The 72,089-nt window shown below is 44.8% G+C and overlaps 1 pseudogene; it reads right to left on the reverse strand.

Annotated features, from left to right (window-relative positions):
• Positions 1-14,719: 14,719 nt before the first annotated feature.
• On the reverse strand, positions 14,720-53,236 carry LOC144365713 (tyrosine-protein kinase SYK-like; annotated as a pseudogene).
• Between the last annotated feature and the right edge of the window lie 18,853 nt (positions 53,237-72,089).

Consider the following 72,089-nt stretch of genomic DNA (forward strand, 5'->3'; position numbering starts at 1 on the left):
GCATGGGCACTGATGTGGAGCATTATCCAAATTCAGTGGAGTCAGACTGGAGTCTCTGAGGGCAAGTGTGGGAAACGGCCCAGCACAACCCTGGTGGTTGCTTGAAACGTTGAAAGACACACTGGGCCTCACCGCTGTGCCTAAGAAAACCCCTGTCCTCTGATTGGCACTGTGCTTAGGCCTGACTGTCAGTTACCTGGGAGGAGGCAAGGGAATACGGGTGTGGAAATAGATGCCTTTCACCTAAAAGTGCCACTCTTCTTGCCATTTCTCAAGGGTTTTCTTGAATGTGTCCAGAATGTGGCTCCTCTTTGGCTTTGACTCACATCTAGAAATCAAGGAGAGGCATGAGCTGACCTGCCATGGCCTGGGGTAGCTCTGGGAGTTCCTGGTGGAGGTGAAGGGGAGCTCTGGGAAAGTGGTTACAGGATCCATGCTCTCAACCCACACTCATCTAGAGATTCCTTGGACTCTCGTTCTGTGTGGCTGAATCCTCCAACTCATCTCCATTAAGTAATGCATGAGGTCACGACTTTGTTTTCACACTTTCCCTTAATCAAAGCCTGGAGTGTTCATGCTCCTGTTAAGAGAGCTGAGCATTCCCATGGTCTGAAGGCCAATCAGCCTGGATAACTTCCTCCTGCCTCCCATCTCTGGTGACCAGACCTCCAAATGACCACATCTTAATGTTAAACTAGCAGACATGCAAATGAGCTGAGTGCGTCTTTAAAAGAGTGAGGGCACCCATTTAAATCCCTTCACTGGCCAGTATTTTCTTATCAAAGATTAGAAACTGTTTCCCTGAATACAGCAATCATGTGCCAACCTCTTACTTTGCATGTGACTCAATACTTCATTTCTCCACTTATTGCAATGTGATTTCTCAATAGTGCATGCATGCAGTTGCTGTCTTTTACTGTTTTGTAAAAAAAAAAAAAAAAAAGGCCACCAAAGAGATCTCAGCTTCATTTTCTGCTCCTGAGCGGTGGGACCTGCTCTCGCCCGAGTGTCGGCTGCCACCTAGTGGGCACATGAAGAGTAGCACCGACGAAGCCCATCTCCTTCCCGCCTTAAGAAGGGTCTCCTGCTGCCCCCCCCCCCAACTTGGGTCATGGAGGCTTTTTATTTTCCACATGGAACCACTGGGGACTTTGCCCACGGTCACCTTGAAGGTTACACCGGAGGTGCACATGGCTCTGGACACATGATGAGAAGTGTAATATTTGGTTTTTTGTTTGTTTGTTTGTTTGTTTTAAAATTCAATAAAATTTGCTTTGAATTTTAAAATTCTAGCTAAGGAATGAGAGGGAGAGGGAAGTCTAGAAATTACCCCAGCCAGGCGCTTCTGCAGGTCAGCGTTTCCCAGCCTCACTCCACTGAGCCTTGGGAGCAGAGGGAGGGGACAGCAGGAGCTGTGGTGCTGGGCCAGCCACTCTGGAGGCGGGGGCCATGCAGGTGGGAACAGCAGGGCAGGAGCCACACTGTTCATCCCTAAGTGGCCTCACAGAGCTGCCGTTCCCAGGACCAGGGTGCGGGGACAGCCTTCCCTTGCCACCCATGCCCCCACCTCCATTTATATACCACAGAACTTTGAACTAGGAGCTGCACTGTGCATAGGGGCTCAACTGTGAGCAGAACCTGATTGATATATGCTGTCTGCTACCCTGCCCTCTCCCTGCCTGCTGCTGGCTTGGGCTCAGTGGGGGATGAGACTTGGGTTTTTGAATTAAGGAGTAGGAGGGGAGGGGCCAGGAGCCTTCATAGACTAATGTTAGCATCCCAGGGACACTGGGCTGTAGCTATCAGTGTCAATTAGGGTTCATGCCCCCGACCCCAGAGCAGTCGATTCCTACTGAGACACACACGTGGCATGCACCAAAACACACAGAGTACAGCACACAGTAGGTGCTGCTGCATTAGGTTCACCTCCAAAGGGCTGGAGAGACCCTTGTGGTAGGCTGGTCCTCTGAGCAGCAGACTCTGGGAAGAGTGTCTGGCAGGGATTCATTAGGGAGGGCCCCTGCATCCACTCTGTCAGGACTGGATGGAAAAAGTTGAATGGTAGCCTCAGATAACCCTATGAGGGTTCTAGAATCAACACAGTCCAGAAGGACTGTCCTGGGTGAGTGATATGTACCCACTTGGACACATCTGGACAACCCCAACTCCATCAGGACTCCCAGCCTCCCCCAGGAAGCCTGACCTATGACGTGATGCTGCAAAGTGGGTGAACTTCTTGCTGACTGAACTGAGGACCCTGGGACCCCGAATGCCCCTTTAGGACTGGGAGAATCTCAGGGACAGCTGGGGCTCATCCCCAGCAGCTCTGTTGTGCCCTGACCGATTGACAACTGCAGGTAGGTCACAGTACAGCTACAGATGTTCAGATGAAGGCTCTCAGCTGCCCCTTCCAGGATCACATATCCACATAGTCACATGACCACACAGCTCAACCACAATCTGCAGAGACTACGGTGCTTCTGCCGCAGCCCATGGAGCATGTCCCCAGCAGGCGATTCCTCTCATTTTTGGCACTTCTATCTCTTCTGGACACCACCTTTGTCCAATTACAGTTCCCTCCCCTTCTTCCTTTTCTCTATCACTCCTTCCCCCTCTTCCTCTCTCCATTCCTCCCTTTCTCTTTTTCTTCTCCTTCTTCTTCTATACCCTTCCCATGTAAAACCCACTCTCTCTGACACCCAGTTTTTCTCCATCATACTGCTCATTGGCACATTGGATTCCATGGAGAGCTACTACCATATAATCCTCAGGGTCTGGTGTTTCCATAGGCTCCTAGCATGAAGAGGACCTCATCTGACAGTCACATTTTTTGAATAAAGTTTCCAAAAGTAATAAATTCCACCTGCCATCTTTTCTCTCTCCAACTTCCTCATGTCTAGTATTGGAATTAGCCACAGGCACTTTTTAATTTTAACTGGCTGGGGCTGGAACTCAGGTCCTCATGCATGCTAGGCCAGTTCTCTACCACTGAGCTACATCCCCAGCTCAGCCAGGAGGACTTTTAAGAGAAAATGAAAGGTGACTTGGAGAACATGCAGACTTGTGGCATGTATGTGTGTAGAAACAGTTGCTTCCATGTGGAGCTAAGTCCCTGCCAACCATCAGGGCAACAAAGCCCACCACCCACTTGATTGACTGCCTGGCTTTGAGACATAAAGGTCACATGTGATGGGCACATGCCATATTGGGCCTAGCCCTGGAAACATATGGGCATTTTTTTTTTGAGTGAGTTGCTTCAGGCTTAAACTACCTGAGTCTTGCTTTTGGTTGAACATTCAGGAAGCTGCCCAAGGATGCCTCTGCTGCAGCCCATGGAGCATGTCCCCAGCAGGAGATTCCGCCCATTTTGGGGACTTCTGTCTCTTCTCCCCACCACCTACGTCCAATCACAGCTCTCCTCTTCTGTCACTGTTACGACATTTGAGCTGGAATCTCCTAGAATTTTTCCCATGAAAGGTCTGAACTACTGTCCACCTGAGATTATTCTGGAACATCATCGCAGGCTGACCATGGCCTCCTGATGCCCTGCTCAGGTCCAACCTGACACCCCAGACCCCTGTGTGCTCAACTCTGCCAACAGAGGAGTGATAAATAAGGCCAAGGTCCCAGCTCTGTTCCCCAACGTGCTGAGCCAATATGGCGGGTAATGGGCCTGACCTTTCCCTACTATCGATTGCCTGTTCTCATGTGGAATGTTGGAACTACAGAAAGGTGATCAGATTTAACGGCAGAATCAACAGTGTTGGGCTTTTCTATCAGTGGAGACAAGTGTAGGTTCCTCATCACTTAGCCAGTTTGGAATTCTGGGGCACCTTCAAGGGCAACTCTGGTGAGCATTCAATGACCTAGCACTTGATTCACCAGGTTAATAGCACTTGGCCTCAGTCTAAGGCAGAAACCCCCATATCAGAACTCAGATCTGCCTCTGACCCTCAACTCCATGAACCAGGGTCCCATGTGGCTCCCTCCAGGTCCTCGAAGTTAGGGCCCTGACAAATGATGGCCATGTGAGCCTATCAATGCCTGGGCTACTGGACCCTGACCTAAAAAAAATTATGCTGGCTTCTCAGGGACAAGGCCTGACACCAACATTCAAGGCTCTGACTTATTCTAATGGATCACCAGGCCTGAGGACCAGAAATCTGGGTTGGCCTCTTTTCCGCCCTACTTGCTATTATTTTTTTAAGCTGTGATTTTTCTTTTGCAACACAAATAGTTAATAACAACAGTTATCCCAGAAAGATGGTTGTTTCTAGATTTAAAATATAAGATACACCTAAATGGGCTTCATGAGCTGTATTGTGCAAATGTGAATGCTATTACGGCATTCTTAAAAACATCACGGAATGCTGAGCTGCTCTGAATTGGCCACCTGCATGCCACCGTGCAGAGGGCTGCCTAGCACCCCTGGGAGCACGCCAAGCAGGTTGTGAAGCCAGAGGAGCCCCCCGCTTCTTAGATGTCCTTCTAGAACCTCTGGCTTTGTTCTGAAATTAAAAATTAGTTCCCTATGCTGTTGTCTTACCGACTCCCATGGAATTCACTTTCTTTCTGGCACAACCAACTCTGATTTAGCAAAGTGATTTGATAAGTGACGGTTTGGCCATTTCCTTACCTTTTGCCCACCTCCTGAGGCAGAGGCTTTTCCTCTGTTCTATGTCAGGGGCAGAAGAATTTCAACAGCTGTTCAAGGCCATGAGGTCTTTGTCATGCTGTGTTCCAACCAGCTTCATCAACCTTGTGGTTTATGGAAATTTATGTCACCTGATACGAGTTGGACAGAAGAAACAGCACCAGACATCGGCTCTTTATTTATTTATTTTTTCTGAATGAGGAATAGTTTTTGATGAACAGCCTACATTTTCCACTCCTTGTTCCCCAGCTTGATGACAGGTGTGGAAAACTGAGTCATTGAAAGTTCTCCAAGATGGAGAAGCTGCAAAGGCTTGTGACTCATGGCTTCGGTGCAATCATGCTTAGCTAAAAAAAAAAAAAAAAAAAAAATAGCTGCTGGAAATGTCCCCAGTTAAATATTGTGTGGGCTTCTTCACTTGCTTGTCTAATCACCCATACAGGACAGTGACCGGTGGGGACAGGCCTGTGGTCAGTGCAGGAAGGGTTGGATGGTTAGCTCGGAATGTGCTGGGCATCCTGGTAGATCCTTCTTGGATTTGGTAGTGGCAGCTTTGGAAAACTGTTCTCTCTTCCCATAGCTTATTTTTTCAAAATCACAAAATAGTAAGTGGCCTTTAAAGATCAGGTCCCCTGGGGTCCCTTTCTATGTCCAAATGGTACTGTTTCTTTATCCTTGAATGAATCATTGATTATGAGTCCTACGGGTAGGGAGGGAGGAGAGAGATAGAAAGAGAGAGAGATATTGAGTAAGAGAGAGAGAGAGAGAGAGAGAGAGAGAGGGAGAGAGAAAGAGAGAGAGAGAGAAGGGGAGAGAGGGAGGATATATGATGTGCTATAATTGGGATCAGAAGTGTCCCCCAAGGACCATGGGTTGGAGGCTTGGTCCCCGGCCTGGGAGGTGGTGGCACCTTCAGGAGATGGGACCTAGTGGGAGGAAGTTAGGTGATTGGGGGCGTGTCCTTGTAGGGGACACTGGGACCTCAGCCTCTGCCTCTCTCTGTCTTTGCATCCAGGTGTTTGAGGTGAGGAATTTCCTCTGTCACATGCTTCCAGCATGATGTTCTCCCTTACCCCAGCCCCAAAGGCACAAGACCAAGCAACCATGGACTCAGAATTCTGAAGCTGTGAGCCAAATAAGCCTTTTGCTCCTTCTAAGTGGTTTTTCTGAGGTATTTAGTCAAGCAACAGAAAGCTGACACCTTGTGTCACCACCACCTGAGAACCGACAGGAAAGGACTGGATTTTCACTCACTGTGTCCTTATGGTTCTACCTCCTAGTGCACCAGAAGCCCTCTGTCCATCATGCTGATGGGCATGCAGCACACGAGTGGCTCAGAGGACAAAGGCTGGAAAATGGTGAGCTAGAAAACAGTTCATGAAATGGCCTTGGTCACAGTCCTCACTCCTCAGAGCTTTCTGTAGGCCCATGGGAGCTGCAGTGCTTCACTGGGAATATTCTCTATGGCATGTTCAAAGTCATTATATCAAGGAAACACTTGCATGACCTACCTCTGCCCCCCAGATCCACAGTCCCTGGCAGACACTTTGTGATATGCTGCAGAGTCAGGGCATAGAGAAAGAATGAGCAGGGAGGCCCTGGAGACAGAACCCCAGACTCACACAAACAAGGATTCAATAAGATGGGCTTTCCCTGGAGCAAGGACGAATTTCCAGCCTGAGGCCAAAGCCAATGCCCAGGCAAAGGAAGAACAAGGCTATGTTCACCCAGAAGGAAAAAAAGAGAATTCGAAACTCCCAAACTTGCTTTGGTTCTCTCAAAACGCTTTCTTCCTTCCCCAAATGAGAACACACTTACCAACCTGTTCTGAAGCCCCCTCCCCATCTCCAGAAGGGGAGCATGAGTCCAGAGCCTCTGTGCTTGAGCTTAAGTGAGCTCTGAAGCCATCCTTCACTGTCAGGAGAAATGACCACCTCGTGACAAGGCCCCCCCTGCTCCCCTGGGGTGGAGGCTCAAAGCCAGTGTCCACACAATTCCTGCCAGCAGGTAGCCAATGGCGTGGGCACACACTATGGCAGCCACTGGCATCTGAGGTCACTGGGCCTGGCATCTACGAGTGCCAGAGTAGGCACACCTTGCCTTAACTGTGGCGCTCAGAGGCTTAGTTTACCTGACCTGCCCAGGCCAGCAATGGAGGTGCTCTGTCCACACATTCTGCATTCAAGAGCAGCCCCAGGGCCATTGCCTCTCTGTGTCATTTCCATCTCCCGTTTCCAAGAGGGTCTGGGCCACCAACACCATAATTCCCTCCTAACCTCTCCCTGGACTGGACAGGAGCAGAGGACCTCAGTGGGCCATAGAAGGAAGCTTATGGCATGGGGTCCCACCAATACTTGACCCAGAAAAGCAGGGGAGTGTCTCAACACAGATGCAGGTCTGTGTCCCTGGGCAGGATGGGTGCCCCACTGATTTTTAAGTGGTTATTTGAAGCAAGGTTCAGTGTGTGTGATGAGGATGTGTGTATGTTCCTGTGACATGCCTGGATTCCATGGCTCACATATGGCTGCGCTGTGTATATGTGCACACGGATGCATCAAGCATTTGGAGTGTGATGCCTATGTTTATATGATACTTGTGCCATATATGCTATGCATCTGCCTCCACATGTGCATATATGTGAGAGTCTGAGTATGTGCATGTGAATGTATGTTCACACATTTGCTTGTGCATGCTGCATACATTCATATGTGTTCATGCAACACACGTGCATACTGTGTACATGTGTGCACATACATGGGCACACACATGTACATGTGCATGTGTATTCAGGCTTTGTAAATGTAAGTGAATGCATGTATGTAAAAGCAGTCTATTTGTATATGTATGCATGTATGTATTTTGCATGTGTGTGTGTGTGTGTGTGTGTGTGTGTTTGTGTGTCTGAGAGAGAGATGTCCTTTATAATAGGAGATCAGGACTCTTCTACCCAATACTCTGAGGCTGTCTTCATAGAGAAAGATGAAGCTCATGCTCTACACTTCTGCTTTGGCCTCGTTGGTGATTTCTTGTTTTCCTTGGTTTGGTGTGGGCTGTCAAGTCCCCACTGAGCAGATTCACAGTTCATGAAGAAAGGACAGACATACTCTGGTGGGACAGGGTCCTCCTTGGCAGGCCTCCTCCTGTGTGGCAGGAGTTCCCAGAGGCCCCCATCCCTGGCTTACATAGCAGGGGACCCAACATTTTACAAAACATGCTGCACATCTGACAATGCTAATTGATGCTCTCTGGCAGGGTAGCCAATCACATCCCAATAACTTCCATGAAAGTCATCACAAAGCAAATTTTAAATTTTTATTTAAAATAAATCACAGTTACAAATATCCAGTGACAAAATGTAGCTCTTCTGAAAAAAAAAAAAGAAGAAAGCAAAATGCTGGTGAAGTGAACTCTTTGGGAGTTTGGGGGAATCGAATATCCAGCAGTCACCTCTGCAAATGAAAATCCAAGTGGATTTGCAGTCACTGGGGCTGATGACCATGTGAAGTCACTGTCCAGCAACGGGGTGATGAGAGTGCGCAGAGAACATGCTCAGGTGAAACCACAGGCAATAACCTAAGCACTGGATGGAGGTTTGTTTCTGCATTAGACACATTCGGTTGTGCTGGGGGGTGAGGTATACATGGCATCCACAGTTAATGGGATGCAGCCAGGGTGGCCTGGGGAGTCAGTACCTACTAAGAAGGACCAGAAGGTGTCCGGCACATGGAGTGAGCCCGGCTCCCTGGGAAATAGAGGGTTAGAACATTCAGAGGGGTAGCCTGTGAATGGAAATGCAGCTCAGGATAGAAGTTCTAGAAGGACTTGGAGATCTTTCCCCCACTTTCCAAATTTAACCCTTTTCACAGTCTAAATTCTTCAATGAGGTTGCCTTTCTCTATTTGTGACCCCAGGGGAAAGGAAAATTATTCCTGATGGTAGGACACAGATTTAACTTCACTGGCTGGCCACAGTGGACCTTGTGCACACAGGAACATGTTCTCCCAGGGAAGAGGCACTGGATAGTTTCAGGACAGAGGAACACATGACCTTTTACAGAGAGCAAGTCTCCTGCATCCCAGTTCCCCAGGCATATTCTATACTCCTGGGAGTGGTATAGCCAAAGATGCCAGAAATTCACACTAGAAAAAAAGACAAGAAGTACAGCACCTGTTTGCTACACATGGGCATCCATGTTCCTAGGAGCAGGTGGCCTTTATTAAAGACACACTTAGGGTGAAGTGACTCAAGAGTTCAATGGCAGAGCGTCCATCTCTGAAGTACTCATCACTTTACCAAATCCAGCACATCCAACCCTCCCTGTCATGATCCAAATTTATCAATGGCTTGACCAACAGAGACCTTCCTCACTGATCTTTGTAATTTCAGAGACTGTAAATGTGCTCTGAGGATCTGCTCAGTGAGTTCAGCACATGGGGATCCTCTCTTCAATGAAATGAATGAATGGTCAGGTAGCACAATTCCAAAAAGTGCGGCTGGTTCCTAAAAATTTCCTAACCCAACAGCTCATGTCTTTTTTTTTTTGGGGGGGGGGCTAAGCAAAGGTATTGATGGCTACTTTCCTTCATACCTCAAGTTAGGAACAGGGCTTCCTCTGCCCTCCATGGCTATGTGTATGCTTTAAAATGCCTTAGATGTGAAGATGTGTCCAAGATTATGCATATCTACAGAGATTGAAATACCGGATAAATAGCTTTTTAACTTTAAAGGGCCACAAGACTGGTATTAGTGGGTGATGATTTATATAAGATCAAACATTATGTCCAGGATTCAAAGACTAACAGAATTCTCAGGTCTTACATCTTTAACCTAAGGTCACACTTAGTCACAAATAAGGCCTATAAGGTGAGGATCAAAGTCTTTGGTTTTATATGACTGATACTCTCTTTTAGAAACTCCTCTTTTGATGGCTTTGGCCACCATGTTGTCATCTGCTCTGGTGTGACTATGTCCCCTGAAGTTCATGTACCGGAAATTTAATCCCCAAATTCACATGTTAATGGTATTTGGAGGTGGGACATTGAGAGGTGATTGGGATTAGAATGGGCCAAGAGGATGGGGATTATATGGGATTAGTGGCTTCATAAGAGTAACTCCAACTGGCATGGCTCTCTCTTCACATGATGCCTTTGCTGTGTTATGATGCAGCAAGAAGCCTCCTGCCATGTGCTAGCACCTTGACAATTGGGCTTCCCAGCCTCTAGAAGTGTGAGAGATAAATTTTTCTTTATAAATTTCTCAGTCTCAGTTGTTCAGTTATAGCAACAGAAAACAGGATTTTTTAAAAAAATAAAAGATGGAATTATGGCTGCAGCCCCTCTGTAGAGGGTAAACTTCATCTTGAAGCTTGGCCCATGCTCAGTAGATAGCAGCCTTATCACTCTGCTGCCCCTGATAGGACACAGGATGAGGGCAGCCTGACACCACTATGCAATTTCCACGCGGATCTTCATTCACTAGTCTCCATAAAAGCACAGAAGAACAATTTTTAAGACCACCTGCAGGGGAGAGGACTTCAGAAGATGTAACCTCAGCTGATGTACCCCCACAGTCCTCATTTCTCATCTAGATGATGCTTCTGTCCCATAACAGAGAGCAAAAGCCATACCTAGGCTTATTATTGTTAGTGATTGGTGTATTATTTCATTAATTGGCTACATGCTTAGAGATTGTTCTGGCTGAACTTTTTTTTTTTTTTTTTTTTTTTTTTTTTTTTTTTTTTTTAGGCTTCACAGCAAGCACTTTCTCATCTGGACAGCTTTTCTCTGGCCAAGGATCCATCTTGGGCTGTCAGAGTCCTGTTTTAGGGGAAGTCGGCTTCCTCTGCCCTTCCCTCCCCTTCCTTCATTTGCAAAGTCAGTGCTGACTGGGTTGGAGCCATGAGGCCCTGCCCTCAGGTCTCCAGGGCTTTCTGCAACCCCCAAAGACCCCAAGAACGGGAATGACACAAAAGGAATTTAGAAACATCCTAGAATCCGTTGGCACAAAAATCCACCCAGACAAAGGACATGAACCAGTCTGGAAGCCCCTCCAGTCCACATGTCCTCTGTCTTCTTGTGAGACCCCGTTGGGCTTGGTGGTTGGTGAGTCCTAGGACAGGTTTTGCTTAGAAAGTCACCAGCATGTCCCCCTGGGGGCGGCTCTCTCCCCCAGCAGCTGGAGATGGAAGGGCTGGAAATGGCCTTTTCACGTCATAGTAGTAATTGCGCAGCCGCAGCTCCACTGCTACAAACCCGGGTCTTTTGTCTACCCTGGAAGGGGAAGAGACCAGGTGGGGGTCAAGGTGCCTGTGAAAAGCATTTTCCAATCTGGGGCCTTCCAGGCCTAGATTTCAAGCAGCTGCGCCCCCTGGTGGTCCCCTACGGTCTTTGCGCCCATCACTGGGTGATCCCCAGCCCATGAGAAATAGATTCCATCTGATCCCACTCCAAACCTGCAGAACTCAAATCTACGTTTTTACAAGATCCCCGGGGGATTCATGTCCACTTTGAAGTTAGAGAAAAATTTTTACTAGAACTCAGAATCTTTTATACCCTAAGTTCTTGGAATTTCCTGGTGATGCCAGCAACATGTCTGAAGATACCTCACAGGTGAAGGTGGGGCAGGTAGGTAGTGTCTGACTTGATTTTCTTAAGTCCAAAACCATGGACATAGCTGCAACTCTCCTCCCCACATTCCTGCTGAACATGTATCAGTTTTCTGATTGGGGATGTTATATGGGTTCTTACTGAAACTTCCCCCATTTATTTGGTGCCCAGGATTGAACCCAGGGGTGCTTAACCACTGAATCACATCCCCAGCCTCCCTCCTACCCTTTCAAAGGCAGATATCGCTAAGTTGTGTAGTTAGATCCTTGTTAAGTTGCTGGGGCTGGCTTTGAATTTGCTCTCTCCTGCCTCAGCCTCCTAGCTGCTGGGATAACAGGAGAGCATCACCAGGACCAGAAAAATTTACCTCTTTTCATAGCTGAGACAAAGACCCAAGCATTCTCTATTGCAAATCTTAACAGGGCACGGCCTTTCTTTTAGCCAGTGAGGTGCTGAAGTAAGCAAACTACGGGTTAAGGTTTTTTGCAATCTTGATCTCTACAAAGACATTTATGGAGCTCGCTGGCATCCCTGGGTGGGCACGAACCACCAGCCTTCCGGTTAACAGCGGAACGCACTAACCGGTTGCACCACAGAGTAAAAAATGGGAGTTCATAACCCACTTGAATCAAATGTATGGAAGATGATATGTCATGAGCTTTGTAATGTTTTGAACAACCAATAAAAAAAAGGAATAGTGGATTTGAGAATATATTTTTCACTATTCAGTAATTATTTTACTTAGAACATATAAAAATGGATTTCTAAAGAAAGGTTATTAAAAGTTTTATTGGATCAAATGGAAGTTTCAATTTTATTAGCAAAGAATAAAAAGAATAATAAGAATTGGTTTTAAAAAAAACATTTACAGCTATCTCTGCTTTCTGTAACAGGAGTAGAGGTCATGGAACACTTAGGAGTACAGTCCGACCACATGGAATTGGTTCCAGGACCCCCAAGAACACCAAAGTCCAAGGATACTTGAATCCCTTCTACAAAATAGTATAGTATTTGCATATAACCTAGGCATGTCCTCCTGTATGTTTTAAATTGCCTCTAAATTACTTCCAATATTTAATATGATGTAAATTGTATTTACTATGGGAATAGTCGGACTTTATTGTTTAAGGAATAACAATAAGATAAAGAAGTCTGTACATGTTCAGTGCAGACGTGATATTTTCCATCTATAGAAATCTGATCTGCAGTTGGCTGTACCTGTGAATGGGGAACCCCTGACATTGAGGGATTACTGTGTTTCTTACAACCTTGAGACTATCCTTGCTTAGAAGTTATTTTTCTCATTCTGCAATACTTTTCACTATAATGCAAGTGGTTAAAGTTGCCCAGTAGGTAAACTAGAACTTGAGGTTAAGTGGTATACAACTGTTCTCATTTAATCATTTTGACCCGAGACAGCTGCAGTTCCACCTAGTTCAGTCTAGACACACGGGAACAACCACAGAACATGCCGAAGAACCAAGAGTCTCTATTATAAGAGCGGTTTCTGCAAAACCAAGATGGGTAGTTTTGTCAAATGGCATCAAAATAAATGGTACTGCCAATATCTTTGGAATAGCAAACATTTCAACAGCAGTTCCTGAGAAGCTAATAGCCCTTCAAACCATGGCCTCTAGGCCCACAGATTGCTCTTAGAGAACATGCCCTGTGGCTCCCGGGTGCCATTAAAGCTTTTTGAATGCACCTGAATTCTGCTCAGGGGCTGTGTGGGAGGTAATCAGGGAAGGAAAATGCATTGCACCCAGAATTAGGGATTGACTTTTGACTCTGCCTGTGCTAGGTAGCCTGCGAATGTTATGTGATGACCCTGAGCCATGCTCTGCTGGATCCCTGACACTGAACCCACCTGTGATCAGGATAATCTCCTAATACATTGTAGAACCAGGGGTGCTCTCAGTTGGGGCAGCCAACATTGCAGAAGCGAGGATCCCTTACGCCACCTAGTGGTCCATAAGATCATACCTCCTAGTGACACTGTAGACATCTGTATGTGTAAACACATTCTATGTCATTAGCACAAAGACAAAAGTCACCCAGCAATACATTCCTAGAACATGTTCATTTCGCTAAGGGACATCTGACTGTATCTTAAAGAGGACAGTTCCCGGCCCTCCCCTATTGTTGTTTAGGAAAGGGCATATCTTGATGCATGACAAGGTAGCTTTTGTGCTTCCTGTTCATGCCAAGTGATGCCATCATCCTCCATAGCTCTTGGGTAAGGTGCTAACAGTATTGGGTACTCACTCGTAGGTCCAGCAAAGGTTCATCAGGTCGTACATCTCTCTGGGACACCCTTGAGGGCACCCCATCCGCTCTCCTTTCTCCAGCATGGCAGTAACTTCACTTCCTTTTATCCCCTAAGACATGCAAAATACACAGGAGCTTTTGAAACACAGTGTTAACCAACAAACCCAAATAACCACCTCACTGCCCAAGACACCAAAGAGTATGGGCTGTGTGGTGTCAGTTATATAAGTTACAAGCCAGGGGCATATCATTTATGAGGTTAGAAGTTAGATCCGGTACACAGATTGGGGGAAGAGCTATATGTGGGGAACAGGGAATGGGGTGTTATGGATTAGATACAATGTATCCACCAAAAGCTCATGTGTGAGACAATGCAAGAACTGTCAGAGGTGCAATGATTAGGTTATGAGAGTCCTAATTAATTCACCAATAGGGATTGCTTAGGTATAACTGTAGGCAGGAAGGGTATACTTAGGAGATAGGTCACTGGGGGTGTGCCTTTGAGGTTTATATTTTGTCCCTGGTAGCAGAACTCTCTCTCTTTCTCTTTGATCCCTGATTCCCATGTTCTGAGCTGCTTTCTTTCATCATGCTCTTCTGCCATGATGTTCTGTATCACCTTGGGCTCAGAGCTATGGAGCTCAGAAATGGTTATCCCCAAATAAAATTTCCCTCCTCTATGTTGTTCTTGTCAGGTATTTTAATCACAGTGACAAAAACAAAACAACAACCACAAAAAGCTGATTAGAACATGAGAATATTCTGGATTTCTGCTCTATTTCCTCATCTGGGGGCTGATTTCATGTGTGCTTCATTTGTGAAAACTCATTGAGCTGAATTTTAGGATCTGTGTACTTTTTGATATTACACTTTGATTAAAAAAATCTGAGAAGTGTAAACGAACTGTAAATTTGTTACTGTCAATAGTCATTGTTTATATTTTAGCTGTAGTAAAACATGGTCTGGATATTTTATGCATATCTATATGTGTGACACACCATGAAGAAAATACACCATTCCTTTCAGGTTCGTGTAAACTGAGGTCATGTTAATAACCACTGTCAAAAGGTAAGAAGAGACTCAGGGTGCCCAGAGTTCATGATTGTCAGGTTTTTGGGCAGATAATCTGGTGCTTATCCTTTCTATAAGCCACATAGTTTAGGAAGGAAGTGTGTAGACATGGATGACTCACTCAATAGGGCTGCCCATAGGAGAAGGCTTCCCACATCAGCACGCCGAAGCTCCACACGTTGCTTTTGCTGGAGAACTTGTAGTAGTTGATGCATTCGGGGGCATACCACTTCACAGGCCACTTCCCGTGGGTCTGGGCCTGAACACAAAGAAGATGGAGAGAAAAGCCATGTGAACCAGAGTTTTATCCCTATTATCGGAAACCTGGACACAAGCCAAGTGACCATCAGAAGACAGATGGATGAACCAAATGTCATCTGCACAGATATTCATCTATTAAAAGGAAGGAGATTCTGATGCCTCCTACAGCACGGGAGAAACTGACGAGCTTCACATTAAACAAAACAGGACAGTTGCCACATAGGAAATACGGTATGATCCTGCTTACTCAGAAGGACCTAGAGAAGTCATATTCAGTAGATGTACAGGGGAGAGTGGGAAGTAGTTTCATGGATACAGTTTCAGTTTTAAGATGTAGAGAGTTCTGAAGGTAAGTTGTACAACATGAGCACATGAGCAAACAATGCACTTAAAAATGGTTAAGTGGTATATTTTATGTTACATGCATTTTAACACAATTTTTAAAATGAAGAAGAGTATGACTCACACAATGCTCTGTGCATGTGTGTGTATGTGTGTATATATTTGGAATGAAAAGACAATTTTTTTTGGTGATATTGGGGATTGATGGTAGGCCTTCATGAATGCCAGGTAAGCACTCTACCATGTCCTTAGCTCTGAAATGAATTTTTAAAATCCTATGAAATCTTAAAACTTTAAGTACTAATTTTAGATTTAAATATATATTTTTAAGAATTGGTTGGGTCAAACTGTTAAACTGCTCACTCCTTTTTCTCTTTTCTTGTCTTTTTCTTTCACCTCTTGGCTGCACACGGCTTCACCGAACATGAAGTTGGCAATGGACCAGCTAAGCCTGAGGGTCAGGTCAAGGTTGCATGCCAACACCGGGCTGCTTACAAGCATATTCAACTACAACTACGTGTTGGTATGTAGTTTTAAGTCAATGCTAATTATTTTAGCATAGGATATTTGCTGTGCCATTTTAAAAAAAGGAAATTAAATGCTTTGAACTTCCTAATTAAAAAAAATCCAGTAGTATTAAGAAGACCAAAACTGTGTATAGGGAATCCCTGGAGGGTTTGGGATTAGTATGGTACACTTTTGAGTCTTGTTATCACTCCCTGATGTTCCCTTTCATATGAACAAAATCTCCCTGGGGTGGTGAGAGGGACATGATCTCAGTGAAAATTGATTTCATTTCACTGATGTAGGTCAGCAGTAGCAATCTGGGGATGTCACTATGGAGATGGTAGGATACCCTTAGACTTCTCAAAATTACACAACCAACTATACTGCTGTCTTAATCGTGTGATGCATTATTTTTACATTTTCTGATTTTCAATGTTGTGAACCATGTAGTCAGGTGTGCTAATTCAAGTTCATTTTGAATTTTGAACCAATAACCAGGTAAACCTTTAACACATCCTAAACATGCTGAAAAGTCAGTCTCTCTCCATTACTAGCTCCAGCTTCTCTACAGATACAAGCAACTTTGATAGGATCTGATGTATCTTTCAAGAACAAGCTAGATACAAGCATAAGCGGGTAATATTTATTTTTTGGTAATAAAACTAGGGCATGTGTATTCTGTACCTTACTTTTAATTTCCCTACTTAACCATGCATCTTGGACACAGCTCTAGATTGACACGTGCAAAATAATGTTACTTCTGAAAGTTGCAGTGTGTGCTTCCTAAGAAGCTGTCAGGACTCACGGAGCCCAATTCCTACTAAGAGGACACAAGATGGTTTCCAGGGATTTGCTGTTACAGATTCGATCCTGCTAGAGTGCACAACACTGAGTGTTTATGTTTGCCCTTGTGGGGAGCTGTGGATCTAGGGCACTGTGAATACAGCTGTGACACCACCCGGAGCAGGCTGCCATGTGTGGCTCCCCAGGCACTGGGGAGCTCATGTGCTTCTATTCCTATCATTTCTCTGTGATATGACTTAACTCTTGATTCTTTTATGTTTTATTTTGCCAGCTTTATGGCCTCCTGAACTCGATTATTAGAATAAATATAAATTTTCTTAAAAAGCCTCCCTATCTCTATCTTTTCAGTGGTGTTGGGTCCTTTCTCACTGCTTCTAACAGGGTCCTTACTTCTGAGTGTCCTCCTTTTTCTCCTTCTCTGATTCTCAGAGATCTGCTGGTTTGCTCCTCAACTGTACATTAATATCTAATATCTGTGGCAGTTTCAAAATCGACCACCAGTTGTATGTTGCTCTTCCTCTCAAGGGACCCATCCAAGCACAAGCAGGTTACTAGATCTTTGCAGAAAGCTTCAAAGATTAAAAGAGAACAAATCAAAACAGAAAAGAAAAGCAACTTACAAGAAACAGACTCTGCAGGGAAAACAAAATAGAAAACCTGTCAAAATTCCCAATCATGGGAATCTGTCCATCCTGTCCCTTGAATCTGGGTGAGCTATGGCTGCAGTGACCAACAGAAGCAGGGAAAAGTGACCCTGCTTCCTGTAGGCACTATGCTGCAAGGAAGCCCAAGGGCCACAAGGAGGCACTACACAGAAGTTTGCTGGCCCACAGCCCAGTGGAGGTCCCAGGCCACAGGCTGTGGTCAGTCAGTCTCTAGCTGTACGAATGAGCACAATAGAGTTGGATCCCCAGCTCCTTTAGTAAACTGAGTCACTGGGCGGGGCAGAAACACCCTGTCCCCACTGAGCCCAACCAGTTTAGTATCAGTAAATGGGCGCTGGTTGGTCTTTCCCTGCACTGAGTTTATAGTGGTCTTTCATGCAGCAGCAGTAGATACTGAGGACAGCATTCATATTCTGATGTGTATTTCTCCATGTCTTCCTTTAGTACTTGTTCCCAACTGGCTGTCCTCTCTTCTATTAGCCATGGCATTCCAACTTGATTCCTGCTTTACAAGGATCTTCCTTCTGCCATGTGTCCTGGTGCCCTTCCTTCCAGACTGCACTTTACTTTGCTGTTTCCCCTGGGCCTTCAGATGGGCTCCTGCTGACACCTGTCTCAGGTTGCTCAGGTCCTACCTGCATCCCAGTGGGCAGCTGCTTTATGAGCAATGGCACAAGGAGGGAGCTGTGTGGGAGCAGGTGCTAGTCACAAATACTCTCCCTGGGGAAGGCAAGTTCAACCAGTGCCTGCTTCTATTCCCAAGATAACTGACATCCGCCATCCCCTTGCCACCTCCTGGAGTCACGTACTGCCTCTCAGAAAAAGGGTGAATGTGTGGGCATTGTCCTCTAGGGGGACTTTTCTGATTACTGTAGGTGGTGCAGCTCAGGGAAGATTCCACAGCACCCCCCTAACCTGTGTCTGGAGCCACCCTGTCCTCTGTGTTCTGCCACTCACTCATTGACCGTTCAGGGCACCTTCTCTATTTATGAGAACCCTGGACATTTCTAGGAACCTAAAGAGTCAATCCTTCTGTGACACTTGTCCCAATAACTTGGTGACATATCCTGTTACACTTTCCAGTTGGCCAAGATCTTGGCATAATGTTGAGTGACCAGCAATACATTTGTTTCTTGCAGCCAGATCTCTGAAAACAAAATTGCACTCCTCCAAATATTTCATTCCCATGGAAACCTGATGAACCAGCTCTATGATGTTCTTATCCTTGACGTGCCTGAAAACCACAAGGCTGCTGTTAGGAACCATGGATAGTTACCTTCACTCCTCCTGCACACGGAAGATGAGACTCTTCATTCCCTAATCTTACACAGAGAGAGCAGAAGCAACCTTGTTAACATAACAACACTTCCAGATGGAACTCCATTTTCCTGATATTCAATAGGTTTGATTTTCACAGCATGCTTTGAATTGCAAGGAAGGTAGCTTAAAGGTGTGGTCATGTTCTGCCCAGCGAGGGCAGACTTCTTGTCCAAATCATCTGAGGGGCTGATTCTATTGCTGAACTGGAAGTGTGGGTAGAGAATAAGTAAAGGAGAATAAAAATGGGTGGATTACAGATTATCTCTAAGTAACTGGACCCAGAGACTGTGCCTCCTCTCTCGAGGTTTCTGAGCATCGACTACCGTGGGAAGGTGCAAAGGGCGAGGTTTCCCATAGAACTCAGGCTGTTCTGGGGTCAGCAGGGGCCCTGTCCCTCCAGGCACAGCATCTTTGACTCTGGGCCCATTGCCATACCTGTTCTGCTGCAGATACTTGTTGATCGAACCAAGCTCTGCCATCTCCATGACCAGCAACCAGGACTCGGCTTCACAGATGCTGATCATGCGCACGATGTAGGGGTTGTCGAGCTGCTGCATGACATTTGCTTCTGATAACAGTTCCTTCTTCAGGGCGGGGTCATTTGCCTCATTTTTCAGGATTTTCACAGCCACTGTTTTCACCACTCTGAAAAACAGGGCTTAACTCGTAGGAAACTTTCCAGAATGACTCCTGTCTACAAAACTACCTTCCATGAAGCATGATTCCTATGCAGAAGTGATGTTATGCAAATACCTAAAACAGCCAGACATGGTGGCTCATGCCTGTCATCCCAGTGGCTTGGGAGGTTGAGGCAGGAAGACTGCAAGTTCAAAGCCAGCCTCATTAACTTAGTGAGACACTAAGCAACTTAGCAAGACCTTGTCTCAGAATAAAATGTTAAAAAAGGTCTGGGGATGTAGCCCAGTGGTTGAGAGCCCCTGAGTTCAAACTCTGGTAGAAAAAAAAAATCTGTAACAGAGTGCATCTTATAATGCCATGTGATGAATGCCTAGTCTTCTAACCATGCTCTTTTATTTTATAGATGAAGAGAGTAACACCACATTACTTATAAATAATGGTAGGGGACCATGTTAAAGAATGCCCCAAACCAAGCAAAACCCCTAAATGGTAAAATATTTAAAGAGCATCTACATAAAACCAACCATGACATACATGGATTTCTGTAACATCTTGTGATTTACCAATCAAGATTATGTGATCATAAGATTCCTTTAATAGCAATGGAAAATGAATTTCTCAGTGCAGAATTATGAAACATACATTGTTAAAGCTCATAGGTGGAAAAAAATATTTCTTTTTCCATCTGAAATTTGTTAATTTTAAGCAAGCTTCAACTTAGTTTGCAAAAATAAAGATTTTTTTTAATATTCTAACAAAAAGAACCACCTAGATCATGTTGAACTCTTGAAAATATTCTAATATAGTGAGGCCTCAATAAAATAATAGAACTTAATTGTACGTGATTTGAAAAACTGCACCTCTCTGTGATACAATTCCCAGGAGTATGGGAAGTATCTTGTTGAGCCCCCAAACTGAAGAATAAAGAGAACTATCCAATATAAAATAGATCAAAAAAAGAACAGGAGACTCATTCTGAGGCACTAGAGAGAAAAGCACTTGTGACTTCGGTGAATGTCAGTAGTTGACCATGGTGGTTGCTTTCACACAGACGGGTTCAGAAAATTACAGCACCCCAGAAAACTCCCTGGACCCTCCTGAGGACATGGAGTTACCCCTTTATGCCTTCTCTACACAGCTGATTATTTTGCTTTTCACATTTGGGTCTACCACCCATTGGGAACTGGTTTTGTGTATGGTGTGAGGCAGGGGTCAAAATTAAGAAGTGAAAATCTTTCAACTCTTGCAAATGTATAAGAAAGAAACAACAAACTCTTCCAGAAAAATATTAGATGAAGAAAACTCCCCAACTCATTTTGAGGCCAGCATTACTCTGATGCCAAAAATCAGATAATTATGAGAAAAGAAAACAAATTGACTGAGATCCTTCATGAACACAGATGTAAAAATTCTAAGAGAAATATTAATACTCTAAGTTCAGTAACTTATGAAAATATATAACGAACAAATAACAAACAAGGAGAGTTTATTCCAGGAATGCAAGGTGCTTTTAACTTTCGAAAGCCAATCAGTGTCAGCCACCATATAAACACAATAAAGGAGACAGGCCATATGGTGATCTCAGTGGAGGGACAGTGTTCAGTAAAATTCGGCATACATTCATTCTTAGAGAAAACTCTGAGAAGTGCAGGAATAAGAGAACACTTCTTTATTCTGATAGAGAGCAGTTGAAACCTATAGCTAATATCATTCCTAATGGTAAAATATAGGAAGTTTTCTCTGTTGGATCAGTGGCCAGGCCCCTTTTATCAAGCATTGCTTTATGGCTCCTGAGTAATACATAAGACACACACAAACACAAGGATTGGACAGGAGGAAACAAAACTGTGATTGTTCATTATTCATGGAAGGGTGGCTGTGCTTACTGACTAGAAGACTCAGTATGGTGAAGATGTTATTTGCCCCAAATTAACCTAGAGAGCCTCTTCACTCCCCACACTCTCTAGTGGAAATTATGTACCTATGTCCATGTTAATACTTAATTAAGCAAGGAATTTAAATATGGCCAACTATAACAAGTTGAAAAAATGTGTGCCTAAATACATGAGAATTAATATTCAGTTTAAAAAAAGATCATGAATATATACATATATAAAAATAAGCATAGTGGACAATGTGTGTGTATATATATATACACATACATATATATACCACATACACATATGCTATGCATATGTACACACATATGGTAAATGCACATGAATATACATACACATATGGAGGGGCAGCCTCAGAAGCAAGGGTTTCTGTGTGTGCTTTTGCCTATATGTTTTTGTTTTTTCATTTACATTGCTGGGGATAAACCCAGGGCCTCTCATATGCTAACCAAGCTTCAGCCCTAGTCCTCATCTATATTTTTGATCTTTGAATCATGCAAATTACCTACTCAAGAAAACATCACTTTTACCAAAATTTCTTCCACCGCAAATAGAATGAAACAATGAACCCTATCAAACCTGTATTAGTGTTTTTACCTATCTGAAGAGAGGGTTTGTCTCAAAGGACTTTAGAAATCAGTATTTTTACAGGACATTCTATGTGGGATTCCTTCTAAAGATCAAGTAAGATGCAAAGTCATTTTAGTAATGTAGAAATTTTAACTGATTTATGGTACATTGTGATTTTCAATTATACCAGAAAGAAAAAAAATACAAATTGTCCTAATGGTATTTGGAATTAAGAATTTTCTAAGTAAGAAAATTGAGACACATTATAAAATCCCCCCAAATAAGCGAGAACACCTTACTGTTGTTTTATTTAAATAAGATAATTTATGTGTGTATACAGGTGCATATTAAACTTCAAAAAAATACACATAACTAAGTGTACTTTAAGAGTGGTCGTGTTTGGGTATGAATATGCTGTTCTCGTGCATTTGCTTATTTCCATTCCCCGATTTTCTATAAGGCGTATGTACTAAAACTGAAATAGTTCCTACACCCATAGTTAGTACACATAATGGATGCTCTCATTATAAGAATACCGGAAATAAACAAACTTTATGATGTATAAAGAACTCAGTTATGTCAGGCTGGATCTTAAGTTCAGGACTAAACGAATATCATAGATGTATTCTTAGAAGTTTCTAGAACATTTGCTCATGGGGGGAGGATGATAGCATAATGGAGCACCGCTACTTACTTTTTCATTTGATAGTAGCCCTTTTTCACCATCCTGAAGTTACCAGAGCCCAGTTCCTTGTCCTCTAGAGTGAACAGGTTTCAGTCCAGGTAGACCTCCTTGGGCCTGATCTCCTCGGGGTCCGCATAGGGGCTCTCGTACACCTCTGTGTCCATGGGCATGGCTTCTATCTGGGGACCTGCAACACAGTCCGGAAACACAACCCTGAGGTGGGATTCCCTGTGAGGGTCACCCCTTTGGTCGCCGTGGGAACGTAGGGTGTGACAGAGAACTGAAGGCAGGGCCAGGAGGCATCAGGAAAGGGTCCTCAACCCCAGATGGAACAGTGGGCTGTGGTGGTTTTAAATTATGTCTGATAGTGATGGGACATCCTTCCTGCTGAGAGGTGCAGCCTAGGTCACCGCTTCTTGGTGGCCTTTACAGCTGCGTCAACCAGTAGAGCGCAGGAGAAGTGATGTGTGTGACTTCCAAGGACGTACGACTTCTGCCTCGTCTGTGGGAAACCTCATTCCTGAAGTCGTGAGGTGACATGCAAGGTGTTCTGAGGCCACTGTGTTGTGAGACAGTCCACAGTAGCCCACTCACAGGGACCAAACCAAGAGGACCTCTAGTTAGTACATGGGGGAGACAGAGACGGGCTGCCCTGGCCTTGTCCTGGACCACCTGCAGGGTCCAGCCTGAGTCTACCCCATGGGGCAGGTCCAAATCCCGACCTACAAAAGTTAATTAAATGAGATATAACTGGTTCTCATTATTCTAAAGCACTGCCTTAAGGTGTTTTTATAGCATTAAACAGACTCCAAGTTCATTAACAAAAAGAGAAACTTGGAGATAGATACCTAGAGGACCCAAGGAAACCCTCCAAAGGCCCCACTTCTGAGGCCATGCCATGATGGGGGTATCTCCAGGAACTGTGTCTCCTCACGGCCTCATAGAGTTAGTTTCCCTCGACACACCTGGAATACGAGTGACCCACACGTCTCTTCCATGCCCATACCTCTGACTAGACCTTCTTCAAAACTAACAGTGGACACACAGGGCTTTCCAAGAACATGACCCTTTCAGAACTGCAAATAGAGTAGATGCCAAATTCCAAGGGGAGACATTCGGAAGAAGACTCATGATGTTGTCCACACAGCCAGTTTATGGAGAGGGTCTTGATGGTAGCACACTATCTCATTCAACAGGACCGTCCTGCTCACGGACACATGACATCGCTGCTACCACGAGACAATCGTCTCACAACTACAGACCATGCACTGAACTTTGGAGCCAACTCTAACCACTTACAAGTGCCCATACACTTTGCTCTGTTAATGTCCAGAGAATAAAAGTGTGTTTTTCACCTCTCTCCACAGCCCAGTGTCCTCGTTCTGGCTCATTAGGGTTGAAGGCCGCAGCGCTCTCTGGCCGAGTCCTGGGGGATGGGGAGGCCTGAAGCACACAGATGACCCCGTGTCACTTTTTTCACTGACACACACTCAGGTAGGTATGAGGATTTTTTATTTTCCAATAATCACAGTTGAACTTATGCAGGGAAGACAAAGGAAAGAATTCAGAAGAACGAAAAGGAAAATAAAAAAGGGTTATCTCATTCTTCCAGCGACTGTTTGGATCGTGGAAGTAGTACATGCAGCTCAGGTCCGGCTGGGGACTCAGAGGATGTGGGGAGACCATCCCCTCCGTTCAGCTAGAATTCCCTCTCCACTTCTGTGGCTTTTCACATCAGTTTCCCACCTACCAAAAGATGCTGAGGATTTTCATTTTCCCCTTGGATTCATTTTCCTGCTCTAACTCTGTCTCTCTGATCTTATTTTACATGGAAGTTATTTTAAAAGGAAAATTCAACACCCACCAGCTGCTGCCATCTACTTCCTAAGTCCAAAGCGTGCAGGTACATTTTATTGCCACCTGCTTCTGTGGCCGCAAGGGACATCTAGCACCATCTGAGTCGATGCTGGCAGATAGCCCTAGCCAGGAAGCTACAGGTCCCAAAGTCTGGCTGCCACCAACCTGGGCCATCGCAAAGCTATGGATCCTGTGAGATGAGGAATGTTTTTTGATTACCTGAAGGAAGGTAACAGAAGCCCATCTGAAGCAAAGCTTTGCGGGTCATTACAAACTTGAATAATATGCATTTGAAACATCAATTTGCATCATGAAATAAATGGGGGAAAAAATCTACTCCTTATATTCCTAAGGACTCTCCTTGAACACATTTATCCTGAATTTGCTGACCCATCTTCACCTTTAAGATAAATCAAGGTGATTGGGCTGGGGATGTGGCTCAAGTGATAGCACGCTTGCCTGGCATGCATGGGGCACTGGGTTCGATCCTCAGCAACACATACAAATAAAAAAGATGTTGTGTCCACCAGAAACTAAAAAATTAATATTAAAAATTCTCTCTCTCTCTCTTTAAAAAAAATCAAGGTGATTGCTACTAAATTTAGTTCACAGAAAATCCACAATCCAAATCCCTCCCTACTCCCCATTGGTATGAACTGAGTAGCAACTTTATTTATCCCAAACACTGGCCAGGAAGAAATGAGATAACACCAGATTTGAAAGAAATTTAAAGAAACAGAGAGACACTTAAGCTTAACATTCCACCGTCACTTATCTTACAGGACATACTAAATCCTCATCTGCCTTATTAGTTATAGGCTCAGAAACAAACGTGTAACAGTGCGGTCATAATGTACCACAGTGCCACCTGGCTGTGCATCTCAGTGCATCCTGATGTCCTCCTCTCCTGCTGAGGGCATGGCCTCCCGCAGTGGTGAGGCTAAAGGACATGAGGTCTTATCTGTCAGAGGAATATCATCAGATCTATGTTCTCATGCATCATCTCAGCATTCTTATTGAAATGTTTAAAAGAACTATGACATATCAAAAATGACAAAAGTTCCCCGAGGTATACTATTCATTGCCTCCATGAGTGTCTGCCATATGCATGATAGGTGCTCAATAAAAATGTGTTAAACAAGCACGTGAATGGATGGATGGGTGGGCGGGTGGATGAAAGAAAATTACTCCTTATAAATGGGAGGTGCCAAGTGTAACCTAATATTGATGCTAAAACGAGTTTTCTCTCCAGACTTTAATAGAGGGGAGTAGGTACAGATTATTCCAAATGACAATCTGCCTCTTTTAAACATTGTATATGATTTCACTTCCAATTTATAATACAATTACCCTGTTCTCCATCCTTCCTTCTGAGTTCCCTCCCTCAAACAAACTCTAAGCTGGAATACTTTTTTAAAAGTTGTTTTTCAGGTTAACATTTACTATAATTTCGAATACTTTGATTTTCCCTATAGGAAAATTCTAGATCCCAAGGCAAAACTCGAACAGACACAGAGTTAAAAGATGCCACAGGATAGGCCACCAGGGAGGAAGGGACCATGAATCTTTGCCTTAAGAACTACCGTCTTCTGCTCACTCAGGACACTATCCTGAGGCTTCAGCCTCCCCCCAGTAGAATGTTCTCCAGAGCAAGGGGACCTCAAAAAGACTTGTTACAACTAAATCACAGTGCAAATACCTAACATAGAAATCCTGAGGAAACAGTCTTAAAACAGAGGTGAAGTTGTTTAAAAAAATATTGGAAAGAATACAGTGTATAAGGACTAAGTAGGAATTAGTACTGATTGACACAGGGAATCTAAAGTCCTGCACGTGAGTACCTCAGACTCAGATCGGCAGTGTGTTACATACTCCTGGTCTTTCAGGGCTTATTATGGACAAAGAAATAGACTGGGGCTCTCCTCTGGAAATTTGGCCTCCATATTTTCAGCAAAGTTGGCTCAGGGCTTGATTCTATGCTGCCCCACACAGACCACCCTGTGAGGAGGAGGTCTCAGAGTTCAGCCACAGAGAGCCCCAAGTCCCTCCATTAACCACGTCAGCTCTCTCCTATCTGGATGTCTTCATCCTCAGCACCCTGCTTTCTGGAGCCTGATCCGTTTGGAACAAAAGATGGCACTGCACTTGGCAGAACATTCTGTGGCAGAAATGGGGGGTTCCCACTGAGTCAGGCAAGAAAGCAATGTCCATTTTATGATGAAGATGATACAAATCCAAGTTCCACCTTTCCCTAAGGGGTCAATAGGCCATCTGGTAGAAACACAACAACAGCTTAAACCTCGGAAGTGAACACTCAGCTGACGAGAACAATCTGAGGCCTCTGTACGTAGTAAACACAAAGTCATAATGATGAATTATGAAGATATCTATTATTGCGTAACATTTAATGAAATGTTAATTTTAGTGAAAAAACATATGGCTGGTAAGCATTACTATTCCTCTCCACCTTCTTTCTGCTTTTTGTTTGGGGAATCTACTCTGCCCTGATCAACACTATCATCTTTTCTCCATAAAGAACAACAAGGCCTAAAGGAAATGCAGACAGTTCCTTTTACCCAGTTTTGCCAACACTCAAAACAGAGAACACAGCTGTTGGGCACCACTAGGTGGCACCAGCTACCTGAGCTTCTGACTTTCCAAAGAGAAACTGGAAATTTTTAAATCTCATCAATTCAGGTGATGATAGCCTAGTCCATAGAAATAATTTAAAAGTCACGTTTGATTATAAGTTATGGTCTCTGATATTATATAGTTTAGGTTTAACTGCAAATAGAAAATATTTTTGACAATTTTTTTTATTAAAGTGCTTGGAATTTGGAAGTGAACAAGAGTAGGGAAAAAAAAGAATGCTCTTATGGCACAGAGAGATAAGCTAATTCGAGTTTCCTGGTTTCCCAGTACCTTAAGTGTCCTCCGGTTTATTATCTCGATCCTGATTTTTACTGTCAGGTTCTTGAAAGGTGTTTTCAAGTGAGGCAGCTGTAGTCATATAGGTGAGCACATAATCGTGATGGCAGCCAGTCAACTTCAGAGCTACTGGCTGCAGTAAACCATGTGTGGCTACCAGTAGTCTCCAGTGGAATGACCACAGTCATTCCAGGTTGTGGGTCAGTATTAGGGTTGTTTCAGATGCACAAAAGCACACGTGATCTGCACAAGGAATCTTCTCTTATGTGACAGTAAAGGTGTAAAATCTGTCCCTCTAAAACCACATGGACACCCTTTCTCGGTGATGTAGCCTGCTGGCTTGGCACTGCCAAGTCAAAAGATGTGCCTGTAGAATTTCTGACTTCCTGTTCTCTCTGTGGGGCCCTAGGAAATAAGTATTTAGAGAAATGTTTTTAAATATCTCAATTACCTATGTATGTGTTGAGTAAAACAGGAAAAAAAGTGGGTTTTAATGAGAAATTTGGGGACACATTTCAGTCTAATCATCTTAGGAAATGTGTCTTTGAAATGCAAAACTGAAAAGCCACCTTTGGGTCTTTAAGGCTGATGGTCAAATTCTGCTCATTTTTCTTAATAGGATATATTTTTATCAATGTTTTTATTAGTGCATTATAATTATGAATATATTGAGGTTAGAGGATGGATACAGTTTGTGCTTATGTTAAAAAAGACAAACAGAATTCCAGGACTAATGACAAGAGGGATATGATTCTACGTAAGGACTCCCAGGACTTATATTCTTTAGTTAAATTCAGTTATATAAATATAAACACATGGGCTGGGGTTGTGGTTCAGAGGTAGAGCACTCACCTAGCATGCGTGAGATACTGGGTTTGATCCTCAGCACCACATAAAGTAAAATAAAGACATTGTGTCCACCTATAACTAAAAAATAAATTAAAAATAAGTAAATACAAACGTGATACTAATTTTAAAGACAAGTTTAAAATGCATCTGACTCTTGTTTTTATTTCAAATTTCAAATTCTCTAATCATTTGAAAATCAAAGCATACTTTTCATTAGCTGTATAGATGCTAGAGTTACTTTAAGTTCCAACACATATTTTTTTATCTGAATTGTTAAAAACAATTGTTAATGTTAAGCAAATTAACAAGTTAAAAGTTGTTTATTCCTGAGTATAACAGATGGGCTACTTGACATAATTGTCACCATTCCTTAATCATGAACAGTTAAACAATGGAAAGTTCCTCATCCATTTTTGAGAACCTAAGTATAAATTCTTCTAGATTATTCCTGATGAATCATTAAAATATTTAATTCCTATTTTAAATAATATAATCCTGCTCCCTTACCAATTATCTACTGATATTTTTGGCATCTATGAAAACTTGAAGCATTACCAGCATTTTCTGTATTCTTCTAGAATATTTCACACTATGTCAATACTATCTATCTGTCTATCTATTTATCTATGACTTTGCTTTTTAACAGTTAACATTGTATTTTGGAAATAATTCTACATTTCAGCTTCTCTCACAGTAGCAATTTTACTTAACTGATAACATTTATTTCCCATTGAAAGACATTTAAATTATTACAGGAATTTGATAATTTTCAGCATTAGAATGAGCACTTTCATATATATACATCTGTGATATGATTGTTTTATGTACTTCTAATTTCCATAGATGTCACAAAATTGCCTTTCTTGTAGATTGTATCCTTTCATTTTTTCTCTAATAAAGTGTAGTGTAATTCACTATACCCTTGAGACACAACATACTAAGCTTTTAGATTTGGACCAGTCTCAGTTTCATACAGGCAACAGTTTTGGACAGGATCATGAGGTTCCATCCTACTCGTGATCCTCCCTTACTGACAACCTGCCTCCTGGACATTGGACTTGCTTAGCCTGCTCCCATAACTGTATAACCATAGTTTTAAATGTATGCCATAGTTTAACTTGCATTTCTCTTATTATAAACTTGAGCAACAGTTAATATATTAAAAACTATATATGTTTACTTTACTCTCAATTACTGACTGAAATTCCCTGCCCATTATCCTCTTAGATAGTTGAATACTTCCCTTATTGATTTATAGAATCTCTTTATATATTAAGGAAATAAATATTCTATACATGTCATTGTTACTATTTATAATACTTATTCCCAGTTTTTACATTTCTCTTTTGGCAAAGTTATGGCTCTTATCATGTGTATATTGCTCTATTTTTATGTAGTCATATTTACAGATTCTTAAACTTTCTTTAGACATTCTCTGTAGTCTAAAAAGGTATACTAAATCTTATTTTCTAGGTATTTCCTTAGCTATTGTGAGGGACCTTAGCTGGCTTAAGCCTACTTAGAAAATGACAGAGGTTTGTCATCTCACAGGACTGTTTTATTGGTTTTTCATGGTGATGGGTTTTTGAAATGACAACTTGGTTACCCTGAGCTATAGTCATTGAATCAAACAATAGTCTCAGCACTGTAGTGAAAGAGTTCTGCAGACTTAATTACCACACCTAAAAAGTTAATTTATGTTAAGAAGATTATCCTGGGTGAGCCTGACATAATCAGTTGAGGGTCCCTAGGAAGAGAATATAGGTTTCCCAAGAAAGAGAAAGGGTAGCATAGAGAGACTGACTGATTTTGCCAGGGGAAAACAGCTTTGGACATGCCTCTGAGGTTCCAACCTGCTTCAGACCTTCCTTTCCTAATAACCTGCCCCATGGATATTGGACTTGCTAAGCCTGCCCCCATGATTTTGTAAGGTAAGTTCATGTAATACATCTGTGTGTACACTGATAAATTATGAGTGTGTATGGATATGCATATTACTATACATTACTATACATGTGGAGCCCATGTTATATATAACACATATATATGTGCATACATGTATAAATCTATGTAGTTAGTGTGTGTACATACCACATATGCATACAGATAGGTATATGTGTGCACATGTATGCATGTGTGAATATATGTGTACATGTATGTCACAAGTGTGCTCTCTGTGTGTGTACATATATCTCCTATTGGTCATGCTTCCCTGGTCGAACCCTGAGCCATCTGCCTGTAAGCCATAGAATTAAGGTAAACACAGGATGCTCTGGTCAAGGTACATGGTGAAAGTGTTCCTTTCTGGGATGACGCATCAGCTGGGGACTGTGAGGTAGCACGTAGGCCTTAGGCCAGGATAAGTGGAATGATGAATGAAAAGGGGTGGGGCTTGGAGACGTGGACCATGCCCCTTCCCTTGGCCATCTGGCAAATCTTGTGTCGGGGAGGTGGCCAAGGACGTGAGGGGACCTGGGCCTGGAGCTGGGGGAAGGCAGCCTGTCCCGGGCAGGGCCTGCCCTGGACTCTATGAAGCCCTGGACACGTGATGTCCCACTGACAACGACTGCACTTTGTGAGTGTAGCTGCCACAGGATGGCGGTCACTGACTTCAACTGGATACAACATCATGACTTTGAAAAGGAGACTGATGCCTGAAGAGCTCCGCTGAGTCCCTCCCTACCCTGCGGGTGAGGTTGACTCTTGGCCACTTGAAATGCTTCCTATAGAGGTTACTACTTGGGCAGAAGGAACTAGAAAAATATTAGGGAAATCTTTTCCACCCCTGAGCAGCCTCCTTGGTTGCAACAAAGACTCAGATCCCAAGTGGCAATCGCCCCTGGCAGAACATACATTTCGATGTGGCTTTCTTTGGATCTGGCTTTTGGGGGTGAGAGGTGGGGTATCAGGCACAAAGTGAGGTACAGAAGGCCCACTTGCCTGGTGGCATTAGAGGGCACGAAAAGTCCACACTGATGTACCCCAAAGGAATGAGAAAATCAATTCCTGCCTTGAATATAAGTCAGCTCCTAGTAGTCTAGAAGGAGAAGAAAGGCAGGGTTTCTTTTCAGAGGCTTCAGGCACACACTGAGAAAACTCTGATGGAGAGGAACAGTAGCCTCGTTCTCACCCCCTGTGGACATGAGCCAGGACAAGAGCTCTGGGCCAGACTCACAGTCTCCCTCCTTCTCCAGGAACTTCTTTTGAAATCTCACCAATCATCCACCTCCCAGTTCTCCTTCCTCTAAGCTTTAGTTGAACCAGTTTACTCAGAAAGATCTAATTCCCTGATATCAATTTATCACTTGGGAGACATCTTATCTACCTGCCAAGTCACCCTGCTCAACGTGTGGCCCTGTGGATTACACATATGGCCCTGCATATGTGTTAATCCAGAGTTCAAGGCTGAACTTGAATGAAATGTTTCCATTTCTCAAATCTGACAGAGGGCCTATTTCTGATTTAACATGGGGGTTTCTTCCTTATTTTAGATACTTTTAGAAAATAGGAAAAATTTAGCTGTGTATGTGCTATATGCCTACAATCCCAGCAGCTTGGGAGGCTGAAGCAGGAGAATCACAATTTTAAAGCCAGCCTCAGGAATTCAGTGAGGCCCTAAGCAACTTAGCAAGACCCTGTTTCAAAATACAAAATAGTGGGGCTGGGGATGTGGCTCAAGCGGTAGCGCACTCCCCTGGCATGCATAGGGTACTGGGTTGGATCCTCAGCACCACATAAAAATAAAATAAAGATGTTGTGTTCACCGAAAACTAAAAGATAAATATTAAAAAATTCTCTCTCTCTCTTTAAAAAAAATACAAAATAGTTTTGAAAAGGGTTAGGATTCTGGTTCAATGGTTAAATGTCCTGGTTCCATCTCTGGTACCAAAAATAAATAAATAAATAGATAATAAATAGGGAGAATTTAACCCAACCAAGAACTTAGGAAAACTTGTCTAGCCCAGCACTGATAATAGGTTGGTTGTACCAACACTCAACAGAAATCCCAGTTCATCAAGGGGTATGTTGTGAAGTACAATCAAAACAATGAACACTACTCTTATTAGCTAAACTCTGCTTTGCATTTGTGCTAATAAACATTTGCTTTGCTGCCAGAGGCATGTCTAGTGGCACTTACCACAGGATGAGCAGTCGGTCCTTGTTGATGAGCTACAAAAGTAACATCTCCTGGTTAGAAAGAGTGTGGAAGGCTTCCTCTGTACACATACCCCCCGCCGTTGTCCCCTCCTCCACCCCACACCATCAATGTGTCTGCACCACACTGATTCTTGAGAAGACTACAGACCTCTGCACCCATTTCTTTTTATCCTCTTTCACTAGCTTTCACACTGATGCAATTAAAATGAATGAATTTTTTTTAAGTTAAAGGGATTCACTGTCTTTTAAATCCATGGTTTCTAAAATGGGAGCACTCTGACGGCACGTCTAATCACTCAGTAAGAACCAGGCCTCATCCAATAGGAGCCTGGAATAAACCAAATATGAAACATGGTTGATTATGACCCATATCTGAAAGTCAGATATCCCTGGGTCCGGAGAACTCACCCATCTGTGTGCCAATTTTTTGACATGGAACTGTAAGAACTCTTAACAAACCATCTGGCTTGTAAGAATAATGTTTCACCAGCTGAAAGAGAACAAAAGGAGAAAGTGTGGTAAACACCAGGGCAAGAAATGGGAAAATAGGGACAGAGAAACACTGACCCCATGTCAGACTTAAAAGAACTCAGAAGACACTTAAATCTCTACAGGTGTCTAGGGAGGTGGGCACCCAACCAGGGAAGTCCTCAAACCTTCTGTGTAAATGGCCAGATAGCGATACTTCAGGCTTTGGGGGACCCCTTAACATCAGTATCACCAAGTTCTTTATTTCTAAAACAATCCTTTAAAAACATTTTAAAAAATTCTGTCTTCAGGGCCTGCACAGAAACAGGCCATGGAACAGATTCAGTCTAGAGGTTTGCAGACCCCTGAGCTAAAGTAAATAATGTGAAAATAGAGCAGGGTCGTAATTACTGACTCTCAGACAAATAATCCTGGGGTCTTGGGGTTGGAGTAGGGCACACAGGTACTTTCCAATGCTGTCAAGGAAAACCAAAGTCATCATGGTCACAAAAAATGGAAGATATAACTGGCTAGAAAATACACACCAAGAAGTACTCAGTGCGGGCAGAACGTTATGATATACCCAATGAAAACAAGAAAGTGTCTTAGAAAGGAACGTTCCAACAGTTACCAACGTTGAGCTGCATCTCACAGCTCCTAGAACTCTAGAGTGAGGCACAACCTTTGAAACTGTGAGTGAAAAACCACACCAGTAAAACTCTCATTGAGAAGTTGAATGAGTGGCTGTATATAAGTGACAGGCCTGGGATCTAAGTATTAGACTAGCAGAAAAGACTCCTGATGCCTTTATTTATTTATATTTAGTTGTGTTTTTCTTTTTGCAATGCTGGGGATGGTACTGGGCCTCATGCACTCTAGGAACTGCTTTAGCCCTGACCTACAGCCCCGGCCCCTCCAGGTGCCTTTAAATGATTCTTGCAGGAGGCAAAAGACCATGATGGGAAAAGAATACCAGAAGGCAACATTCTGTATTAACCTCCCTAATGTGCTTAGAGCTCTGGGTACAGGTAAGATTAATACTCTTTCAAATCAATACTGTTAAAATAAAGCAAAGCCTGTGATCACCAGGGAGACACATGCTGATGAGCCCCATTACCAAAAGCCAATGCCCATGTTATGAGTGACATGTGTGACTAATTATAATAACTACTACTCAAAAAAGTAGTACCTTTTTTTCTGATTATAGCATTAAGAATGAAATCACATCCAGGGAAGTAACTCTAAATGAAATGAGGATCTGTGGTCTCAGTTTTTAAAAACGGCAGAGTTTGGGGTTGAGTGCTTTCCTGGACACTGATTGACTACATGTGGGTTCCTGGCTGGGCCTGGGTGGGGGCTTGTGAACTCGCCACAAGTATGTCCCTCACCCACGAAAGTTCAAGGTGGTTTTTCTGTGGGCAGAGACGGCTGGCTGTCTCTGTCTCTGGACTCACTACGAATTGCAGATGCCCTGGGAACATGGTGCACAAAGGACCATCACTGTCAGGTCCTCCCTGTCAGGGAAAGTAGGTGTGATCTAAAGTGAAGAGCAACGTGTGGCTCCCTGCAGAGGTGTGAAAAGCAGGGCGAACACTTTCAGATGTTCCTGAATGCACAGATAACGCCCCCCATCGTGAGTAGAACAGGGCCAAGAGGAAACCATTTCTAGACCAGGGCTGTGACATTCCTAGACAAGCAGCACCCTGGAGCCCAGGAAGGCAGACTTAACTTCACCAGGGGTCTTAGCTGCTCAAGAGAGAGACAGAGGCTCTACCTGCAGTGCAGATGGCACCTGAATTCGATATCTACTCCTGCATCTCACAGCTCCTAGAACAATCTGAGTCCTGGCCCCTGAGCCTGGCTCTCTGCCTATCTGTGTCTGTATTTTGTGTCTATTTGTCTGAAAGACTATTCTGGGTTCTAGTTCGAATATCTTAGAAGGAAGCATTTTCCAATTCCCCAAAGCCAGGCTGCCTGTTCAACTCAGAGCCCAGGCCTGAATGGTAAGGGGCAGAACCTTCTGGACCTTTGTTTATCTGGCACAATGGTCCTTAGGCCCTGGCTTCTCAAACATGCAAGTCCCCTGGAGATCAGGAAGCAGGCTCTGATTGAGGAGGTGGGCAGGGACCCCTGTGTGCATTCCTAACATGCTCCAGGGGCTCTGCTGGTCTGGGGGCCACACTGTGGATGGACAGCAGCCTGTCCCCTCTTATTCCTTAGAGCCAGCCATGAGGAGGGAGAGGACGACGTGTACCTGCCAGAGTGTGTCAAACTTCTTTCCGTCGGTGATGGAGAGCTTCCCTGTCTTGTCCTTGTCGATGCGATAGTGCAGCACCTTCCCTTCATGCAGCAGGCACAGGGCGTAGGAGCCATTATTGTCTCAGGCCCTGATCCTGGAAGAGAAGACACTGGGTCATCCCCACTCCAGCCAGTCCTGAAACAGGAGCCTGGGAAGCAGAGTCCGGGCCAGAGACCTGGCCAGCAGATGCTCTCGGGAACTTTCAGCTGGTGACACAGCCTGTGGGCTGTCCCAAACTTCGAGGGCCCAGGAAACTTCAACTTCTAGCTCAGGGATGCTCTGCAAGAAGAGGCTAGTAGGTTCAGGACCAGGGCTCAGGTCTAGCAGGGCCCCAGCAGCCCTGGAGGGTAAGCCTAAGGCTCAGAGGACAGCAAACATGGCTCAGGGTGACTAGCACATGAGACCTCGCGGGGTTCTGAGGGTCTGTGGAGCCGGGTGGGCTCATCTCCTTTTGGACCAGGGTCTTGGTTTGGATCAACCCTAGATGGCAAGACCCACAGCCTTGCCAGGGATGCAGGTGGGAGGGGTCTGGTGGGGAGGGGTACAGGGTGGGCACTCTAACCAGGAATTTTCTAGGGCACAAATCTAGAGATGTGAAGCTTCTGATCCTCAGGGCCTTCTTTACTCCTTCCCCTTTTCCTGATGCAGGGGCAGGGCTGGGATTCAAAATGTTTAAATAGCTGAGTCAGGTGAAGTCCTTCAGGGAAGTACATGCCATCCACAGGGGAGTGAGTGGCCGGCAGCACCAGGGCTGCTATCTGTGGTGCTGATAGTCCCTGAGAATCCATTGTCATTGTCATCATGGGTAACCTTCAGTGCCACCTGGTGTCCCAGGGAACTGAGACTTGGGATCTGATGACAAACAGATGAGAACACCCTCTCATGCACCACGAGAGTCTTCTGAGCATCTCAGGTACCACCAGACGCAGCCCTCTTGTCCCTGTTCAGGCCCTCCAGATCATGAGGTCTGATCAAGCGTGAGTCACAAAGGCCCCAGGAAGCTTCTCCAGCCCCAGCATTTGCTCACATGAGGAAGCAGAGGTCAGAAAGCATGAAGCCACATGCCCAAGGGGACATGCTCAGGGGAGAGCTCAACTGTGGCCCAGCTGCAGCGGAGAATGTCTGTGAACGGGGGGATTTCTGCTGCCTCTTCTGGGTTGCAAGAGGTCACAGCCACAGTCACCATGAGAGTGAGATAAGCTCTGGAACGGGACATGGCCACACTTCTCCCACCACATACTCTCATCTCCAAAATCAAGCCCAGGACTTGAAAACCGAACCCTGGCGTGGGGGGTTTGAACTTGAAACATGAATTTCTTCTCGAGTGGTGCTTAGCCAGGCACAGTCGCTGGCCTCATTCCTCTATGCTCCACTGCTGAGGGCGCAGGCCAGGGGGAAGATACACACCCAGACACTCCCTAGCTCTGGTTGGTGACTCTACTGAAACCTCCCCCTCTGTGAAAACAGCCCAAACCAACAGAAACACCAGCATCTCAAGATTGAATTCCTGTTTCACAGTCATGGGTCACTTAAAGCCATAGTGGGCTCCTGGTAAATGAACCCCCCCCACCCCACAAAAAAGCACACAGTGAAACATAGTTTTAGATGGATGAAAATTGAGTCTACTCTATAGGGAAGCTAGTTTATAATGTGGGGTGATTTATGCTTGCTTTGTTTATCTTATAAACATCAGTGGCTCACAGAATTTTGTGGATGTATAAATAATATAAATACCAAATAATTAAGCATTTTGCATATACATGTAAAAGTTGGTCTTGGGAGAAGGATGACCAGAGGTCACATCAAAATTCTTCTTGATTTAGCTGGGTGTGGTGGTGCCCGCCTGCAATCCCAGCGGCTCAGGAGGCTGAGGCAGGGAGATGGCTTGAGCCTAGGAGTTCAAGGTCAGCCTGTGCCACACAGTGAGACCCTGCTTCTTTAAACAACAAACCCCAAAATAGACACAGGAGATCACAGACTGCCCAGGGTGAGCATGCAATCAACCTCATAAGAAATCTGACAGATGCAAACTAAGGCCACCAGGGAAATACCACGAGACTGTTCCTCCCGGGAAAACCCCCGAAGACTGATAACTTCTGATGTTGTTAAAAATGGGGGGGCAGCATTCTGCTGGTGGAGCATGCACTGGGTCAACCACTTTGGAAAACTCTTTGGCTGTCCCGCAATCCACACCTTCATGAATCAACAATTCTATCTCCAGGTATTAAAAAAAACACGAGTATGGTGCACCTGAGAAAGTGTTCTGGATCAGGCTCGGTGGCCCATGCCTGGAATCCTAGCAATTTGGGAGGCTTGAGGCAGGAGAATCACAAGTTCAAGTCTGCCTCAGCTATTCTCAAAATAAAAAGTCAAAAGGGCTGGAGATGTGGCTCGGTGATAAAGCGCCCCTAAGTTCAGTCCCCAGTATTGCAAAAAAAAAAAAAAAAAAAAAGTTGGGCTGGAATGTGATAACAGCTCTGTCTGGACTCATCGACACCTATATGCAGTCTGGATTTTCATTCACCATAAAGTAAACAAATTGTATAAGCAATCTATTCATACAATATACCAAAGCAATAAAATTACAAGTGGCAGCCATATGAAGCATCAGTAAGTCTCACAGACAGAAAACTTACTCCAAGAACATGAAGTCCCCCCAAAGCAAACTGATTTATACAGAAATGGATGCCTGGGCAGTAAAAGTAAAAACAAAACCAAAAACCACCAAAATGTCCAGTAAATGGTCCCTCCCAAGAGGATTGTGTGGAAGGAGAGGGTCGAGTCGTCTGGAACTTGGGTTGGATTTTATTTCTTGACCTGGGTGGTGTTGACTTGATACCTACTCACTAAGCTGCCCCTCTGTAGAGTCTGACACTCTCAGGTGTTTTATATCTCACAATAAAACCAGCATAATAAGAGCACTGGATCAAAGAGGAATCGGAGACCACCTCTTGCTTTTGAACATGTGTTTTCTGCAAGACCCCCACTTTCTCAAGCTTCCCAAGGGAATGAGTCCTGCAGATTCCTACTCTCTATCTGGCAGCCCCTGCATGTTCCCCAAGACAGGTAGCTGGCAGGCATGGCAGCTGCTGTGGACACACAGCCTGAGCAGTGCCCCGGGCAGCTGGCAGGAAGTGAGCACCGAGAAGGGAACCCACAAGCCCAGCATCTGGAGCTGGTGGAGACCAGAAGGCTTCGGTGACATTAACGGGCCAGCAACCGGGAGCCGGCTGCTGGCTGCAGGCAGGTCGTGGGCTGGACTACACTGAATTTAAAATATGAGACAAATGGCTTTGGAACCTGCCTCCTGGCTCCTCTTCTGGGCCACCTCGTGTTCCTGAGCAAACTCCCCTTGGCAGGTGGTGTGGGCAGCACCAGGATTACTGAAAGAGCCAGCACAGTCCTTGTGTTCCTGTCAGGTTCAACAGGCCTCTGGCTGTTCACCAAAACCTTGGACTGTTTATTTTGAAATTTTTTCCCAAAGATTCCCTTAGAAGAAGCTAACAGATCCATGGTTTGCCCTTAGAAAGCTTGGGGGTTTCAGGGCTTGATCTCAAGGTTATGCTGAGAAGTTGTGCTTACAGACCCTAGGCCAGTCCTTGTCCTCCTGTGGTGTGGCTCCCCTCCTAGGGGGAACAGGCTCAGGCCTGGGCTGGGAGGCCTCGAACCTGTGCCATGCAGAGGCGAGACAGGGGACTATTGTTCCCAGGCTGGGTACCGCCTGGAAGTGTTGACCCTCTTCTTCACCCTTTTGTGTCCTCCTTGGTGAAAGAAATGCATGGTCGTGATGCTGGGCACCGAGGGCCTGCTGAGGACCTGGGAAGTGGTGCCGCGCTTGCTCTAGGCAGCCCCTCTGAGGCTTCTAGGACAATGACAGAACTGAGCAGCCAGGCACATCCCCGCCCACTCAGTGCTCCTGTTCTCCCTTGACATTTTCATCCCTCTCAGGGCAGAGTAGAGCATCACTGGGCAAGACGTCATTCCAGAGGGGACAAAGGGCACCTGGCATTGGCTGTGTAGGCAGGAGGGACATTCACTGCGACTGCAAGGCAGAGGGTGCTCAGTTCTCACTCAGTGGCTTCTCCAGAAAGCAGGGCTCGGGGGAGAGGAAGGAGGGAATGCAGGAGGCCATGACGTCCTGAAGAGTGTCATGCCACTCAAAAGAGATGACAAGGCTATGGATCCCCAAAAAGGCACAATAAATAAATATGAATAAAATAAAAAGGCAACTTGTAGGGACTTTGGCTCTGTGCCATCTCAGTGTTTAGGCACAGCATGCACAGGCCATACAACACGGAAAATGAGATCAGTCCAGAACGCAATCCACGTCGGGGACCATGCCAAGTTGCTTTTAGCATTTCTGCCTTTTAAAACATTTTATCACAAGCACCTCTCTGTTGGAGTCTATGAGGGTGGAGTAAGTTCATGCTTCCTCTCTTTCAGCATCATTGAAACTTGTGTCAGCACCATTGAGCTGATGTCGGCATCGCCCTCAACTGCCTTTGAACATTCATTTACCTTCAGACAGGCTGGGATGCTCTTCTGCTGACCTATGACTGCAAAGCCACACACATCGTATAAAATGGCCCACTTTGATCGAGCACAGCCACAGATGAGAGCTCTGACTGAACTTGGTTTTTATTATGGCATCGGAGGCTCACAACCGTCAAACAGTCCCACCCATAATGAATAAGGAGAAGGCTTCTGTAAAATGCATAGCTCACTTTCAAAAAATAGAACTAAAATTGATTTGAAATGTGAGAAGGGAAAAAGTGAGTATCAAATAAGAGCAAAACAGTGGATTTGGTCTAAGAGCAAACACTAATACTGGTGTTGTAGTGAGCAGGAGGTGACCTCTTAATCCAGCAACCAGGCAGGCACTAGATATGAAGTCCATGTGAACAGGGCAAAACCTCTTCAACTCTGGAGGAAAGCAATCCCAATATAGGACACCCAGGATTCCCATGGATGAATAGCAATCAAATTATGAGCGCAGAAATGATCACCCAAACACAAGGGAACACAAGTTATGAGAAAAGGGCCATAGATTAAAAAGAGAGAGGAAGAGACAGATATTAATCTCCCCACCCTGTTACTTTCAGCATTTGAAAAAATCAGATATGGAATATAAACTATGTATAAAATGTTTAGAGAAATAAAAGATGGGATAATAAAAATTACGAATGTGATTCTCTCAAAAACTCCCACAAATATTTGAAAAGCTACAACTGCTAGAAATTTTTTAAAAAAACATAATTGATAAGGAAAAATCAATGAGTGAGTATAACAGCAGATTAAAAAGAGACCAAGCAAAAAATAGTGAATTGGAAAACAAATTCAGTGACATTACCCAGTGGAGCATATAGAGAAAAGTGATGGAGAATAAGAAAGAATTATGAAGGATAAATTTAGAAGGTCTAACATATGTTAAATAGGAGCCTATGAAGAAAGAAATGGTAGGCATGAAAGGAGGCAATTTATATGGAAAAAATAGCTAAGAGTTCTTTAGAACTGATGAGAGAAAAGATAGATACATGAGAACCACTTGCTCAGCTTTACATATATATTAATTTGTTCATCTGCAAATGATTCAAGTTAAAACGTGACAGTAGTCATCCCTTATATGAAGGAAGTGCTGTCTAAGACTCCCAGTGGGTACCTGACCTTGTGGATGGTACTGAGCTCTGGGTACACCAAGCATCACATTAAGTACTTCACTATATATACTTAGCACTTTACAGGTTACCTTTGGCTTATTCACATTGCCAGCTTCACTACTCTTACTCTTGGGCCATTATTAAATAAAATAAGGATTAATTGAATACAAGCATTGTTATATCACAACAGTTGATCTGATAATTGAGATGGCTGCTAAGTGAATAACAGGTGGGTAGTGTAGACAGTGTGGATACACAGGACAAAAGAATGGCTCAGATCTCAGCAGGGACAGGATAAGACAACACAAGATTCCAATCAAGGACACAGAACACCATGTAATTTAAAACTTCTGAATTGTTGATTCAAGGTATCAGGCTCCTAGGTGTCAGGCTTGCCTGACTCATAACCTGTATTTTACACGGTCTCACTCAAGTTTCTACAAGTACAAACAGTTTTAAGGTTAACTCTGTCTCACCAGACAAATATGGCAGCATTTGGGGTGTGATACAGGAATATTCTCACCTATAAATATGGGCACAGACCCTCCAGTGAATTATGGAAACCTCACACACTCACTGTGTTTAATTCAGCCTTTACAGCTATCACACATCTCAAATAGGCTTAAACGAGGTCCCCAGACCAGCAGAATCAGCAACATGGGCAAACTTGCTAGAAATGTCAACCATTAATCTTAACTAAATCTTAACCTAATCTTAGTGAGTTAACAATGCAGGGAGTGGGGACCCAGCAGGCACAACTCCTAGTGTACACACACACACACACACACACACACACACACACACAGATGTGAAAGCTGCTTCTCAGTATATCATCTCCTCTGGCCCTTGTATATGTTCTGTGAAACCCAACTTAAGGTATCGCATCCATCTTCATCCTTAGCCCTAATTTAGATTTGTTCCTTGGGCAGAGGGAATAATAAAAAGTGTGTATTCTCACAAGCTGAGGAACTGGCTGCAGAGTGAAGAAATTTTTTATGGCTGCCTTATATCAGGTGGCCATTCACCGAAGAGCATCAGTGATGCTATTTCTGAAACACAGTATCTACCTCTCTTCTGGGTCACGTGGTTGAGGTAGGGGGCAGGGAGGGTGCAGGGATCAGTGACAGGAGTTAAATTCTGAAGTTCTGATATTCAGGGTGATGACGTCACTTCTGGTGTCTCCAAGCCAGGTCTTCCCAGGCCTGCTCCTGAACAAGAACTGCGAGGCTCTGATTTGCACACCCCAGATTATGTGTGGACACAGCCCTTTCCTTAGGCCCAAATCACTGAATATTCCAGTCTCTGGCAATGTATAAAGATTTGTTCATCCCTCTAAACCATCTATTCCTGTTGATCACATCCTGCAGGGCCTCCCATGGAGCCCCAAACCTGAGAGGCCTGAATGAGTTAGTGAGTGTGTGTGTGTGTGTGTGTGTGTGTGTGTGTGTGTGTGTGTGTGTGTACAGGAGGAGTCTAAGGGTTTGGTGTGGAAGGGAGGAAAGAGAAGGGGAAAAATAACCGAGTGCATCATACTCCCCCTGGAAAATGACTGATATAAAAAGGATGACTCAGGGACTAAGTGTTCATTCCTTCATGAAAGGGGCTGGGGTGGAAGGGCAGGAGGGCATGTGAATTCATATACAGAACACATAAGAAAAGGCCACACAGGTGCTGTGACTGTCCAAGGGAACTGGATAGGGGGGAGTCCACCATGGCCTCTGAAGTGCCAACTGCACTCCTCCTTGCTCTCTGCTCAGAGGGCCTCTGAACAACATTTTCCCCTTATATACAAAGAGCAAGGCTTCTTGGAGTGATTTTAACTAGTACACCCAAGATCTGTCACAGGAGAGGAGCATGTATAAGGTGTCCCACCCAACTACGTATAACAACCAAGGCCAGAGCAAAGGGGCCAGAAACACTTTCCTGACCGACAAGCTAAGCCCACAGACCACATCTTCCTTGAGAACTGCCCCATGTGGGAGCCTCTCAAATCCCTGGTTTTCAAAATTGCCTAGCATCTTGGTGCAGATGTGAGGTGTCCACCAAAGCTCATGGGTATGACCACGCAAGATATTTCCGAGGTGAACTGACCAGGTTATGACAGCCTTAACCTAATCAGTGTCTTAATCTGCTGGAATGGATCAACTGGGTGGTAACTGTAGGTATGTAGGGTGTCCTGAAGGAGGTGGGTCAGTGGGCGGGTCTTTGAAATTGACATTTTATCTCTGTCTGCAGTCTCATCTCTTCTCTCTATTTGCTTCTTGACAACCATATCCTGACCTGCTTTCTTCCACCACACTCCTCCACCATGATGTTCTACCTCACCTTGGATCCACAGCCACGAAGTTGGCCATCCATGGAAAGAGACCTCGAAGCCCTGAGCCTCAGATTAACCTTTCCTCCTCTAAAATTGTTCTTGTCAGGCCTTTTGGTCACTGCAATGAAACAGTGGACTTCCCCCCTCTTGGTTTCCCACCCTTCCCTCCCTTGGCCCATCCTGACCTGGGCAGGCTTTGGTGGCCATCTCAGACCCTGGGCTCCAGTGTCTCTGGCTCTGTGTGGGCTCAGAGTGCCCTGTCTGTGTTAGCCAGCTTTGCATCTCTGCAAGCTTTGCATCTCTTTTGCACCTTATAAGTGCTCCTCTCCTGTGACAGATCTTGGGTGCACTAGTTAAAATCACTCCAAGAATCCCTTGCCCTTTGTATCTAACAAGATCAACTCAGAGCATGAAAAGTTGATTTTGGCTCAAGGTTTCCATCTCTGCCAGTTCCATTTCTTTGGGTCCGAGATTAGGCAAAGCGTCATGGCCAGAGGCCCCAGTGGGGAGAGCTCTCAGATCATGGTGGGGTCAGGAACGGAGAGGGAGAGAGGAAGGGTATCTAAACCATAACACCTTCCCCCATCCATACTCAGGCCAGCTGAGGGGCCTCCTAAGAGATTTTAGTTCTATCCCAGAAAGATTACTCTGTGGCCAACTTCCGTTCTCAGAGTTAACAAGGACCCTAAAAATATACAAATTGTGACTAATAATGAGTTGTGAACTTACAGAAATAACTGATATCTATTTCTAGATAGAGAGAGCAATATTACTCAGTTTTTGTGAATGGGGTGGCAGTCAAAGTATCATGTGATACAAACCTTGTAGAAAATAAAGGAGATTTTAGAGATGTATCAGGCAGCTCATGGAAAATCATGTTATTTTTCTAAATTTGTTTGCTAATAGTATTTACCAGCTTTTAAAAAAAGGCAGTAATTGATTATGGTTACTTTGCTCTTAATTTTGTATTTTTTTAAAGAGGGTCTCCAAATTTTGCAGGCTCTGGACTCCACCAATCCTGGATTCTTCCCTGGGGGGAGGGATACATAATTTAAAGGAAATAAACTTTTTGTTTCCTTTTTCTAACAAATTCACTTTGTAGCCACCTAAGCTGTGACTAACTTCTCAAAATAGCAAGCTGGAGGAGATCAGAGAGAGCCAAGAATCGTGTTTCATTCCTTCCCCACATAGTCTCACAGGTACCTGTCACCATGTGGAACAACACGTGCTACAGCATTTCAGATCACAATGAGCAAACATGAGCTGGGGAGGTGGAACAGATCCACAAAAATTCACTAATTCAGGAAGTGAACAGACACTGAGTACCCCACACAGGTCAGTCACAGGCCTGCACAGGACAAGGTCATAGGTGGCTTACGGGGAGTCACAGGCAGAGACAAAGTGACAGGGACATGCTTGGAGTTCACAGTGTGCAATATCAGGAAAATGAGGCCAGTCGGCATCCAAGAGCCTCTTTACCTGTCCCTGAAGACCACTCCACCCTTAACCTCCAGAGACAAGATATAGTAAGAAGCATTGATCAAAGTAGCCCTTGGTAGCTAGTAGATAGGCAAGAGGGGGAAAGGACTGAGGCAGTGAGGGATGGGCTCTGTATCTTTCTGTGCCCACCTGAGACAAGGTAATCCAGTGTCACCTCTAAAGAGGGCGGCAAGGACACACGTTTCCCCCAAACAGGGGTCTTGCTATGTTGAACCATAAAGTAACCCAAAACTTCTAGAATGAACTCTCACAGCTTCACCTGCGACTACTCGGGTGATTCTCTAAATGGGACTTCTAGCAGGTCACTCAACAGTACCCCATAGGGAGTCGTTGGGAGTTAGTTCCTTATGTTCATTCGTGAGTCAAATTCAGTCTGTTTGGTAGGCTTCTACACATCCCAGCATCTTCACACTGTAAGGTCTCTGCTTAGTATCTGGACAGCCATCTTCAGTGACAGCCACCATTTTAAGAAAAATTTTGCTTTCCTGCCCGATGGTGTTTCTGAGAAAGACTCACCACTGCCTTACACCAACCCCACCCTTAACAGCTTGCATTAGGACCCACCCTGCTCTGATCCCTGAGTCTGCCCCATAAAAGTCCCAAGCCCCAAGCCAGTTTTGCCTCTCTCTGTCTATAGAGAGATGGCCTTTGTCACCTCTGACAAATAAACTGTCCTGTGTATCTCGGCCTGGTCTCTGTCCTTCATCTCTCACTTACCCATCTCTCGTTCCTCACTTTCCTTCAGGAATCACAAAACTTAGATTCTGTTTCTAGATTAGGGAGCCCTGAGGTTCATCAGAGGGAGGTCTGAGGAAAGGTGGGTTGGTTTGGGGAGACTTAGCTGGGGTCACCCTGGGCTAGGAATGGACCTGTGTGGGAGACCTGTGTGGGAACCTTAACCCGAAACAGGGAAGTCAGGGAGATGCGTGGACAGGCATCAGAAATATCAGGACAAAAGAACTTACTTAGCAGTTTTTGTTCTCTGTGTATTTGTTCTTTGAGGTTTGGCTCATTTCCTCTTTTTCTGGTGGTGGGGGGGGGTAGAGGGGGGGTACTGGGGATTGAACCCAGAGGCACTTAACCACTAAGCCCTTTGTGTGTTTTATTTTGAGACAGGGTCTTCCTAAATTGCCGAGGCTGGTTTTAAACTTGTGATCCTCCTGCCTCAGCCTCTTGAGCTGCTGGGATTACAGTTGGGCACCACAGTGTCCAGGTCATTTCCTTAGTTTGGGTTCAGAGCCTTCTTCAGACTTCCATTAAACACTGGCGATACCACACTGAGGCTGCAGTCACCTGGTATCCAGGGGGATTAATTCCTGGACCCCATAAGGATCAGATCCATAAGCTGCTCAAGTTATGTAAAAGGGAACAGAACATACACACATCCTACTGTAAACTTTAATCATCTCTATTTATAATACCCAACATAAATGCTATGTAAAAATTTTTAGTCTATATTATTTAGGAAAGAATGACAAGAAAGGAAAAAAAGTCTTTGTATGCTCAGTATGAGTACCATTTTAAAAATATTTCAGATAAAATTATCAGCACTTATTTACCTAACCTCACTTGGCTGTTTTCACTGCTAGGACCTCTGGTAACTCTACTTCTGCTCCTCTTGCTCAGTCCAGGTCTTTTTAATCCAATAAAGCTTGTATCTTCCAGATTATAGCAATTCCATGTTAAGAGATGGCAACACAAGATTATCAACCCCTCCCTGCAACTGAGAAACAGTGTCTATCTCCTTTAGAACAGTCAGTATGGGACTTTTGATCCCTGGCTAGACAGGGTCATCACCCCTTGCTAGCCTGAAGTGGCCATAGAAAATAGATCTTCACCCCTCACTTATGGGTAAGATTAAGGGATCAGAGCCTCAGGGGAGGAAATAGAGAAGGATTTAGAATAAGGAGACAGAACTATGGAATCTTAAGGGAAACACCCTCAAGCCATTGAAATGCAGAGTTAAGTCACTGAGATGCAGAAAACACACTTGCAAACTTTGGCCCATGTTCTTGACTTGTGATCTTAAAAACTGAGGGATATATACAAGCGCACAGGAAAACTGGCATGATATTGTGCGGCCCCACCCTGGATCCACCTCCCATCCAGCCCCTGATGTCGCCCTTCTATAAATATTGAACCCCCCCCCCCAATCCAAGGCAGGGCTTCTTACTTTTGAGACAGCCTACCTTCTCCCTTGAATGTGCATCTACCTTCCTAATAAACCTCTATCTGTGCCTTAAAACAAAAAATTCAGATCCACGAATGTGGAACCCACATAAATGGGAAGCTGGCTGTATTAGTTATCCATCTGCACTGCAAAGCAGCACCTTATGGGTGATGTCTAGTCATCAACAGCTGCTGGATCACTTTTGCTTCATTGAAGGATGGATTGCTACTTGGAGGGAGTGACTAGATTTTCACAAAAGCAAGTTTCAGAAACCCCAAATTCTCTACAGGGCCCTGTCTCCAAGTACACTCAAAGGTAGTCCTTGCCCTCAAATTCTGCCCTCTGTCTTGTTTGCACATTGCCCTGAGAACAAGGACAGAAATGAGATGTGACCCCTAACCACAAACTCAAATGAAGAAGGGTGTGGGCCCTGCGCACCTTATAGAGATCCATCATCCTGAGCACCACACAAAGGGAAAGGGACTCAAAGGGAATGTGAAGCTTGTCCTATCACCAGGGAGCTGGAAGCCCAGACACAGAACATGGGGCACCAGGAACATTCTGCACTGTGCCCTGGGAACTCTGCAGCAGAGCTTGGCACATGCCACCCTGTCTTCTCACAAGCATTAAACACAGTTCCTGTGCTTAGGCATGAGAAGGCAAAGACCCCAAGGTCACAGTAAAAAATAAACTCTGCCCCACTGTTCTAGCATGCATGAATACGCATGGCCTGGCACTGAAGGGTGGGCCCCCTTTCTCTACAGAGCCTGTTGAGGATATGAGAGGCAGAAAGACCACCCTGAACACCTGGTGCATCTGGCCCTAGCTATCCCAAATGTGGCCCCACCAACTCACCTGGAGCAGAGCCTACCAATGCCTGAGACCTTCCAGGTTATCCCTCCTCCTCCACCCCTACCCTCCTCCCTCTGCACCATCTACGCTGGCCTCCCATGGAGGCCCAGCCCTCAAGCACACCCCTGCCTTGAGACACTCACAAGAGCTCAGGTGGGATGCATTCTTATGGTCACAGGTCTCTCCTTTGCAATGAGGCCCTCCCTCACCACCTGGCATAAAACAGGACCCTAGTTAAGTGCCCTCAACAGACTATCAGCTCTCCATATTCACAGGTTCCACATCCAATACTCATTCAACCAACTGGGAAACTGAATTATTTCAAAAACAAAAAAAAATCAGTCTGTACTGAGCATGCACAGACTTTGTTCTTGTCATTATTTCCTAAATAACATAGAGTAACAACTCTTTCCACAAGATTCACATTACATTAGGTATTACAAGCTATGTAAAGAGGATTTAGACTCTCTGGGAAGATGGGCACAGGTTATGAGCAGATAGTTTACCATTTTATACAAGAGACTCATGCACTGGTGGATTTTGGTATCTGAAAGGGATCCTGGAACAAATTGCCCCACGGATGTGGAGTGATGACCGTAGAGAGCACTTCTAACTGTTTGGTGTCTCTCACTAAGAAGCTGGTTCCACAAAGGCAGATACTTGCAGGGCTGAGTTCTCCCATGGCAGAACCCCTCAGGGAACCCAGTATTTGGTGCTTTACAGAACTACAGACTCCAGTAATATTGGTTCATGGGTAGATGAGCAGATATAATAATAGGAGAGAAGATACCAGCCACGTTCTTTGGGAAAATCTAAATAAAGGCTTGGGAAGGACTAGGAGAAAGAAACCAACAGCTTAATGACACCCGTGTTTTCTAAGTGAGGATGCCCAGCCATGACTGGAATCCAGTTGTGACTTCAAACACCCTGTGCCATGGCTATTTGTTGGAAGGAAAGAACATCTTAGGTCAGGTCAGATCTGAATCACTCAAAACCAGGCTTTTGATCTCCTGCAACCGTGGTGCACCTCTACAGGGGCAGGTAGGACAGACGCCTGTCATAGACTGAAGACAGGAGTACTCATGGAAGATGTGCAGCCTCAAGATCTGCTGCTGGCTCCTAAGAGTCACTGGAGTCTGTTAGCTCTACTTCCCACGAAATAAATAGCAGCGGACACTTGTCAAGATGAAGGAATCCAGACCAGCCTGGGGGCAACCTGAACTTAGGAGAATCATCACATTTGTTGACATAGACCCTGCTACATGCCAGAAACAAGGAGGATCTGGGCCAAAATCAGGATGCTAGAAACTTCACAGTCTACAAAAGTACACGAGCCCATATTCAGACACACAAGCACTGTACACCACTGTCCCGCAGAAATGTCTTGGTCTCCACCAAGCACCCCACTTAAGTATTGCAGGAGGACTCATTGTCATAAAATAAAACCTTCAATAGTAAAGGTTTCTAGGATGCCTCTTTATATTTCATCTGTAACAAATAACCATGAAGGTTCCTAGTGAAGAGAATTTCCTGGTGCTAATGTTGGAGAAGGGACACTAAAAGTTAGTGGAGAGAGAAAAACGCAGACTGGTATGGACCCAGAGTCCACGCCCTGCTGTGAGCTTGGCATGTGTTTCCTTGAATCTGCAAGGCAACAGTAGGCAACATCACCACTGACCCCAGACCCAGACAAGCTGAGCCTCAGGAAGGTCATCCCGTAGTCCGAGGTCCTACAATTGGCATTGGAACCTTGGTTGTGAAGTGGGGACTCTCCAGCTCCACCATGGGCTCCTGCCTCTTGATAGTAACCTCCCTGACACAAGGCCTGAACTGAAGGGTGCTGATGGTGGGCAAACCAGCATGTTTTGCAGCTCCAGGAAGGAGTGGGGGCTGGGGTGTCGGCAACAAGCAAGGTAGCATCCAAGAAATTGGAGATCACCGTGTAAGGCAGAGCAAGAATCCAGTCCATAGCTGGCTATGCTGGCACACACCTGTAATCCTAATGACTCGGGAGGCTGAGGCAGGAGGGTAGGAGGATGGCAAGTTCAGAGCCAGCCTCAGCAATTTAGCAAGGCCCTAAACAACTGAGCAAGATTCTGTCTCAAAATAAAATGTGAAAAAGGGCTGGGGACATGGCTCAATGGTTAAGAGCCTCTGGTTCAATCCCTGGTACCCCTCTCCCACCAAAAAAAAAAAAAAAAGAACCCAGTTATAGAGTTGACTGGGGGGACTTTGAAAATGTGAATGTTGGAGAAGGAACACTGAAAGTTAGTGGAGAGAGAAAAGCCCTCTCCATGGGGCCCTGCACCTCATGAGCTCTAATATCGGCTGATGCAGATGCACAGTAGTTCTGAGACTCTCCTATGTTAACTGTGAGCCCCAGGACCACGAGGGTGCATGGGATGTCAGTCTGTGCAGCAGACAGACAAGGGTCCCCTGTCTTCTGCATGAAGTTCATACATGGCCTTGAAGAAAGAAGGTGAGAACAGGACTCGGGCCCATGTAGGGTGTGAACACTTTTTTCAGCAACAGGTAACTTTGAGAAATAAAATCTGCTTCATGGTTATTTTCCAAAGAGTCTAAGAACAGGTCCTCTTAGCAAAGAGCCAGAAGGCCTTGTCTCGGGGTCTTGTCCCTCGGGCACTCAATACATGAAGAATGCAGTCCTGTGACATGTGTGTTGGAAATTATTGCTGAGGAAATGGAAAAAGTCCAAACTGAGAAAATGAGCTTCTAGGTGTCTACACGGAGGGCAAACACCTTTTCTTCTGCACACCATCAGTGCTAGCGGCTGGGGCTGCATCACCCTGAAAGTCACAATCTGACATCATGCATCTCAACCTGGGTTACTTTTTTATTTTTTTAAGTTTGTGTTTAAAATCATTTTAAAAAATCAGAACTATGAGAAAAATTCTTTAAATACGTGGATACTCAGAGAATACACTTCTGTTTCTAGAAAAAATTGACAGAGTCTGCCCGGTATTCATCAATGTGCCTGACCACTAGATTACCTCACTGTATCTGGTTCAGTTTCTGAGGCAAGAATGGGGTCCTCTGTGATCCCAGGGAAGCATCTCTGTTGGGAACAGAGTTGTGAAAAATGCACATGAGCCTTCTCTCTGCCAGCAACCGTCTGCCCTTTCATCTTGTCAGAGCACCTTGGGAGACAGGTGCTTTCACCCCAAAACAGCTCTCAACATTCTGGATCATGACTTCACCCAGCTGGCCCACTCCTCCAAGGACCTTGTCAAATTCAGGTTTACACTGACCCAATAAAGACCATGAGCAACAAAACCCAGGATTCATACCTTCTGATGTTTGAGATTATAAAGCTGAAGTCCGCAAACCCATTCTGATTAAATAGCTATAATCACTGTTTATATAAACTACTTCCAGGAATCTTTTTGAAAACAAAAAAGAAAAAATCTACCCTGTTAGCACGTAGTTCCAAAAAAAAATAAATAAATAAATAAAACTACAGTCTGAGTTTGGGGGTGGGAGGATCTGAAGGAACAAATTTCTGTTTACCTTTCTGTTCCATGATCACAGACATTGCCTGTGCTTTCCATATTTGCTATGAAAAGTGGAATTCAGGTTGATCCTTTCTGAGCTGAAAATCTGAAATGTTCCAAAATCTGAAACTTGGGAGCTTGAACATGTTACCAGAAGTGCAAAACTTCACACCTGGTCTTATGTAATGGGTCAAAATGGGTGCACCGAAAATACCATCTGAGATTCTCTTATACAACCTTACACAATGTGTATTACCCAAGATATTTCCAAAATTAGAAAAAAATATCAGAAATTCAAAGCACTTCTGGCCCCAAGCATTTTGGATAAGGATCATTCAACTGTCTGTGGCTGAACGCCATTTTCTTTAAACATGGAGTCCCTCTATACCCAAGAAGGGTGTGCACTTCAGGGACACACTAGGCAAAACACACTGGGTCACAGTTAATAGTTTAATATGAAGTGTCCTTAGGACAGGTCAGCACATGTGTCATCAGATGAAAACATGTGACCCCTTCCTGGGGTCACATGGAGTCTACTCACGGGAAGCCGAGTTCCCATGGAACCAGGGCATCTTTTCATGGGCCGTGGTGGCGATCAGCTTCTCCAGCTGGGGCTTCTGACTGATGATGGCTTGTTCCAGAGCCTGGCCCTGTGTGACCAGGGGAAGAGAATGAGCCACATCAGGTAGAAATGGAAAAAAAACCACACAAGCCCTGTCTGATGTTTGGTGAGCTCTAATGTGGCCAAGGAGGATCAGATTCCATCCATCTAATCATTTATTCATTCAGAAAAAAACAAACTGTAGGATCTTGATGGTGACTTAAATACCTTCAAGTGTATAAATAAGAAAGATGTTTTGGAAGAAAGAGTTTGGCCTTTTCGAAACCAGACAAAACGTTGAATACCACCTGGTATAAACACCGAGGCCCAGAAAACCAAATCATCCACTAGGTAGACAGTTCTATGATAGAACCTGGTTATTCCAAGAAGGTCTTAGGTCAAGAAGCCCTAAGAGGTGAACAAGGAAGGCACCTGTGGTGTCCGGTCCCCTTTACCTAGTTACACTGGGCACCTCACTGACCCTGTACCTGTAGGAAGCGTCATCACAGAAAGCACAGGGTAAAACTCTTGCCCCTATAGGCAAAGCGAGATAAAAACCAAAGGTGGAAAACTGGGCTGAGTGCTTAGTCAATCAACTACTTTGTCTCTCTTAGTGGGAAAGAAACTAATCTTTTCAAGCCAGTGTTTGAATTTGCATTAATCAAGAAAAACCCAAGAAGTAAAAATAAAAATAAAACCACCCCAAATGTGTAGCTGAGAAGAGCAAGGAGGGTAGGTAAGAATGTGGACACCTTTGCCAACTTTCCAGAGGCAAATTTTTGTGCACATGTCCAAATTAAACACAAGCATCCTCTGCCGTGGCAAACCTGACCTCTTAGGCTTTATACCAGAGATATTGCAATCCAGCTTAGTATTGGCATAGAGTAATATCATTAGGAGCAGTATTTATAATTGATAAAAGGGTTCATCAGTGGATACTAGTTAAATAAATTATCGTGCCCAGTGGGCAATGCCAGGTGGCCAAAGAAAGGGTGGTGCACCTATGTGTGTGTGAGACAGAACATTCAGCGAGAGATATTAAGAATTTGTAAATTCAAGGGCTAATCATTATGCATGGCATGACCCTGTTAGGTAAATATCAATGTCTCTTTGAAAAGTCCCTCCATGAACTTGGTGGCAACATCTCCTGTAGTGCAGAAAGCCACATCCCGGGCATGAAGTTTCCCTGCCTCAGCGTATAAAGGAGGAATGGTAGTCTTCCTAGAGTCAGTCGCTTTTTGGCTAAAATTAATGGTTAAGGAGTTGGGTGCTCATTTGGGCACACTAGGTTTGCATGTCATGGGGACATCTGTGTGGGATCCCAGGTTCCCATGAACACAGGGTACAGGTCCAACTGAGACCCACCTGCAGGTTCCATGTCTGCTTTACATATTCCCTAATGCGGTTTTCCTTCAGGTCCTCGAAGAGTCCTGTCTTGGGCTGCACTCCGGGGGGTCAGTTGAAGGGTTTTGTGAGAAGGCAGATGTGGCCATCGGATTCCTGGGAGTGGTACTGGCAGAGGTCAGCAGGGCTGCTGTGGGTCCTGCCACCCGAGATGGCATAGGTGCCACGGATCTTCCTCTTGATGGTGTAGTGGTGTGCCTTCCTGCCATGAGCCACTAACAGGGCAAAGCCACCCAGGTGATTGTGACTCTGACGCAGCAGGTAGAGCCCATCTGTCATGCCCCCCTGGACCAGGTAATCATTGACCTCCTCCTGAATGATGTTGCCAAAAAAGAAGGGCAGGTGGTTGGCGCTTTCTGTTGGGCTTTTGGCCATGCCTGCGACGTCTCCTCAGGAAGTGACAGGGCCCAGGCAGGGAGACACCTGGGGACAAGACAAAGATGAGAAGACTTCAGTGAGCAACTCAAGCTGTGAGAAATGTGGGCTGAATCCCTCTGAACCCTTGCCAGCTGGAGACAGATCCTCCCAGCTCAGAATGGAAGTGCTTCCCTCTTTGGACTTCCCATCATGCACTGTCATTTCTACTCACACGACTTACAGTTTCCCAACCCGCCCTCTGCATAATTAACCCCAAATCACAGCCTTTGGCCGAAGTCACCAAATTCACTTTTTTTTTTTTTTTTTTTGGTGGGGGACAAAAAATTTTAAGAAGAAACCTACTAAAAAAGAGAAGTACACAGAAGTGTTATTGCAAAACAGGCTCAGGCACTCCCCGTGTGGGTGGACGGCAGCACCCAGGAGCAGAGACCAATACAAGCTTAAAGCCAGGGTTGCTTTGGAGATGGCGACGATTTTTTATTTTTGCAGGGCACGTTTCCAGTGAAGATGCTGTTGAAATCCTTTCCTCTCTTTTTTTTTAATTTTTTTTTTTTTTTTTAGTTCTTGATGGACACAACATCTTTGTCTGTATGTGGTGCTGAGGATCGAACCCGGGCCACACGCATGCCAGGCGAGCACGCTACCGCTTGAGCCACACCCCAGCCCTCCTTTCCTCTCTATCTGAACTACAGAGATGCTTCCAGATAGCAACTGGGGGAGTTGAAATCCAGAGAGCAGCCGTGGGAGCCTCATCTGTGACCATGGAACACTGTCCCCTTCTGTCACCACAGGCCTCCCCACCCATGGTCTGGGGTGGAGACCGGACAGCAGCTGCCTGAGGCACCCAAGCCACATCCTCCTGCAGTTTGCTTGAGCTTGGGAACAGTATGCCCCGACCCCACTCCACTCCACTCCATCGCCTCCCTTTGTCACATGGCTTCCCAGGTGACCAGGGATCCTCCAATGCATAGGTGATAGATAGTATAGGCTCCAGCTACAAGGACATCTGTGCAGGAAGGTACTTCCCCCTTGGTGCCAGCACACACTGCAGAGGGGAAATGGAGCTGCAGACAAAGGTGAATGATTGATTGATTGATTGATACCAGGGATTGAATCCAAGGGTGCTCAACCACTGAACCACATCCCCAACACTTCACTGGATTTTAGAGACAGGGTCTCTGAGTTGCTTAGGGACTTGCTAAATTTCTGAGGTTGGCTTTGAATCTGCAACTCTCCTGCCTTAGCCTCCTGAGCCACTATGATTCCAGGCATTCGCTACTGTACCTGGTGTAGATGTAGTTTTAACATGGAGCTTTGTAAATGAAATTTCCAGGAGGTATCCACAGAGGCGTGTATTTTAAACTAAGGGACTGGTCATGGAAGGAGATTATCCAGATAGCCTCATTGTTCATCTGGGGAGACAGCACTGGCCCCTTCATGTTCTCCAGACTCCCCGAACACCTCAGGCATACAAAACATACCACACACACATCACATGCACATATGTGACATACACACTGCATCACATACACAGGTATCCAACAAATACACCAAACCCACAAACAACCCACAAACACAACACGCATGTCATGCACATCACCCATACACCACCCCCACATCATACACACTCCATAAACATGCCACATATCACATATTCACCACACAACATACACACATCATATACATGTCACAGACTTCACACACATAACAGAAAACACACCTACAACACAATACACCACACACATATACACATCAACAACACACCACACCTACAACACAATATACCACACACGTATACACATCAACCATCATTCACAAAACATACATATCACAATCACACATCATGTATACATGTGTCTTACATACACACATCATACAACATACATACAACACAAACACCATACACACCACTCATCACCAAACATGCTCCACGCAGCACAATTACACATATACCACACACATCACATCCCACATATCACATACATACACATCACATACACATATACCACACATACTATACACATAACACACTAAATACACACCATACACACATCATACAAACCCTACATCACATGTACATGCCTGCACCACATGCCACATCATATCCACTGACTACATCACATATACACACACACCCCACATGATACATAGCATGGCCCCCACATGATTATATGAAACAACCCCTTCGGATGTGAACTGTCCTCTAATTGGCTGCACAGCACAGGAACACCCACCTGATGCAGGTCACTGAATTTTCTCTGGATAGTATCCTCACTCTGAGTGCCCTGCAAAGACGGGGGTGTGGTCCAGTGTGATAAGATGCACAGTCATTTTTTTGCTTGCTTTTTATAGTATTTGACTGTTAACGTCTGATTTTTCTTTGTCCAACAAGTTTCTAAGAATTTAAATCACAGTCTAACTTGTTCTTAGGTTGAGGATGCTGTTAAGGAGGGGACGTCTCTGGTGAAACCGAGTGTCTTTTGGGAGGTGCATCTATTCTGACTCTTCCCCTCCCTGGTTCTCTCGCCATGGTGTCTGCTGCAGGCTCGGCCCCACTCCTAAGTCCTCTCTTGTCACACTCCACACTTTTCTGGCCAGGGGTGCTGGGCCTGTAGGGCCTGGACTATCCCTCCTACCTCCTTTCACCCTGCAGGCTGTCCTGCTGTGCTGCTGTTCCCGCCATCTTAGGGAGGCCACAGTGTCCATCTGCTGCCTGCCCACATGTGGATCCCCTGGCAGTGCCCAGCAAGGGACACAGGGGACCTTCTGCAGTCTTGTGTTCTCCCAGGAGTGACTCCCAAGGGCTGTGTGCATTGTCCTCACCCTGCACCATGACAGGCTTCACCTGCAGCTGCTGACCTTCACCTCTGACTCCACGCACCCTGACCTTACACTTCCTCCCAAGGCCTCCCTCCTGTGCACACAGACTGTGCGCCCTCCAGGCTGCCTGTGCCCCTGCCATGAGGCTCACTCTGGGCATCCCATCCTCGGCTCTCTGGACCTCACCAGGGCTGCCACGGACACCCCCCCTTTCCTGGGTCCACTTCACGCCCCCTGGGGCCTCCCCCACACCCCTGACCACTCTCACTCATCCTCACAGAAGTACCTCTTATGCCCCTTGCTGTGTAACTGTCCCTGACTGCTCATACCCCCCTCCAGGTCCCCATGTCCCTCCTCAGGTAGCTTTAATCCACTAAGAGCTCCAACTAAATAACTTTTTAAAGGAACAATATTTTAAATGAAATGCTAACAAGCATCTTTTGATCGATATAAATCAGAACCTCATTTTCTTTGAAAGTTCACTGGTTTCTTAGTAATAGCTCTGCTGGTGATGTGGCCTGAATCTCATGTTCAAGTGCATCAACAGAAGACAGAGCAGGTTGTCACAAGGTCTTGGGGGTCTTCTAGAGGCCCTCTGAGGTACAAGTCCTTTATAGCTCATTTTGGTTTTGTTTATTTCATTTCTAATAATATTTGGGGCATGGTGTGATACATGTATAAAATGTGCACTGGTCAAATCCAGGTAATTGGCGTATCCACGTCAGTTATCATATGTTTGTGGTGAAAACTTTCAAAACCCCCTTATTTTAAAATCTACAACATACTGTTGACAGTCACTGTGTTTATAAGCTTTTTGTTGCTGTGACAAAAATACCTGAGAAAATAAACCTGGAGGAGGAAAGGTTTATTTCGGCTTCTTGTTTGGAGGTGTCAGTCCCTGGTCACCTGACCCTGTCACTATGGGCCTACAAAGAGGCGGCACACCGTGGTGGATGTGCGTGCTGCAGAAAAGGTTGCCGCTCCATGGTGGCCAGCAAGGAGAGAGACCCCCACTTCCTCCAACTAAATTCTGCTTCCTGAAGTTTCCATCTCCTCCCAACAGTGGCACCAGATGAGATGGAAATCTTCAACACATGAGCCTTTGAAGGACATTCCAGATGGAAATGACAGCAGTCCTCCTTCTGTGCAGTAGAACCTTCTGTCTAACTGTAACCCTGTCCCTGGGGAACCCTGCCCCTGCCCCCACCCTCCCAGACTCTGGGAACCTCCACCCCAATGCTGCATTTCCACCTCCTTCCTGAGCAGAAGGCCACCTCTGGTTTCCCTGGGGAGAAAAAGAGCCCCCTGTGCTCAATACTAGCCCCATCCTGGCCTAGAGGCCCTCTTCCTTCTGACCTTCTTGTACTGGAGGTGACCAGGTGCTGATCTGAAGGAAGAGTGACCTTGTCTTGTGTGGTGGGTGCTTGGACAGGAGAGCTGTTCACTATAGGAACTGCTGATGGCATCCTTGGACTATTAAACTTAAGGCACAAACAGAATCGGCGATAGAGCAGCAATGGCGGCACTCCTGGTCTCAGTTCGACATCATGCTCTTAAGGAGGGTGGTCCAGATGGTCCCTGATGGCTCCAGATTCAGGAGTCTGCCTGTGCCCAATCCAGCTGCTTTCCACTCATATTTAACTTATCCACAGAACCTACTCCTTCATAACATCCCTGTAAGCCTTCTCATCCTAAAATGTACGCATCAAAGATCTGAACACTTTAACTGACTTTCTAATGCTTCAGGGTCTCAAGCTCTCCACAAAATAACTCTTCAATAGAAACATGTTGCTCCTTCCTCTTTAGAATTCTACAATGAATGCATGTTGCTTTTCTAATAACAGTCTAAATGTCCAGTCGCTGCACGTCCAGAGACCCTTGGCGATAAGTAGGTCCAAACTTATAGATGTATCTGTCCTGCAGCCACTTGGTTGGGACTTGGTTCTTGTGTGAGTTCATAGCTTCTTAGGGGGAAGGAACTGGCTTTTTCTGATGAGGATCTGCCAGATGCTTCTGGCAAGAAATGCTTCCTCATCTGATTCCCTGACTCTTCTCCAGCCCCAATCTTCTTCCATGTGACCCCAGGACACAAAGCACACACGCAGTTCTTTCCCCGTGTCTGCACACCCACAGTGGCTACTCCAAATCAACACATTCTCCTTCACCTGATATTTCACAAACTCCCATGTCCCGGTCAGCACCCTGACTTTGCCCACATGATATCCTATTGCTAAAACCTTTCTTAAAAGTGCTGCTGAGCTGGGTGCAATGGTGCACACCTGTCATCCCAGCCACTCAAGAGGCTGAGGCAGGAAGATCTCAAGTTTGAGGCCAACCCCAGCAATTTAGCAAGACCCTGTCTGAAAATAAAATAAAAAGGGACTGCGGGGGTCCTGGGGTTGTGGCTTGGTGGTAAAGTGCTGGCCTAGCATGCGTGAGGCGCTGGGTTCAATCCCTAGCACCACCTAAAAAAACAACAAAAAAAAACTAAATAAACAAAGTTATTGTGTCCATCTATAACTAAAAATAGTTTTTAAAAAGAGGAATTGGGAATATAGTTGAGTGGTAAAGTGCCTCTAGGTTCAATCCCAGTACCAAAAAAAAGTGCCAAAAAAGTGCCACTAACTTTGACATTAACTGCCATCATCTCCCGGGTCTGTGCCTGGTGGTCTATCAGCACAGGCGTGGATGGTCCCAGCAGCCCAGAAGTTACACTGGGCTTCTGGAGGTTGAAGTTTCCCTTTCACATGTGGTCACAACACGTCCCCCACCCTTTATTTACATAGTAAGGCAGCTGCATTCACCCCACCACTCCCTCTGTTGGTTCTGTTTATTTTCATTTGGCATCCCTCGTTGCAATTAGTGCAAAGTCACTCAACCCAATTGCTCTTGACACTGGGGCTGGGCCACTCTCAGCTCTGAGTGTGTCAGGGGGCTGTGTGATTTACTGGAGTTTACAAGTTATTTAGGAATGTCCCTGGCCTCTACCCACCAGATGCCAATAGAATCCCATTCCCCAGTCATGACAACAAAAATCATCTCCAGACATTGCCCAACCTTCTTTGGGGACAGAGATACCCACACCTGGAAATCACTGCATTAGCTGTTGTGGCCTGACCACAGATCTCAAGTGTGCCTTCTAGGTTTTAGCTCTTTCACCAACAAATTAGATGGAGAAGCGACCCTAATCTACTTTGTTAGCATCATCACTCACGAGCAGAGGCTGGGGAGGGTTGCAAAGACGTGGAGTCCCATGGGAGTGGTGTCTGCTGGCCCAGATGAAGGCAAGGTCATGGGCACAGAGCAGAGGCTGGGAAATGAAAAGGCTGGTGTCCCATCCCGGCTCCATTTGACCTGGGCACCTTACTGTGAAAAGGGAAGGCAATATACCAAAGCCACCATAATAAATGGCAGCAATGAGCTGGTGGCCTACAAATTGGTACAATCATGGTGATTCCTCAAAAAATTAAGAATGGAACCATCATTTGACCCAGCTATCCAACCCCACTTTTAACTTCTTTGGTATATACACACACACACCAAAGGAGTTAAAGTCAGCACACTACAGTGAAGCAGCCACATCAATGTGTATAGCAGCACAATTCACAATAGCTAAGTTATAGAACCAACTTGGGTGCCCTTTCAACAGATGAGTGGGTAAGGAAAATGTGTTATATATATGTAGTGGAATATTACTCAGCCATAAATAAGAATGACTTGATGACATTCACTGGTGAATGGATGGATCTGGAGTGAAATCAGCCAACCTCCCCCAAAAAACAAAAGCCAAAAGTTCTCTCTGATATGTGGATGCTAACACACAATAAAGAAAGGGGGAGAATAGAAGTTCAGTGGATTAGACAAAGGGGAATGAAGGGAAGGGAGGGGATAGGAATAGGAAACACAGTGGAATGAACTGGACATAACATTCCTTTGTTCATATATGAATTCAACACAGTGAAGTTCTGCATCATGTACATCCACAAGACTAGGATCCTAATTAGAATAGAATATACCCCATGTTTGTATAAATATGTCCAAATAGACTCTACTATCATGTCTAACTTAAAGAACAAATAAATAAATAAATAAATGTCAGCAGTGAATGGAGAACACGGAGGTTGCCCAGGACCATTGATACCTCATGAGTGGAAGTGTGGAATAGAGAAGGATTAGGTCATGGTGAGATGCAGAAGAGAAAGGAATAGAAAACCCGACACTTGGAAGAAGGGTGTGTGTGTGTGAGTGTGAGTGTGTGTGTGTGTGTATGTGTGTGTGCACGCACGCACGTGCGCTTGTCCAAGAGAGAGAGACAAGACACACCCATATGACCATGGTGGACAGCCATAAGAGGCCTGGGATCAACCATAGACAGTGATTCCCTCCCACAAAGACTCCCTTGTGCCAGTCGGGTGCCAATCAGGCTTCATTCCACACATGACACACTGTGAGGGGTTAGATCTAGAAAGGAATCCTATGTGTTTTCCCAGGGTTGGCTCTGTCTGCCCTGGCCCTGAGCAGCCCCACCATCAGCCCACCCTGAACCTGTGGAAATGAATTCTTGTGAACGGTGAGGAGTCCCTCTATGTCTAATAAGCACCTGCATGTCTCCCACGTGTTTTATTTCAAGCCCCCTGTATTGTTTTGCAACCGACTGACACCACTGGATCTTCTCACTGGACATGAGGAGTCCATTTCTCCAGTTCCAGAAATAAGTTGACTGTTTGACCTTTGTACTTAAAAACCTATTTAGATTGAGACATATCACTTGGGCAGCTCTATCTTGTCAGGGAGCAACGTTACAGATGGAGAGTCATAGCCTCACATCTGCTGTCATGAGCATGATATTTCTCATGGACTCTGAGCTGCTGTTTTTAAGGGCACTATAAGTAGATTAGGCACAGATCCAAAAGGCAGGTGCAAAGTCATCCAGAATGCATTACTCCAGTGGAAGGGATCCCATCTTCTGCAGAGGAGTAGCCAGCATGAATGCCAACACAGTGAATAGGAGCACAGCTTCTCAGGCCCACCAGACACCTGCCCAACCCACTACCTGGCCCACTTCACATCATAACTTTTCATTTATTTTCTTGTCTATGTTCTCCAATGTCACAAGAATTGACATTCCATTAGAGTAAATAAGCTTACCATTTTGTTTCCTGCTCTCCAGAATAGAGGCTACCTTGACAGTGGGTCTCTACCCTGCAAAGTTTGTGGGAGAGTTCAAGTGTCTCTTTGGGAGGCAGCTTCCAAGATGGCACCCAGTGAGCCTCACCTGGTGTTCACACCCTCACACATCCATTGGCTGACCTCAGAATGGTGTGTGGAATGTCTGAGGCTAATCCATAAAAAGCTTTTGTAGTTTCCCCTCCGTCTAGCATGATAAAATAGGGCTATTCAAGTGGATTGCTCACCCTTGAGGAAGAGAGACGCCATGTTGTAAGGACGCTCAAACAGCTCTCTGGGGAGGCCCATGTGGAAAGAAACTGAGGCATCAGCCAACAGTCAGCATGGGCTTGCCAGCCATGGGAACCATCTTGGAGGAGGGTCCTCCAGCCCCCCTCAAACCTTTAAATGAGATTGCAGCCCAAGTCACCATAGCCCTATGGAGACCCTGAGTCAGCCCAGCTGTCTCAAACACCTGATCACAAGTATGATGAGAGAAAATAGAGGTTGAGTAGGCCTTACCCCAAATGATTGGTAATGGAATTGTTTCAGATTTTGGATTTTTAAAAAATTTGAATATTTTTTATGTACCTAACTAAGAAGAATTTTGGGGGATGAGACCCAAGGATAAACAGAGAAATTCATTTGTGCTTTATATATACATATAACCTGAAGGTAGTTTAATAGAATAACTTTAATAATTTTATGCATAATACAGAATTTCACAGTATGGAATTTTCTATTTGTGGTGTCATATTGGTACTCAAATTTTCAGATTTTGGAGCATTTTGAATTTTGGATTTTTGAATGAGGTGCTCTCAACCTTTAAATGATTGCTATAGTTTTAATCAACTAAGTTCAGGGCAATTTGCTAGGTAGCAACAGACACCTAATACAGTAAGTGCAATGGGGTTGGGGGACAGAAGCAACCATTGCTTGATTGATATATAAAGGAGTTATTGATAAATGAGACCTAAAGCCAGGGAGACTAAGGATATAAACTCCTGGCAGAGCCAGGATAAGCCTTTCTGATATTGAAGAGGTGAGGAAAGGTAGTCGGAGGTCAGGAAGAGGAGAGCTAAGCTGCATGAGCCCAGTGTGGAAACGGCCAGCTTCATGCTATCTTCCTTCATCTCCAGGTCTCAGACCAGAGGACAGGACTGGCTCCCCAAATCCTGCAAGGGCCACAATCTTGAGCCCAGCACTTACAGATAATGGCAACCAGGAAGAAAGACGATTCTCAAAGTTCAGATTAATTCACTGTCACTAACATCATAATTTATAAAGCCTCAGAGTATCATTTCTTTCTCTATTTTCTCTTCTCTCCCTTTCTTCAGTATTGATAATCTGGGTTCTATTCTCTTCATTTCATGCACAAGACAAAATACAGCGGTTTCTTGTTATGCATGGTAGTTATGTTCTACAGCATGTACAACAACACATTTGCAAATTCTGAACACTGCTCCTTAGGAAAATGCAAAGTTAAATTCTTGGGATCATCCAGCTACATATTTATTTTCTTTTGGTACCGGGGATTGAACCTAGGGGTGCTTATTACTGAGCTATATGCCCAGCCTTTTTTATATTTATTTAGAGACAGAGTTTCTCTGAGTTGCTCAGAGCCTCACTAAGTTGCTGAAGCTGGCTTGGAACTCGCGATCCTTCTGCTTCGGCCTCCTGAGCTGCTGGCATTACTGTGCCACAGCGCCCGGCTGGCTGGTTACCTTTTTATCAGTTGATCAATATGTGACCTTTTATCAATTGTGTGTTTCTATTTGTAAAAAATGACTTCATATATATTGTTGATATATTAATAGGGGACTCATGGCCACCAATACTGCAACTCACGTATAAAGCTGACCTTTTCATTCTGTAAAGCACATCTCAGACCCGACGCAGCACTTTAGCACTATGCTTGGGACCATTTTACACAGTGAAGTCACCAACAGAAAGCACAAAATTGCCCCCTCCAAAGTGGCCATAAAAAGACCAGCAAAGGGACACCTGTTCACACCAGAATGGCTGAGACAAAAAGGCAGAGTGTCCCTTTATACAACCCGAGGCAGAATGTCTCTTATTCAACCTGAGTATGTGTGTCAGGAGATTTTTTACTACCTTGCACATTTACACAAAAAGTGGTAAAAGTATTGTTTTGATTTGGGGGTTTCAAGTACATATTAATGAACAGATCAATTTGTAAATCTGAAAGTCAAAAGTAGTGAGCATTGACTCTAAGTAATTTCTGCACCCCCTCACTTTCCCTGAATCTCATTCACAAAAACATACCATTGTGCTTCAACATTTTGGGAAAACCACTCACCTATGATGATGTTTTTAAACACATTATTCTTGTTCTCTGAATCTGTCTAATTTCCAGCATTTTCTAGCTTGACCGGGAAACAGCAGAGGAAACTTTTGTAGCCTTTTCTGAATGCCCTGTGTGTCCTCGTTATCTAAGAGCCTCAGACCTGTGGTTGGGGCTTCTGCTTTTCTTGAGACCACTGAAGCATGGCTTCTGCAGCTGCTAGCTTCCCCAGCCCCAGCTTGGTAAATTCTTGTAGCAAACATTTCCAACAGCACTTAGCTGTGGAAAGCGGCTCATTTTCCCATCTCTAGGCCACAAGAGTATCTCCTATCATATAGATGGTGGCAGAAGTAAAAGTTGGGCAAAAAGCAGCGAAGATGATTATCTGATAAATCCATACCAGTGTGTATTAAGAGATGCGTGGCATCCTGTCATGTAACAATTTTACCTCCAAGAATTTAAGGAAACATTCTGACGTGGACAAAGATCTATTTATACAAGCGCTCATCCCTCTTGCACTGAATATGAGAAATGCCCTCGCTGTTAAAAAATAAAAAATTAGTAAAAGCTAGTTATGGCACAGGCATCTAAGAGGATACTATCAAACCATTCAAAGCCATGTTTTCAAAGATCCTTAGTGTCATAAGCAAATGCTTTGCTACACTGCTAAACCACAAACATCATGAATAATATGCAAAATTTAAAAATCCATACCATTTAGGAAAACAAAATCAGGAAGATGCAAATCTAGGTTTATCACACTCGAAACCACACAACCACTCAAATGCAAAGTAGCCCTGTTTAGATGCGTCTGGGAATTTTCTTCATGGTTTGAAGCTTAGAAAATTGGCAAGATTTGGGTAAAAGGAAAAACTTCCTCTGTGGGTTACATTAATTTTCATAAGAAAGAGGAATGAGCTCAAGCTAAGAGACAGAATCAGTCTTGCAGGGCTGGTTAGGGATTGGCTGGTTAGCTATAGAGGAATGACCAAGCCAAGAGAGATGCTACAGGAATCATCCCCCACAGCACCTGCTTCCACAGACCACCACCCTCGACTAGTCTGCCCTGGGTGGGTGTTCACAGCCTTCTGTAGCAGGGTCTCACCATGCAGATGCAAACATGTCGTTAGAAACCAGGGGTTGCAACATGGAAGGAATGGAAATCAGAACACAGTCAACCTGTATTAGCCCCTTGCCTACCTGGTGGATAAGTGGGATGGTCCTCTGGGAGACCACCATGCAGAGCCTGTCCCCAGCCTCCCTGTGGCCCACCTGATGCTTGCTCTCCCAAGAGGCAATCATGCTTCTCGTTCATTCTGCAGAGTGCACCCCTGTTTCTGCGCCCGCAGGCAAGCACAGGGGATTCTTTAGAATACAGAGACCTCCCATTTCAAGAAACAAAAAGTAAGCTAGGCGTGGCCAGCCTGGCTTTCACTGTCGTTTGGAAATACAGGAGTTGCTGCCCTAGAAGAAAACACCATCCAAAGCTTCAAAACCAAATTTGTTTGCTGCACCTTCAGAACTTGGAAGCCCTGAAAACACATGGGCTGACGTGCCTAAGCAAACCTACAGACCTCCTCAGACTCCACTGTGGAAGCTCCATAAGCTAGATGATATGCCTCCGTGTCCACACAGGTGGGTGTGAGCTTTCAGCATAGTTGGCTACAAATAAGCAACCAGCCCAATAAGGACCCTTACCCTGGGCAGAGAAGCAAGCAGGGGAGGACAAGGAAAGTCATCTATGGCAGGCTCATGCCTGAAGCAGGGGACCCAGGTAGACACCTCACCTGGGTGCCAGCTCTGAAGTTTCTCCACGCAGAGCCCACTTCACCTGGGCTCAGGGGATGGGGAGGGGCATACAGGCGATGAGTCATTAAAAAGAGCTGGGCTTTGTGAATAATTCAGTGGAGACTGGGTCAAGGCCAAGGTCATACCTTAGAAAAGTCTGTCTCATGCTCTTTGGAACAGAGGAGGACAAAGCCAGGCTTCTGCCAGTGGCCTAGAGCGTGTGTGGATCCTAAGCAAGAATATCTCCCCAATGAACTCAACCATCTACTGTGTTCCGGGAGCCACCTTATTGCCACTGTCCTCTGAGAGAGATACCAACCCTTAGCAAAGCAGTGAGTTAAAGACTTCCTGCAGAACATGCCTGCTAGATCTTGCTGGTTTTTTCTGGCCTCGGTAAAGCACCCAGGGAAGATAAATACGGCAGTCAAGGTACAGAGCTCTCCTTGATCCTGCTCCAAGTCCCAATACCCTTGCTGGGAAGCAGCGGTCGGCAGAGACACAGTCAGTAGACACAACATTTGTCTGATCTGCAGGGGCTGGGCCGAAGTCTCCAGCTTCCAGACCCTATTTTTACTTTTGCACTCCCTCCATGTCATTAGCACCAGCTGTACGGGGACCCTGTGGCTGCCACAAGAATCAAATTCCCGTATTTAAACAAAAGGGACACCCTGGACGTGTACTAAGAAATCTCCAGGGTTTTTCTGAGCACATATAAACTCATTTTTTTTCCCCAACAATTAAAAATAATCATGGGAGATTCGTGATTGTAAATTATTCCAGAAGCCTCTGAGAGTGGCTTAGATCATATAACTGTCTCTGTCATAAACCCGGCAGGTACATGTATCCAATGCTTAAAGGAAGGGGCAAAGGTCATACACGGGGACTGAAGAGTGGTTTAACCTCCTGGAGGGACGTGTCCCATGGGAAGAACACACAGGCACAGATGTGACCTACCATCACCCCAACTGGGCACAGCCACAGGAGCCCTGAGACCCTCGGGGGTCTCCTCCTGATTGGATTCCTGCCAATTGGACCTACATTCCTTCCCTGGGTTGACACAGGAAGCTGGAAGGTCCCAGGGTGGAGAACAGACTGCATGGAACTCAGGGAGGCCGGAGTGCAGAAGAGAGGACTTTAAAAACCAGATTGCTGAAATGCAGAGAGAGCTAAAGACAGGCCTGGGCAGGCCAGCGGGCTTTCTGCTGCCAGGAGGAATGTGTGTGACAGGCCAGAGCCTTCCCTAAGTGTCCACCTGAAAAACACACCAGAAAGCAGAAGTGTGAGGGCCCCAGGTTGTGGGGCCTCTTTGAATTTCACCTTCAAAACCAAGTGCAGCCGGGAGGCCTGGACCCCACCCAAACAAAGGCCAGCCCAAGAGGGGGTCCAGGGACGAGTGTGGGCCTCTTCAGGTCAGGCAGGAACCACCCTTTCCCAGGGGGGTTCCTGACAAAATGAGCTTTGTCTTAGGGTGCATCCACATTTTCTTCTCTATCTTTTCTTTTTCTTTTTTGTTTAACCTGAGCTAAAGGTTGAATAATCTGGTTGATGATTTTAAAGAACCAACATGGATTTTATTGGGTTTCCCCTACTGTTTTCCTGTTTTCAGTTCCCATGATTTCTGTCTTCATTTTAATTTGTTCCTTTTTTTGTTGGATGAAGCCTAATCTTCTTTTTTTCCCCTCCTGTAGTTCCTAAAGTGAAACTGTAGGCTATTAACTTTCCATATTTCCTTTATCTAATGTAGGGCGATGGTTTGGAGATGGTTTGAGTGTGTCCCCAAAGGCCCATGTGCTACTGGAACTGATCCCCAGTGTGGTGTACTGAGGTTGTGGACCTTTAAGAGGCGGGGCCTAGTATGTGGTAATCTGTTCCCAGGACCACCCTTGGACAAAATTGATGTCAATCTCAAAGGAGTGAGCAAGATCTCAAGGAACTGGATGAGTGACTTTGAGAACGGGGTGTTATAAAAGTGAGGCCACCCATGTCTTTGGTGTCTTCCACAGGTACTCACAATGTGGTCACCTTCTGATGCCCTCTGCCAGGCTATGATGCAACATGAGGCCCTCACCAGACATAGTTGCCTGAACTTGGACTTTTCAGCCCCCCAACACAGTGAGCCAAAAGAAACCTCTTTCCTTTATAAAGCACCTGCTCTCAAGTATTTCATTCTAGCAACACAAGATTGACTAAGACATGTGCACTTCCTGGTATAACTTTTTTCCACAGCATGTGTATGTTGCATCCCCCCCACATTTTTATAAGTTATATTTTAATTTTTGTGCATTTCAAAAGATTTTAAGAGTTCTTTTGAGGCTTCTTTGATCTGAAGGGTATATAGAAGTCTATTGCTTAATTTCCAAATATTTAGAGGAATTTTCAGCTATTATTTGGTTATTAATATCTAGTTTAATTTTGTTATATTGTAAGAACATATTTGTTATAACTTTTATTCATCTAAATTTGGCAACATGTTTTCCAAGAATGTAGTCTGTCTTGCTACATGCTCCATATGAGCCTGATAAAAATGTGTATTCTTCTGCTGTTGGACTGAACCTTTTATCAATGTCAAGTTGATTGACAGTGGTGCTCAGATCCCTCAGCTTTACTGATTGTCTGTTATTTACTAACAGAGGGAGGCTGAAATGCCAATCATAATGGTGGATTGTTCTACCTCTCCTTACAGATTTATCAGTATTTGTTTTGGTATTTTTTTTTTTTTTTTTTGGTACTGAAGATTGAACTCAGGGACACTCGACCACTGAGCCACATCCCCAGCCGTATTTTGTATTTTATTTAGAGACAGGGTCTCACTTAGTTGTTTAGCATCTCACTTTTGCTGAGGCTGCCTTTGAACTCATGATCCTCCTGCCTCAGGCTCCCAAGCCACAGGGATTACAAGTGTGTGCCTCTGTGCTTGGCTTGTGAATTTTGACACTCTGTTGTTTCATGCATACACATGTAGGCTTGTAATGTCTTCTTGGATGTTTGATCCCTTTATCATTATGTAACAATGTTCTGGAAGCCCAGACCTCTATTGACTATGAGAATTTTTTTTGTTTGTTTTTTGATACTGAGGATTGAACCCAGGGGCACTTACCTACTGAGCCATATCTGCAGCCCTCTTTAAATATTTTGTTTTGAGACAGGGTTTTGCTAAGTTGGTTAGGGCCTTGCTAAGTTGGTGAGGCTGGCTTTGAACTCACAATGATCCTCCTGCCTCAGCCTCACAAGCTGGCTGGGATTACAGGTTTTGCACCACTGTACTGCACCTGGCAGAATCTTAGTCTTTAAAGATAGGATGAGGAATTCACTTAGGAACTCCCAGGTAGAGAGCAGGACTCTATTTTTTTCCTGGGGAATAACCTTTATTGCAGAGAAGACAGCTCTGGTGCCTTTCACAATTATAAATTGCCTCCTACCTGGCCAGAGCTGTTAGGTGCTCTTCCTCAGAGCTTCATTATCAGAACCAAGCGAGGTTTGTATCAACCATGCCTTTTTATTGTCTGTATTTTATGATGCTTTGATATCAGGGCCCTTGTGAATGCTGGGGACACTGTTCCTCCCAGGACTAGCCAATAAAGATCATATGAGATCATAAAATCCTTCCCATGTGCAAACCAACCCACCAAAGTCCACCCTTCATTTACCTTTATCAAGTTCTCACAAACCAACCAGTTATTCCCCTGCCTTAATTACTCTAAGGCTAGGTACTTAGGCAACTGGGGGCAGCCCCTTACCAGCAAGCCTGCAGAAATTATTAATGAACCAAGCCCACGCCTGCTTGCCCTGCCTGGCCCAGACTTTCCTGCAGAAACCATAGAAAAGGCTCTCGATGTTGCCCCTGCCTTCCATGCCCTTCCCCTGTCTCCTGAGCTGCTCTGGTGCTACCCTGCGTGGTCCTTCATGGTATTCTGGGTCTCTACCCCTAGGAACCTGGGACAGCACCCTCCTTCATGACAGGCATTTCTGCATCTGCATGTCTGACCATACCTAACCAGGGGCCTTCTAAAGTGAAATCCTGGAGGAAAGACCCAAGAAGGGGCTATTCTGATACTGCTGCCCATAGGAGTTTTTCTCTCTCTCAAACTATTCCAGTAGCCCCTAGCAAGTCACCCCACATAAGCTCTCGAGAATTACTATCAGTGTTGGACGAAAACAGCTTCTGCAGATGATATAGAGATCATAAAATACTTCCTATATGCAAACCAACCAATCCAAATTGGTCGGTCTTGGCATTTCTGAATGTGCCCATCTCTCCAAATGCCCCATGTCCGTCTACCCAGATACCCGATTGGATAAGAAAAGTCACTGATTTTCAGTTTGTCCAGCTACTCCTTGTTATAAGGATGGAAGGGAGAAATTCCAAGCTCTTTACATGTCAGAGCTGAGGAAGGAGACTTGTGTCTCTCTTCATTAACCCTTTACCTGATGTCTCTCATGGCTATCCTACAACGGATAGCCCATAAACACTGTCCAGAAGAATGAACACTGAATGGGTGAGGGATTAAAATGTGACTATTCTATTATAGATGGATAAAGGATTAATGATTTATAAATGAGAAATGGAGAAATGATTACCGGATCCATAAACATTTTCTGGGTGAATGTGTGAATGATATGTGATTGTAGTTTTATCCAGACAGGACTCCACCTACCCACCTTATATCCATGGAGGCTGGAGGAGCTGCAGGTCCTAGCCCAATCCACCCCACCTAACTCTGAATCTCTAGCAGAGGCCCCATGAGCCCCAGGACTTTGAGCGCTCATCATTTGACACTCGGGGCCTACTCCTAAATGAGAGCTACCTCAAAATATTAGGTCCCTATTTTGTCATGCAGATATGAAATGCAGAGGAAAATAATGTTTTACACATTCCCACCAAATGAAATACAGTTAGCAAGTCTTTTTCTGATTTATTTAAATATTACCCAGTTATATTTTTCTACTAGGATTATTAATAGACCACTAATTTGTCCAAAATGATGGAGACTGTAAACCTTATTATCTAGATTCCTTTCTTACGCACAATCTTGAAGAAAATTTCAGGTCTAAATCGAGGCAATGAAAATGACTTCAAAATTAAGGGCTTTGTGCTCTGAAAGCAAAGCTTGCTTGCTTTTCTCTTTCACCTTGATAACAAGGACAAGCTGCATTTGGGGTACTTTGTCTGGGACAGGTCCATCTGAACAGCAGTGGGAAGCCTGAGTACATGTGGAGTAAGAGAAAATGTTTGGGCAGTGGTTACAAGTCCAGCCCAGGATGACAGGTTCCAGAACTTTCTCTGCTACTTTTAGCCCTAAAGCTAAGCCTCTGTTTCATCATCTGCAAAATGAGGACAGATTAACTCTCCTCAGAAGTTGGTGTGGGGGCCATTTTAGTGTTCCCCATGTGTTGCCTGGTCATGTCCTCAGGATGGCTGGATGGTGGCTCAGGGCATGCCCTCTGTACGGCAATGACCATGCCTCAGGGAAGGCACGCTCACATGTCCTTATTCCCAACCTTCTGCCTCGGCTGCTGCACGCAGGTTCAGGAGCCTGACATCATGTTCACTATGTGGGGACCGTGTCATTGCCATCCAGCATGACCTGCCCGCAGCCATCTTGAACTGTAGCCACCATGTTTGCTCCTGAGCATCCCTGGTGTTCCTCCACATAGTGTCCCCGCACACCACAAGTCAACGAGACCACTGGGGTGCTGTGTGGCCCTTTAGGATTGGTGACTGGGTGGTGGGAATGTGCCTGACTCTTAAAAGAGATATGTTCTGGCTTGGTTGAAGTCACTTTTGTCCTAATCTATATCTAGGTCTTTCCTTTGATCCACAGTCCATGGATCCTCTTAGTTTTGCTACCACTCAGAACCACGTTCCTGTCAATCAGTCTGTCCTCCAATAAATTGTAGTCTCTGCTTAGTCTCTATCTTCAGTCCCATGGCACTTTGGGTACATTCTAACAAACTGGGACTGGGCTGTCTCAGGACATCTATATTATTATAATATTTTTTTTCTTTTTAATTGGGGGGGTGCCAGGATTGACCTCAGGGGCACTCGACCACTGAGCCACATCCCCAGCCCTATTTTGAATTTTATCTAGAGACAGGGTCTCACTGAGTTGCCTAGTGCCTCACTTTTGCTGAGACTGGATTTGAATTTCCGATCCTCCTGCCTCAGCCTCCCAAGCTACTGGGATTATAGGCTTGCATTACCACACCCAGCTAAAATGTCTTCTTAAAAGAGAGGTATATTGAAGTGTTTGGGGGTTGAAATTATAGGATAGCTATAGTTTGTTTAGCAACCCTTGAGCAAAATGAAAGCAAAAGAGTTGGTGAGTTAATATGGCACGATTCCTACAACAAAGTCATGAGTGTATGCGTGATTGTTATACCATGCTCTCTATGCATCTAGGTTAGAAAATATTCATTATCAAAACTTTAAGTTTTTTCAAATAACCCAATCAGTAAATGGGCCAAAAAAACAAATAACCCAATCAATAAAGGGGCCAAGGAATTGAACAGATACTTCTCAGAAGATGATAGACAATCAATCAAAAAATATATGAAAAAAAAGTTTAACATCTCTAGCAATTAGAGGAATGCAAATCAAAACTACTCTAAGATTGCATCTCACTCCAGCAGAATGGTAGCTATTATGAATACAAACAACATAAGTGTTGGTGAGGATGTGGGGAAAAGGCACACTCATACATTGCTGGTGGAACTGCAAATTAGTGCAACCAGTATGTAAAGCAGCATGGAGATTCCTTGGAAAACTGGGAA

The sequence above is a fragment of the Ictidomys tridecemlineatus genome, chromosome 7, assembly GCF_052094955.1.
Source record: "Ictidomys tridecemlineatus isolate mIctTri1 chromosome 7, mIctTri1.hap1, whole genome shotgun sequence".
NCBI lineage: Eukaryota > Metazoa > Chordata > Mammalia > Rodentia > Sciuridae > Ictidomys > Ictidomys tridecemlineatus.